Below are 67,095 nucleotides of genomic sequence, written 5' to 3'. Positions count from 1 at the left end.
TTTTCCGATTGATTTTACCGACTTGATACTAGAGATTTGCTTTGATACGATAGATTGGTTCGATACGATTGATTTGATTGATCGACGGATTCTCTTGAGATTTCACGTACTGATTGATTGAGCTGGATTTATCGATTCGCCTGCCGCTGCATTGACTGGCTTTATTGACTATTGGATTTCCGTTGCATAGATTCATTGACCATTGACTGATATTGATTTGATTGATTTTGATTCTTTTGTACTCAGGATAGATTTCAGTACTGGTGATTATAGTTTAGTTCCTGAGTATTGTACATGATTTTTGAGATGAGTCGACTTGTATATTGATGTTTTAAATTTCATAGATGTTTGATAGACTGGTTAATTGAAGGTTTTAGATAACTCTGGTAAATTGTTTGAGTAATTGATTGACATTCTTTCCAAGTTTGATCTTGGGGCATCACACAGAGCTACGTCCGGACTACACACAGAATAATTTGCCCATTAGCAGGGGCTTAGAAACCCAACGAGAAGAGGTAAGGGTGTAAATGGGTCCAGTATTTTTTTGATCGAGTTAATCTCGTTTAATTTTCAGTGAGCTTGAGCTGGAGCTTGACTTGTTTAGAAAATATCGAGCTTGGCTCGAGTACTCGAGCTCGTTTGAAAAGCTCGAGCTTGACTAATTTATTTGCTTTGATCGACTAATTTATTTGGTTTGATCATTAAATTTTAAATTAGAAATTTTACTAAGAAGTTCCATTGTAAACCCAAAAGGAGAACTCAGCAAAAGATAAAACTATCCTTTGTCTTCATCTTTCTGATACTTCGTACTCTTCCATTAATTCTTCTATTTTGAACTCTAATTACTCTGATGTGAACCTGAGAATTAATTTAAAAGACAAGTTGTTAGTCCATATTGTAATAGAATAGTTGGAAGTAATGTAATTCTATATTTATCAATTGTGCATAAAATATGCTTATCATGCTCTTTGATCCGAAAAATAGCAATTTTAAGTCAACTTTGGGTCATTTGTGTCGGGAGTTCGGGACAGATTGACCCGGACCCGAATCGGGTCGGGTTCGGGTCCAGAAACTGACCCGTTTTTAAAAACGAGTCGGGTTCAGGTTGACCCGAACAGTGCCGGGTCAGTTCCGGGTTGACCCGAACAGTGCCGGGTCAGTTCCGGGCGAAGGTAATGATCTTTCCCCTTTTTGTGTGCTTCTTCGACTAAATTCTATACATTTACAGACTTTTCTATTTATTAAATACAATATTTATGATGAAAAGATGGAAAATGATGTGAAATCTGAATTTAATTTAATGCAACTTTTGAGTTGATTTTTTGTTTTTAATGTTTGACAAGAAGTAACACAAATCATGTGCTAATTCAACCTAAATCTTGCCAAGCATCAATTGAAGTGGGAGAGATTATTCTGTAGATGTAGAACGTAGTTCTATATCCGGATACCAATCAGAATGAGTCATATTAGCGGTACCGAGCCACGGGTTTAAGCATCCGGACAAGATACCGCTTCCGCACGGAATATTTTTTCTTGAAGCCAAAATCAAAGATCATTACTTCTATGCTCAAGCCATATATGACTTCCAGATGTAGTATTTGGGTCAGAGTAGCTCTGGCTTATGTGGTTGGTTTGTGTTGAGACTTTAAATGAAAGATGGAAGTCACCATCGATGATGCCATGGCTATTAGAGAGAGAGAATCCCCTCAAGCCTAAATCACACGGCAGAGAGAAAAACTACCTACCATTACGCCATGTCTCTATGAGCCCATTTAATAAATCGAAGAAGCTAATTAATTTGATTGATTTGGACCTGGATTGGACGCTGAGATCAAAATTTTGATGTATTTGAGTGCAATTTTAATATATTTGAAATTATAGATTTGGGCAATTTAGTCGTGACCAGCAGACCTTCTTTGCTTGTCGTTGGCCGACATCAACCATCGTTGCTATTAGCCACACTGTCAATTGGCATCGGCCATGCCAACCACCGCCACCTTCCACTACTATCAACTACCTCAACCATCATCAGCCTTCACCACCACCGTTGGCCACCACCCATTACCTACCACTAGTGATCTTCATTTTTTAGCTTTATATTGCATTTATTTTACTTAAAATAAAATAAAAAGTAATAGTGCAATTATTTAACATTCATCCGAACATTCAAATATATTATATTCAATTTATATTGCATTTCATTTTTATCAACATTTACTTTTTTTTAGCCAATTAAATTAAATAATCTAAAATATACGAGTTTAAACCTTCAGCATCCGCACAAAAGAATATTTCTTTTGATTAAGGCATCCGCAGTAGAATGAAAATTTTAAGTAAGAAAAAATGCAAAGGTTTACTTCAAAAATATAGGATAATTTATGATTAACATGACATAAACTCAAGAAAATAATTGAATTATAAATTTTTTAAAATTTAAATTTTGGATTATGTAAATTCCGATTTTAATAAATTTATAGTAGAACTGAACGTGTCGATGATTAAATGGAAGAGAAAATTTTGTTGGGACTGGATAATCTTCGGGTTATTCTATTCAAATAAAATTTTTATTAAGATATTTTCATATAATTTTTGTTAAGATGTGCTTACAAATTATTAAATTTGATTTGAAATTAGTGCAATATAATTTTTTTATTTATAGAATTGATTTAAAAACAAATATAATAATTTTCTTCAAATTTTCTAAGGTTTATTTGGGATTACTATAATATTTTATAAAGAATTTTTTTTTTTCAATATTTTTAGTTGTAAGAAAATGTAAGTTTTAAATTTAAAACGGTTCAAATAAGCCGAATAAATTTGTGCAGTATTTTTATCATTTGGCGCATTCAAACTGCCAGTCAACCAAACTAAATTTCACAGTACTGTAGCGATGCACCACACTAAGGGACACATTCAATAGAATGTGACAAGCAGTATGTCGCATTCATTGAATGCACCAAATTATTTGGCTTATTCTAAATATGTCAAACAGTTTAAGTAGCATGTATAGTATATATTTTTAGTTGTAAGATCATGTAAGTTTTAAATTTAAAACGGTTCAAATAAGCCGAATAAATTTGTGCAGTATTTTTATCATTTGGCGCATTCAACCTGCCAGTCAACCGAACTAAATTTCACAGTACTGTAGCGATGCACCACACTAAATGACACATTCAATAGAATGTGACAAGCAGTATGTTGCATTCATTGAATGCACCAAATTATTTGACTTATTCTAAATACGTCAAACAGTTTGGTGCATTCAATGGAATATGTCATTATGTTTGACTAATTTGATTCTTTTTAAATTCTTTTAATACTCTGCTCATATTTCTAATTTAAATTAAAACTCGATCCTTCTTTAAAAAAAAAAAAACCTTTTTATAAAAGTGGTTGAAAGGTTATTGTGTATAAATTAATTTTTAAGCTGTTATAGAAAATAACTTTCTAGCATAATTTTTTTTGAAAGCATTGAAAAGCAATAGCCAAAAAGAAACTACGGGTTCGTATCTAAAAAGCAAAGCAGTAAAAAAATTGTCTTAAACGAATGATTAATCTATTTTTTTAAAAAAAGGTCTTCTAAATTTTTATTTAAGGGATACGTCTTAAGTATTTAAACCCTTCTAATTTATTTTCAAGCCAGAATCTAGTTTCCTCCAATTCTCATAGATTTTTTTTTCCTTTTAATTGTGTTGAGATATTCTCATATAAATTGTATTATAATTAACTTTAAAATGATTGGATTACATTTGAATTATGCTAATCTTAAAACAAATCTAATAACTTTTAAGTTCATTTTGACATAATTTTTTTTATTTCTAGAGAAAAATTATAAGAGGATATCATGATTCAAATTATAATAAGATATACTTAAAAATCATTAGATTTGCTTTTAGATTATTAATGTTGCATATGAAGAACAGTCTTAAATCAAGCCGAGACAAAGCCTTACAAGATCAAATCTTATGCTTAAGCTAAGCCCAAATCAAGAACTTGATAAGTTGACTTTACATCCCCGCTCATTCCTCCGTATATAAATTTTAGATTCAACTACCAATCTAAAATATGATGACATTCTTAATCAAGAGAGTTTTTAGGCATTTGGCATAAGATGTAACCACAAGGGTTTGCAAAATAGGAAAATCTCAAACTCCTTAATCTAATATAAATGCTAAATTTATAAGAAAGTTAAAGTAATTTGCCTTTGAAAACAATATGATGGTTAGCATTCCCCTCTCAATGCTTTCAAAGAGTGAGAGAAAAAATAAAAAGCATCACAATCTCATGAGTTCCTTTTAGAGCTCACACATCTTCAAAGTAGAGATGACATAGTCTATTCCTTTTTTTTTTTTAAGAAAAATGTGGAAGATCACTATCTTTTCCAATAGGCAAAAACAATTATCACATCAATCTACTTGACAAAGAATGTTGGCTAAAAATAACCCACTTGCTCAAATTCTGTCAAAATTCAAACAAAATCATTATCAACAATTCAGCATTATCCATAGGAAGCCATCTCAACATCATCAATTTGTACAATCCAAATCGATGGATGAGTCTCTTTGTACAAGGATCTACCATGTCTAGTCAAGATCTAAAATTTTCAACTCTATTTTCCTTAATAGGGTTGTACCTCTTTCCCCATTCCAACAACCATGGAATCCTTCAGTCCTATGTTAAATACTAAAGAGTGGGGTACCATATTGATATTAATAGTAAACTTGAAGGTGATTAAGAATAGAAACTAGTTCAAAATCAAATTTCTTCTAATGTAAGAACGAGTGGAGAATGAGTGTTAGAATTCATTTACCTTACTTCGAATGAAGTATTTATAGAGTTGAGTGTGAAGCGGCATTTAGTACTTTTAGTAAGAAAGATGATGATAAATGAGTTGCCATAGTTTTGATATCTGCATTGGATAAAAATACTAGTGAGCTTACAAGAAAGACACTTTAGCTTTCAGATAATGATCATTCTACGGCTCTAAAGGGTGATGGATGAACGGATGCATATGAGATTTTTTGTTAACAATTACCAGTAAAATTATGGTTAATTAAACTTTATATATTTATTTTGTTTGTCTAAAAATACTATCATGTGCATGACCTTTTTTTTGTGGTATTTTGTAGTTCAAATTAAGCCATATGTCATGTAAATTAGATTCTTCAAAAAAAAAAAATTTCCATCAAAGGTGCTTAGTAAATAGTTATTACAAAATAATAGTTTCTGATCTTAAAATTCCTCGTTCTCAATATATTGTTTTCCATATTGCATGTTAGAACAACATTAGACAACTTAAACATTAAAACGCCCTCCATCACATTGTAAACAAATTCTAAAGAAAACATGCACTAAGCTCTTATGAAAAAATAAGATCTGCAAGTTTTTGGATGAGCTGCAAACCATATTAACATGAAGCAGCCTAATGTCAGTATCAACGACTAAGGCTTTGTTTGGGACGGCTTTTTTATTATTTTCTAAAACGGAGTTTTAATACAAAAATAAAAAATTTTGTACTAAAACTCCGTTTTAGAAAGCAGTAAAAAAGCCGTCCCAAACAAAGCATAAGATTTTGTTTGGGACAGCATTCTTACTGTTTCTTAAGGCAAATTTTTTAGTATAAAAATTTTTAAACTAAAAATTTGCTTTAGAAATCAATAAAAAAATTGTGAAATCTTCAAATGAAGAATGAATTAAAAAAATAAAAATGAAAATAGCCGGACTCTAAAAAGGTTAAAAAATATTATATCTATAGATCTCTCAAAGTTTAAAATATATTTTTATGCGTCAAATGTGTTGGACATTGACACACCTCAAACACACAATAACACCTGTAAAAATGTAAAATTATATTAGGAATATTTCAAGCCTAAATGAGATGGTCATGAGCTGAATATGCCTCCACCGAATAGCACAGTTGATAAATTATTTTGAGATTTTTAAGAAGCTCAATGGTTCGATTCAAGTTCCTTAAAGCTCAATGGTTCGATTCAAGTTCCTTAATGATCCTCTTGCTTATGTTATTTCTGACCCTCTTGCCATTCAAGCCAATGAACATGACACTCACTCCCACAAAAAATTATTTGTTGCAAACGCCATCTGGAGACCAACCAAAATGAGTCACATCAGTATCATAGCTCGGTACTGCTCGATATCGTGGCTCGGTACCGCTCAGTACTATGGTGCGATATCATTGACGTAGCTCATTCTGATTGATCTCGAGACATAGAGTTTCATTCGGCGTCCGCACAGAATAATTTCTCCACTCCCACAAGGCTATTTAACACCTTGCTTTTGCTTAGGAGTTTACCTCACCCCTTCGACACTCTCAGCGTAAGTCCTCCACTCAATCATTATGAGGATGTTTGATTTGACATAAAATACATGTAAAACATTGATATCTAAGAGTTTTGAAAATATTAATGTTTAATTAAAATAAAAGAAGTGCATGATAAAATTTTAAGTATTTAAAATTCACTATTTATTGTATTTGAAAATCAGTAAATTTAACAAATTTTCAAATACAATATAAATTATTTATCATTATTGCCGACACCTCTTATAATCCTTGCATGCCACACAGGCCATAACCAAGCAGCCATGGCCTCTACTTCCAGCCGCTACTCTCATTAAGATTTACACTTCCTGTATTTTATTTCAAGCTAAATAAAAAATAATCATATGTATTTATTTTAAACTCATCCAAATAATTCCAAACATTTCAAATGCAGTTAATGCTTTTTTTTCATCCAGCCAATCAGCCAAACCATTGCTAAAGCCTTACCAACGAGACAGCAAACGCAGATACAGCGGATGTGAAGCAGATTTTAAACCGCTGCAAAGAATTTTGTAGGTGTTTAAACCGCTGATGTAGGTTAGAAAAAATGTTGCGAAAGCCTGATTTATTAATAATGCGCTCATTCATGTCCAGCACTCACAAATCAGTTCGGCTTTCATTCATTGTCTGCAAACCCATCTCTTGCCTGCTCGTATGCAGCCTACAGGAGCAACTCTTCTTGCTAAACATGATGGATAGTCAAAACGTTTTCTTTCTTTATCAAAATTCAGCAACCAACACAGCTCAACTTGACCTGTTGGTTGAGAGCTTAGGCTTTCAACTAAAAGGTCTTGGGTTCGAGTCTTTGTGTATGCATTGTGTGTGTGAGTTTGCCTCTTCTTAAAATAAATTTTTGCAATAAAAAATTAATTTAAAAAAGCAATAAAAAAACAATCACAAACAAAACCTTAATCTACTAATCTTATAGTTCTTTAAATTATGTAATAGGAAAAACACATCAAAATCAATCACTACAATTGACAAGAATCTCATAAGAGGAAGTCAGTGAAAATATGAAACAAAATAAAATAAAATAAGGTCAAGAGAAAAACCAATTTTATTTTAATTATATAATTAACAAAAAAAATCTAACATTACATGTCCTATTTTTTTACAAGTATGCCACATTTATATAACCGTGTTCAAGTTTCTTGTTTGTCTGTATCTTTCTTCATATGATCATATGTTGGCTTATTATATAGGTAAGCAAATGATTAAGCTCTCCTCTTGGAGAAATTATTCTGTGCGAATGCGGTACGCCGCTCTACATTCGAAAACTAATTAGAATGAGCCACGTCAGCAATACCGAGCAGCGGTACCGAGCAGTACCGAATTGCAATACAGAAGTGGCTGATTCTAATTGGTCTCCGGACAACATGCAGCATCCATACAAAATAATTTCTACCCTTTAGTGGTCCTCTAGCAGTCATAAGAGGCAAACATCTAGCCCCTATCATGAATCATCAAACAAAGGCATTCCTTCTTTACCATTGTTCTTGCAATAATACAAATCAGAAGAATTTGATTTCTCTTTGTATTACTAAACCAAAACATGATTAGTAAATTGACTTGGTAAACTTCCATTGATCAAAACAAACTGGCAGATTAAAATGCGATAATATCATCAAACATCCAGACCTTAAAAAATAGTAGCAGTTATAGATACCCATAGCTCTGTCGGTTAGAAGGAACTAAATTAAATAAGATAAACGTATTCACATTGCATAGAACAAATAGATAAAAAGAATGGCATGTCATTACAGCAACTTACTATCGCCTGGAAATAAGTCCAGTTCCAGAAGACCTGCCAAAAGGAAGCAATTCACAATGGATAAGCAGAGATTATTTATAGAAAGCTTTAAAATTAGAAGACTTGCCATCTTAAGATTGAAGGATACCTTTCTTGTTGCTTCCCTCCAAAGACATGCCTGACATTTGACAAACCATTCATTCCATAAGAATTCTTTATTTTGTTCGAGAAGGTTTCGTCTGGTATTTCTTGAACAATTTTAAAGCTGATGCCATTTTGTGGTTGATGGGGGCTTTTCAGATTCACTGGGAAACTATTATATGAAGCTTGAGTGTTGTTGGATTCTACAGATGACTTTTTATGACGATTGGTCTGAGAAACTGGAGTGACAGCAACTGATGGGACCAATGAAGAATACGAAACAGAGGATGCTGCAGCTGCAGCTGCGACTTTTGCCACCGCTGCAGTGGCGGATATGATTTCTTGAGCTCCTTCACGTAGATGAATAAAGTCTCCTTCAATTACAAATAGCTGAAACAGAGGGAGAAATAAAATCAGAAAAAGTTTAAGACCATATTAAGGCTTTTGTTTGGGACGGCTTTCTTACTGCTTCTTAAAGCAGCTTTCTAATATAAGAAAGTCATCCCAACCGAAACATAAATTTAAGACATCAAGGATGGAAACCTACTTCGGGATGATGGGAAACAAAATCATCAAGCTTTCCATAGTGTTTCTTATAATCATGCCAGTGAAGAGGTGCAAGCATTTTTCCAAGCCTATTTGGCAACTGAAAGCAACAATTTGTGAAGGATTTAGGTACTAACAAAAAGAAGAAAAAATATCATGCAACAACAAATCTGAAACAATTTGAAACTTGCACAATGAAACTCACAGTAGTGCTAATCCTAATTCGACCATCAGATCCGGCAGGAATTGCACGAACAATGCAAGCCAAAAGTGCCCTTTCATCTAAAAGAGCATGGTCCATTGTCTTACTGGTGGTCACCGAGCTTGATTCATGTGTGGTTGGAATCGTAGTTTCAGAAGATACCAGCTTAGCTCTATTGTATTCTGCAGCACTGTTGGAACCAACAACAATGCTTGGAGCAGCCTCTGCATCTATAATGGAAGCTAAGCACTGTTGACTTGATGTTGTAACTAGCTCTTGTGATTCATTAAAAGATGCAATGCTATAATCCTGCCCGAATAAATTTAACAAAATGCAGTGAAAAAATGTTACTGCTAATTTCAGGAACCTAGAGAGGTTTTAAGAGTTCACAATTAGAATAATTTAGAGCATCTCCAATGGAATGTTTGCCGTTCATCAGTCGCTCCAACCGAGCGGCAATTCTTACGCCATTTCATCGCGGATGAACAGTGCGACGCCACTGTTCATCTTCGCCATTTTTTTGTCTCTACCGAACTTGTCAAAGAAACGCGCGAAAGAAGAGAACGACCGTTACGGGGCAAAATGAAGTTCGATTGGAGATGAATCACAGCATTTTTTAGTTTTACGGCATTTTGGAGTGAAAAATGAGATTTTCGGTTGGAGATGCCCTTAGGATTATCAATAAAAGGGTTCACAGAATAAACAGAAACACCACATTCTAACCTGAATTTCTTCATTTGACCCATTGATCGCAGGAAAGGAACTCTGCTGTTGGTTGTTTTGAGAGTTGAGATGGTATTCCTGGAGTACCTTTCCATCAGAAGAAAGCTGACAGCTAAAATGAGAATCTGATCCAACTTGATTTGGCTCTAACTGAGATGTATTGCATTTACTCTGATTGAGCATAACCTGAAGGAAAAATGAAAATAATAATAATAATAATAATAATAACTGTCAAAGACATGCAACATATTACAGAAACTGCCATCTCCAACAAATCCATAAAACTGCATCGTGAAAGGGTGATAACCTGATGATTCAGCCATAACTGTTGGGCTGGCACTGGAGATGTTGGCAGAACATTGCCCAAATAAGATTGAGAGATGATGGAATTTGTGGATGACGGAGAATGTGGAACACCTTGAGGGTGCATAACAAAAGGGCGAAAGGCAGCCACCTGACCACCAGGCACAAAGGTGCCTATTCCAAGCGGAGGAGGAAATACAGGAACACTAGAGGCATGTTCTGTCTGGAGGAAATAATAAAAATAAAAAATTTAAACAGAGAAAGAAACAATCTTAAATGGTTTTCCTTGGAAGGTATATCAAATTATTAATTGATAAATATCAGAAAAAAATTGCCCATTTCATTGAAAGGAATAGATTTCTTCCAAAGAAAACAAAAAGAAGGTTTGAAGGTAAATATCAATTGTGGAAAGAAAAGCATAAATTTGCACAACCAGATCATCACACAGGATGATGCGTCTATTTAATCAAGGATGAAATGCTTACAGATACACTGTTAAATACTACTGAGGATGAACAGTTATAGATATCCAAGGTAAAGAGCAGAGACAGCAACAAATTCAAATAAAAAAAAAAGTATTTACTGTTACAAAAAAAAAAGAACTATTCTCGGAGCGATCTAAATCCATCAGATCTTAAAGGAATATGAACATAACGGAATAGTCATTGTAACATCAAAACATGTAGAAAGCAGATTTCTAGGCACGATCAGAAAATAAGAACTGCACTGAGGCTAATAAAGTTCTACGTGATTTCTTTTGTTCGAGGTATATAAAAAGATTTGGCCAGTAAAGTGATAACATAAAAATAACACGAATTAGAAGCCACCATGAATCCCCATAATAAACGTTTACTTATAATTAGAGAACCTCAGAGGCCACTTGAGTATATATCTTGAGCTCATAGCTAGATAATCCTCAAGTATTTCAAGAAACACCCTTTTACAAATAATTTTAAATATGTCGCAATGAAAAAATTTGAAAAAAGCCAAGCTAAAATGTATCACATAGGGTATAAAAGGTACCTTAAGAGCCTGTTTTTAAAACAGAAAACTAAAAACCGAAACAAAAAAATAAATCCAAACATGGAATAATTAAATGCCATCAACCATCAGCACTTCTGTTCACAATATGATTGAATGTTTGAATAATTAAATACATTAGTCAGCTTTATGATTGACAACTGCTCAGTGCAACAATTCATAAAGGGACAAGCAAATTAGATAACTTTAAAAATCAAAGAAAAAGTAGATCACGAAAGGACTCGCTCATAAAACAAACCAAAGACAAGTAGTTCTTCTAAGGCACCTTATAAAGTTACATTACAAGTATCCATAAGCCACAAAATACTCACAGATATGTCACGAGGTTTGCAAAATGCAATTTCATAATTAATGTACAAAATTGGTCTTTAGTTGGTACTCTTTGCGAGATAGAAAAGTTTAGTGGAAACATAATGAGATGTTGATAGACCAGTTCCTCTTGGACCGGTCATAGAAGGGCCGGTCTATACTGGACCGGCATGAGCTAGCACTAGGCGGAACAGCACGGGAGGATCCCGCCCCCTTGAAGTGGGCCCAAGGAGGATTTTTTAATAGAGGAGGGGGTGGCTAGGAAGGAAACTTCAGATAAGGAGGGCTATTTAGGGATTTGCTTTGGGTGATTGTATGCTTTAAGTAGGTTGTTTACCTAGGGTTTCAATTTGTCTTTTTTGCTGTTTTTGAAGTTTGTCTAAGTTGAGAGGCCTCTAGCAGGTGGCTAGGGCTTTGGGAGAGCTTAATCTTCCACTCCGATTGAAAATCTAATTGTATATTACATTTCTCTTCATAGTTCTTTCAATAAAATTCATTTTTAGGCATTCTTCATCCCAATCTCTAGTGCCGTTTACTGATTTTTGCTGAAATTGCATCGACTTCATATCAGATGCAAGGAACACGAGGCATTTCATTTTAAAGGTATGACAATAAATGAGAAGTTCCCTTGTCAAGAACTTTCTATATTGCTAAGAAGCAATTTACTTCAAGGTGATTTAGAGTAATTTAAAATACATAAAAAGAGGAGCTTTTATATTTTTGTGAGATGCTTAGCACAATTTTTAATTTATTGTTTGACCTTTTCTTCAGTAATTCACTATTTCTTATCATTGCAAAATTTAACAGAATATTTCAATGTCTTCTTTTTCCAAATAGGGGAAAACTTTGGTCTATTGCATCTTTACTTACATTGATTGAAGAGCTGGAAGTTGAAAATTTTCCATTTGATGGATGTGTCAAGGCACTGTTTATGATGCCATCATTAGTAGTATTCATTTGGTGTCCCTTCTTTTGCAAATGTGATGAAGAATCAGTTGAGTTTTCATGTGCCATTAGGAAGCCATCTTTGTATATTTCACTCTTCCCCCTTGCCTCTGCTAGCTCCAAATGAAGTTGTTGTATTGTTTGTATGTGGTGACGCTCCATTTCCACAAACTAACATCAAGATAAAAAAAAATTAATTGCATGTGCAAAAATCAATAAAATAAAAATGAATTACAAAAGAAGGAATCTAATGCTACACAAAGGTACGGAAATTGCTTAAAGGAATCAATTAATGTCCCTGCACTTAAAAAAAAACCAACAATTTATTTACGCTTAAAGCAACCTGTCGCTGCAAAGCAATCCAATATTGATTGAACTGCTCAGTCCGCTCCTGCAGTTCAGCTTGTAAAGACTGATTTGTTGTTGACTGCAAAGCATCCACCTGAACACGTGCAATCCATGCTTGTGCTTCCCGTAACTGCTCATCCTTGTAAAGTACTGTTTCCCGAGCAACCCTAAGCTGCAAGAGAGGTGGTTGTTAAAATCATTGTACCAAAAATTTAATATAAAGAAAAGAAAACACTCGCTATACTAAGGCTTCGTTTGGGACGGCTTTTTTACTGATTTATATAATCTATTTTTTTAGTACAAAAATCTCTTGAATGCAGGGGAAAAAAATAGTCTAAAGCTATCCCAAACAAATTCTAAATCTGTCACAGATAATTGATTACAGTTGAATTAATAAGACATGAAGCACAAACCAACAGAGAAAATGAATCAAAGTGACAAAAAAACAGGCGCATGAAATAAAAGTAATATCTTGGGCAATAATCCATTAATAAAAGAATAGGTCACAAGGCCATTCATCAATTCGCATCAGCAAAACTTTCTTTAGAACATCATAAGCAACCTTCCTGAATTTCGGCCCATTAGCAGCTGATAAAAAAGCAACCAATCGACTGGAACATGACAGCCATCTTAAGCTGTGCTCTGAAGCACTAGAGAAAGACTTGTGCCACTACAAAGATTTGAAATTCCAGAATTGAGTATTGAGATATGTTTTGTACAAGATTTTTTGTGGCTTAGGCCTCATAATTAAACCATTAAATTAATAACAACATGAAATAATCAGTAAAATACTAACATCAAAGAAACATATAAAAAAAAAATCATAACAAATCCACATAAAATCAAAACAATAAGTTTTTCCCCCTCTCAATTTAACATAAACTTGTAGTCTAAGTCATTAAGTATAATTTATGGATTCAAGTCTCCCCTATTCTTAGAATCATCATTGAAGTGAATTGCTCCTTTCCTTTATCATCCTCAATGTGTTAGCATCATCCCAATATTTGATCTCAATCATCTTCCTCTTACATTATTGGTTGCACAGCAACAATGGAGTATGACTGCGAGTGCAAGCGGCATCGGATGCGAGTAAAAAGTGGAGTTGGGGGTCAAGGAGGCACATGAGATTCCAGTTTCTGTTTGTTTTAGATTTAGATGTACATAAATAACAAATATGATTTAACTTATATATTAAATTTATATATTAAAATTTTTAAATTACATGAAGCCTAGTTTATTTGGTTTGCACCTCTTAAGAATTGCGCAGCAACACACCCCAACCCTGCCAAGGCGTATGCCTCATCAAGCCCCAGTGAGGTGCATATTTTTTGGATCTTGTTTTAAAATGGTATTGAGTAGACCCTCTCATTGCACAATTTTAAACAAAGAGCATAAATACTTCAACCAATCAAGAAAGAAGAAAAATACATTGTTAAAAAATGGGTTGTCCAACGCACAGCAATCTGGTCTAAAAATGAAAAACAAAATCAAGCATATGAAATATTAAGGACTAAGTTGGACCATGCTAAGAAGTGCAACCAATGTTAAATCAGCGGACAATCTTGACATCAAAAATAAAACCAGTTACATCCTACAATAAAATTATCTAATGTCTAGTTTAGAATATCACTAGTTTAAAATTTGGGTGCTAACATTACTAGTCAACTTCAAGCTAAAAAAATAAATAAATAAACCGCATGGAAAAGATGAATAGATCTAATGATCACATAGTTCGCCTTAAGAGCTTTAAATAGAGATGTCAATAAATGACCCAACTTGATAACCCGATTTGAAAAGTCCATATTCAGTTTGACCTACATAAGAAGCAGGGCGGATTCCAGTATAGAATTCCAACCCGTTTAATTAAATGTTCGGATTATACCACAAACCCTATAGTGACGAGTTTAATTATTTTTTCCCTTCAATTTTTTTACATGTAATTTGCTCTTCTTAATTTTGAATTTTGATCAATTAACAAAAACCCTATAGTTGACAAATTACAAATATTTTCCTTGAATCGGAACGAGTAATCATGTCATGCTCGAGTCATCTAGATATTGTCAGGTTTGAATTCACATTTTTACCTGTTTATTAAATGAGTCGGGTTTGAGTCAATTTCGGGTTGGACCTGAACCCGACCTATTAACCTGTTTTGACAAGCTGAGCTTTAAAGTGAGGGAATTAGTCCTCATATGCCGAACATCTATAATTCCACATTGTTTCATAGGGGGTAAATTCGATTCAAATTACTATTATCATCACATAAACCTAAAGCATAAAATTGTATTGTAACCTAAAATTCCTCTGCCAAATTAGGGCAATTTTAATTTAAATCCTCTTCAATGAAATCTAGCCTTGTTTCTCATTTGGAATCCCAAAAGCTAATTGGAAACTCATGTTAACAACAAAATAAAAAATGCTTGTGAGGGCAATAATCATTCTCAACTCAACTCTAAACATGAATTGCTTGTTGATCTAACAAGTTCAAGTTCAACAAATCTAGAAAATATTGACCTTGAATGAAAACCCCAATTCTACAAGCTCAAGGGCCAAATCAGTGAATTTTCTCAACTCACAAACTTAAAAGCCAACCTATCATGTTGACTCAACAAGCTCTATGAGCAATGTCAGTACACAAATTTCAAGCATAGTAGAGGATGGGATACGAATTCACAAGTAGATATAAAGAGAGAAGGATAACAACTAAATGAACTAAGATTTAAATAATGTACTTTGTAAACTAAATTAATGACCTAATTTCTTCACATTTCTAACTTATAGTCATTAGCTCCAACGTGCTAAAAGATTTCAAATAGACATATTATCCTTGCATTTAATTTCTTAAAGGATCATGATGGAAGCATTTCTGAATTTAAATTTATCATTACTTTACCACTAGGTTTAAACTCAATGTAGCTCCACTTTACTAGTTTTAACTCAATGTGCCTCTTATTCACATCAGTATAAATCTTATAATTATCATAATTCATATTCAATCTTTTGCAAATGTCCTCATATAATTCAGGCAAATCATGAAAATAATATAAGTAATGGAAATATTAAAAACTAAGAAACACCTTAAGGGATACCAATAATAACCTATAACTAATTCCTACAAAATGAAATTCCAATACAAATATAAGTAGACAGACCACATAATTATGATATTTATAGATGAACGGACAACCATTTAAAGCAAAGCAAACCTAAATTACTTAAAAACTAATTGTAATGAAGTATGCACATTTATGATTATGATGAACCAAATAAAGAGCTCTATATTTTAGAAGTCTTCTAAAGAATTCTTCCTTAATCGATTGTTGGAAATATTGATGCAACTTAACTTATAAGGTTTCTTTTATGAATTTTAAATTCAATAAATCAAGAACTAAAAACAAAATTAACCTCTCTTTAGTAATTCATCATAGTAATAATATCACCTAATAAGCATCAACAGTAGGTCTTTTTGATAGGTTAATTGATTCATCAACTAAACTAAATAGAGTTTGTACAATTTAACATTCAAGCATAAATTCAATCTCCCTTAGAGGTTTAGATTCAAATATGATTTCATACTTAATATTGCTTTCAAACCCCAATCTTAACACTTGATGAAGTATATCTTCAGTTTTATGATCATGAACTAATGTAGATACAAATTCAAATACAACATAAAAAGATTAGGATAGTAAATATAAATCATATTCTACATCTAAATAAATTCTCAAAAAAATAAAATCATGAACTATCATTTCTTCAATTAGATAAACTTTAACCACACATGATTTCTTGCAATAATGTATTTTTCATAGGATTTATATTGGATATAACTATATTTTCCTATAGAATAAGCACAAGTGTAACCTTAAAATAAAATGCTCATAACATACCTCAATATTCAAAAATCAGATAAAAAAAAATCTCATATCATGTTTTTGATGGATGGTAGTTTAATTCATTCCTAAACTCTCACATGATACTTTTAAATGAAGCAAGAACTAGTGGCAAAATAGTCTAAAGTCATAACATATTTAAGAACAAGACATGTTGATGAGGACATTGATAGACGTTTTCAACGAGTATATCAGCGCAAGAGTTGCAGATCGATAGCTACGATCCACAGGCTTTATTTTGATGCTTAGTCTTTATTTTGATGTTTTATGTATTAATTGCTATTTATAGTTGTACCCTTTCTTTTGAGTCTGCTGGAGTTGTAGTTCAAAGGGCATTTGAGTCATTGTATTTTTATTTCCGTAGGCCTATATATTGTGGCCTCCTCTATTGTATCGGATGATGAATTATGAATGAAATTTCAGATTTCTTACTTGATCTCTAAGTGAGTTCTTGAGATGAGAGACCCTATGTGGGTGAAAGCAATACCCGTCAACCTTAGGAGGATTCCAAGGTTCACGGCTCCAATCTTTTCTTTTCTATTTCCTTCTACTTCCACCTCCCCTCCTAGCCCCCTACCTGCCGGCCTCCCAAAACCCCATCCCCTTTTCCTCCTCCCAAAACCGAACCCCACCACCAACCCGGCTCACCCTTGAGCCGCCGGCCTCCCCTCACCCATCCACCACCGACCCCCTCAGCAAACCCCTCACCGCCGGCCTCCCCAAGCTCCACAAGCAACCGGCCCTCATTCCATTACATAGGGATTTTGAATTACAAATTTCAAAATCATCCTTAATTACTTTCCTAAAATACACCCCTATTAATTTGGAAAGTTGCCACATTTAGATTCAAATTCAAATTTGAATTATAAAGCTTTCCGTATTATTAACGTATATTAGGAAACCTCCTAAACACATTAAAATTTGAAATCAATTTCAAATTTAATGACAATCCTCAATTAAATCCTCCCCGGGCCCACATATTAAATAAAAACACATCAAATTCCCCCCTATATGGCCGGACCCCTCTCTATCCCCTTTCTCTTCTCCAATTCGCCACCTGGACCCCCATTAAATACCCATTAAAATTTCCTTGGCTGCCGCCCCAATCAAGCCCCCATTTTGAATTAATTTGAATCCCAAATTAATGTTTCCCTCCCTCTAAATCTGAGAATTAATTTCAGATTTTAACCTAAGCCTCCCTAATTCACCTCTCTCCTTACCACCTCAATTCTCCTCTTTCCCGTCTCAAAGCAAGTATGTATGGCCAATCCTGAGATCGACCACGGCCTTGTTTACAACGCCCAAGGAGAGATAGATATCTTCTGATCTCCTTTCTACGAACCAGATTGGGAGTACGACGAATCGGTGGAACGCTACGTCAAACGCATCGTTTACTGCCTCGCCGAGACGATCGAGCTTCAAAGACCCATAACACCTTGGCTCCTCGTCGTAAGATCCTTGCATCCTCCACCACCAGCTACCTTCCCAACAACAAAGATCATCGATTCCTTCTTCCTAGTGGTGATTTCAAGTCTAGTTTGGAATATCTTCATCCGCTAAGCCCTAGAACCGTAGAGTGAGAAAACCTTCAAGGTGAAACATCTCATTATTAAATTTCGGATTTATGTTACAAGCTATTAGTGTTTCTATTTCCTTTGTATTTGACTAAGAGTGTCTCGGTTAATCTACATGTACTTCTTTGCCTAAGCAAGTGGAAAACTACGAATCCTTAAAACTTCCTTTTGCCTTGAAGCATAACTTTATAACGGTAAACTTTTAACAACTTTCTTATTGATTTTCTCGCTAACTCCTGGCAGTATCACATCACATGTAACCCTTGCATAAAATTCAAGCACACTTGAATCTTTTTTTAACAACTCTTAAATTGATTATACAATTCACCTTGATATTCACCAAATGGTAAATATTTCATTTTAAGTTTAGGTTTCATGACAGTCCACGACATTTTATTTCACTTGAAATTGTTCGCTAAAACAATTATGCATGTCCCATTAACTTTATTTCAAAAACTTTAACATTTATCAAATCAAATAAATGATGATGTTCAAAGAAAATTTTCAAACTATTGATCCACCCTTAAAAATATTCTACGAGATTGTACATCCAATCAAATTTAAGAATATAATTTTGAAATTTTTAATTGATCAACTTAAATGGTCAACTTCTAACATGACAATGCATCAATAAGCTCTCATGCCAATTTAACATTGCTTTTATCTTAATTCCTCTTTCGAAGCTTTGTCTGCATTTGCATTTCTCTTAATTGATTTTCAAAAAAGTTATTTTGGTTAGTATCATAAATAATCATCATTTTTCACAAGTGCATTCATTATAACTTCATAAGCATATGGATAACTTATTTGGTATCTCACATTTCTATGTGAGATTCTTACTTTATTACAAAATAGCAAATGCACACAATAAACATGGTTGTACCTAATGAAGCAATGGTTTTTCCATCACTCTAATTAAGGTTCTTATTTCTATCACTCGGTCTATATTTTAATGACTTCATTCTTGGTGAATACATAGATCCATATAACATAATTGATCAAATAGTAATTTAATAAATATTAAATCTTAATAAGTATGATATTTTTTAATTGCATGGTACTGCTAAAGCACTTATTAATTTTAGCGGACCAATTTAACTTTTAAAGTTACGTTATAATCCACATCCCCAACTTTTTAAAATAGATTCAAGCTATTTAAACATAACACTAAAATATTACTTGATTTTCATTAATATTAAATAATGAATAGCAACTTTTAATTCTCTTAAAAATTGCCTATCGTGCACTCAATATTTATTTAACCGTAGGTCCCTTATTTTTAAAAATTTTCACCATTAATTGAATATTTCAACTACTTAAAAAATGGTATCACACCCATAAGAATTACATCATTTATAATAAGCATGCACCAAGGTGCCTTTGAGTATTTTATGCAAGCATCTTTATAAACTACATAGAAAATAGACACTTAACACCAAAAATTGATTTAATCCCACAATAATTGGAAATAAATGTGTTGGTAATTATTACATCATACCAATGTTTAAAATTGCGTATTCGGGTATTGAGGCGTTTTTCATTCGTGAGGCGAGGCATAAGCCTCAAGGCGTTTTGAGGCGTAAGCCTCAAAATCAAAAGATTGCGTAAACATAAAATGATAATTTTTTAATATACTAATGAATGAATAATATAAAACATAAAAAAGCATAAGATATGAAGTGAAATCAAAATATCCCAATAATAAGACAACATGAAATATAGTTCAACTCAAAATTCTATCTTTCCCAAATCTCATTATTATTTTCATTAAAATATAATTTCAATTTCGCAAAAATAAATAGCAATGACATATCACATAAGAACTCATAAGTCATCAGCACTGTCATCACTAAGGGGTTTTTCATTTGAATCATCATTATGATAGAACTGCTCTCTCCCCTTCTCTCTCTCCTATAGAGTTCCAATGTCGGGCATTTACTTCAAAGATTTATGTTAGTTTTTAATATATATATGCGTGAGGCATAAGCCTCATGCCAGTGAGGCGAGGCGGGCCTCAACCAAGTTGAGGCGCAAGCCTCATAAAAAAAACTCGAGGCGTAAGCATCGAGGCGTTTTTTACTGGAATTGCGTAAAAGGCGAGCCTCATATTGCGCAATTTTAGATATCATAAATATAATGCTGATCATCATATGTGTCTCATGACCAATTCGATAAAATACAAGAAGAACAACAGCTAGCTAATGTGACATTGCACGAATCAATTTCAAAAACACATCGACTGCGACAAAAACCACTCGAACACCTTCTTTTTGCAAAACATATTGCATTGACGCTGCCAAAGTGTCAAAATCATGAAAAAAAATCTTCGGCTCAATTCAAGTGAATACGAGAAAATTGGTAAACGGTGGACACCACATCTTCAGAAATTGAATCATATGGTGTTCAAGATACTAGAAAAACCCAAAACTGACATCTCGTGTTATTAAATATCTGCACGATAAAAAATGACGGACTAAGGATGCAACGTCGCACATAAGGATCATGTCGACACATCGAAAACTTTGAAATTATCTAAAAATGACACATATTACATGGTTTGCCGCACAAAGGCAAAACACAATCTACACATGCACGTGCAAGAATTCATGTGTCACTTGATATCTTTAAGGACTTGAGAGAGCTCTGATACCACTTGAAAGTTCGTTAGGGTTGTTAAGCCCTTATGAACTAGCCTGAGGCTAACCGAGAGGGAGGTGAATTGATAGTTTTAAAATTTTTTAAACAAAAAGCAAAATCTTTTTGAAACCTTCAAAACAAACACGATTAACCTTTGATGCAGAGGCGATTAACAAAACAAACCAAAGACTTTAATCATCCAAAAGAAATTAAAGTGCAGAAATTAAAATGAGGAACAGTAATAAGAAAGAACACATCAGATTTTATAGTGGTTCAGTCAACTCGACCTACGTCCGCTCCACGGAGCCTCTCTTCCAGGTATTGCATTAAAACCATAGTGACTCTCCTTTTTTGCTCCCACAGCACGGCGGAGAAGCCTTTACAAAATCCTTTTCACCGACCTGGGTGAGGCAGAGAACCCAGAATCCTTTTGCTTCCTCCTGAAGCAGACAAAGAACCTTGATCTAGTGCTGATGAAGACCTCCCTAAAGCCACCAAGGAACCAGGGACGACGATTGAAGAAGATGACTCGAATCCTTGCTTGGAGCAACCTTTGTGAACACCTCACAAACTCCCTTTATAAGATCATCTCTCTCTCTCCCAAGCTCTCCCTATCCTTCTCTAAGGTTTCTCAGATCAGGATAACAGCAAAAGATCATCTCATTAATAAATAAAAGATCTTATAAAGAAGGCCTTAAAAATTGCCCCAATTTGCAACTTGTCGTCAAAGATCATACAGGAAGATCGACAGATCGTCCTATACAATCAATGAATTTCATCTATTTCACCCAAGACGATCTAAGTGTGTTGTATGATTAGAACACATTGTTTATTTTGATAGTCCAGGACGATGTGGACACCATCCTATACGATTAGTTCAAAATCATACATATCATCTAGCACATAGTTCGGGACGTCAGGATATACATGTTGGACGATGAAGAAATATAACTTATCGTCCAGGACGATGTTTGTATCATCATGTACGATAAGTTCAAAATCAGTGATTATCGTCCAGCAGATAGTTCGGGTCGTCCATGTGATACAACTGAACGACAAAGAATTTTAAATGATCGTCCAGCATATAGTTCTGGATGTCTAGGTGATTCAGGAAAAAACTAAGGTTTTTCTTACTGATCATCCAGGACGGTCCTGCGATCGTCCAGGACGATATGATCAATCAATCTAACCTTAATTACTTTTCTTAATCACCTGACTAATTTAGGCATGATTGTAATGAATCGTCTAGGACGATATGTGATCATCATATACGATTAGTTCAAAATTATAAAAATAAAATCTTACTTAAATGAGTTTGGCGGCAGAGAATTTTTTATTTGAGCATATCATCCATAACGATGTGAATATCGTCCATGACGATTTGCTTAATCCGATTGATTTCATGCAGATGCCTTGATTAGGGTTTCTATTTTTAACTGATCGTCCAGAACGATTTTGGATGGTCCTGTATGATATGATCAAAAATAGAAAACTCTTAAACTTATAGAATTTATTCCCCTGAGTGTGTATGTACAAGGTTACTTAGTATCAGGATTCACCTTATTACATTTAACTCAAGAGAAAGTAAAAACCACTAGGATTAAAATTACAGACTGACTTAGTCCTAATCTACCCAATCTTGAGCTGGCTTGAATTGCAATTGATCTTGTGGACCTAAAAAATTAGTAAACATGGTAACCAAAACAGATGTGCAGTAGTAACAATAGTAAAGAAACAGAAATGTCAGGAATGTTTGTTATCATCAAAATTATAATTATTGAATCCAAATTTGCAACAATCATAACCATATCCTTCATCAACTTCCCCTCTTCTTCTTTCCACATCGGTGGTAGAAATATATTCTTCTCCCAACAAAATCAGCACCCCTCTTTTCGTATCCCATGCTCATCTCCTCCCTAGAAAATGGTTCTAGAAGTGGCATGTCGTCCTCTCCCTCAAGGATCTCCACTTCCATATTTTCCCTCCCCCTAAACGGCTTCAGATTCCCTCCTCTCCCATTGTCGTCGGTGGTATCTCTTGCTTTTGATGCCGTCTCTTGCTTTTGATGTCGTCGGATTAATATTCACTTCTAGTAATTTCTTCAACATCTCCTCCATCAAGGCGAACTTCTCTTCTATCTTTTCATTATTGGATGAAATCTGATTTTGAAAATCATAAAATTTTTCCTCCAAATCTGATTTTATTTCGCCTTCCAAGACTTCAACCTTCTTCCCGACCACCTTTCTTCTCAAGATTTACGAGAATATCTGCTTCTGAATGAGCTTTCTTCGATGAAATTTCAGGATTTTAGCCGCCGATGGTCCCAAGACAACGCTCTGATACCAATTTAATAGGAAATACTTGAGTTCACAAGTAACCCTAAGAGAAATACTTGAGTTCGCAAGTAACCCTGAGGGAAATACTTGAGTTCGCAAGAAAACTTAGCAATAATCGATAAAAATAGCGATAAATATATTGATTTCAGAGAGAAACAACAAAAACGATGCAGGAATTTTAGGATATTGGAGAGAAACACAAGAAAAACTTCTTATATCCAATCCACGAACAAGAAAAGCAATACAAGATACAAGTTTCTTCAATTCGAGAGGAAGAAACAACTCTCCAATTATCTAGCAAATCCTAGAGCCCAAAAACACAAACCCTAGATCTCAAATCAGATTTCAAATTCAAGATGAAGCCCTAATCCTCTCCAAAAGAGCTAATTAAAAACAAAGGACAATTACAACTTTCCCAAATAGCCCCCCTAATTCAAAATTTTCCTCCCAAGCAATTTTAATTAGCATGTGGGCCCCCTAGCATCATCAGCACCCTCCCTTTCTCCCTTCCCAGCTTCCGCCCAACACTTAGGCAGCCTGGTGTAGGTTAAAACCGGTCCACTAAGGACCAGTTCAACCGGCCCAGGAAGGGCCAGTCTAACACCTTCCTCCTTAGCTCACCAAATCAATTCAATGTACACTATCAAAAATGTCTAAAGCATAGAAATCACTTCACAAAATAAATAAATAAAGAATTATGTGAAGGATGATGTGGAATTAGGTTGCATTTAATATAAGTAAATAGTTGCTGATGGTAAAGAGGAAAGACTACAAAGCTATAGATGCAACCAAAAAGGATGCAATTCATAAGAAGATATGAGAACTACAAAAATATCATCCTTAAAACAAAAATGTATTTAAAAAGAATCCCACATATGATCTTTGTTCATTAAGGTCCAAGTAGGCAATGTCAAGGTTTCGAAATGGGCAAAAGTTCTTGAATATACACTCATGAAACAAATATCATCTGCAAACTCTCAAAAGACTGATGCGCATAACACATCGGGTTGGAAATCTAGCTTTAATTTGAAAATCTTTTAACAAATACTAAAGATTTAGCGTCAGTAATACAAGAAAGAAATTTAATAAATGGAATATAGCATTCTCAAAAAAAGAATCTCAGAAGGATGTATTGACTGGTAGATGCAACAAATTAATTTTAGACATGGGTTTTACAAGAATGAATAGTCAGTCACCTTTAAAGTAATGTAAAATCCTTAACCAACAGGAAAAATAGAAACAGAAGAATAATAGTTGAAACCTGCTCTTCCAATGCAAGAAACTGGCTCTCCTTCTCACGTACATGTTCTTGGAGATCATGAATTTGCTTTACAAGCTGGGCTCTTTCAACTTCGGAGTTATCAAGTTCTCTCCTTCAATACAAATATGTAATGCATTTCAATTCCAGCCAGCAGGTTTATCATATCTTCAATGTAATTGAATTTCTTATAACTGTTTGGCAGAATGGAAATATATATATATATATATATTTGATAACCATAGAGAGATTGTTTTCAGTGAAATCACTAATCCTTGATGTTGAAGATTCCACAAATATCATACCAAGTAAAAAATACAACAAGAAAAAGCTGGAAAAGTTAGAACAAGTAATAGCTTTTACAAGTATGAAAAAGTAACTCATTAGTTAAAAGTATAATTTTTTTCAATGAATGTCAGATTGAAAGTGGAATGCGTCATTAAAAGCTAATATGTATGATATGAATGATTGTCATTTCCTGCATCAAAGGAAATGACCGTAGATCCCAAATAATTGGGATAAGGCCTATGTTGCACTGATACACCTATTTATGAAGGCGTGCCGTATCCGATACACCGATACGCCTCCGATACTCCACCGATACGTGTCGGATACGCCAAAGCCGTATCAATTAAAATACTATTTAATTTCAAATGTACACGTCCGTTGAAAAACAAAAAAAAAAATCCGAAAAAAAGACGTGTCGTATTTACTTCCGCGGTTGCGAGCAAGATTCTCTCTTTTCCGAGATGGATTTGAGTCTCTTGATGATATAAAAATATTAAAAATTACTAATCTTTCACTTGATGAGCCTTTTTTTTTAAGTGTTCACTTGATGAGCCTGAATTAGAAGCTATGATATTTATTGAAGATGATATAAAAGTTCAAGACAAACCAATGAAGAAGATAATTATATCATTCCTTCTATTGAATAGTTGAAACTTCATGTGCTAGATAATTTATGTTTATGCTTTTGTTGTTGTACAAGACATTTAATGCTTATATTTTGATGTTATAAGCTACAAGGCTACAAATGATATTGTTGTCTTTTTTTTTTCTTTTTTGTCATTTCAATTATTATGCTTTGATTGGTTACTTAATTTTTATGTATGATTTATAAATTATAATGTCGTGTCCGCGCCGTACCTGTATCCTATATTTTTAAGAATTGACGTGTCCCGTATCCGTATCGTGTCGTATCCGTGTCGTCGTATCCGTATCGGTGCTACATAGGATAAGGCTAATGATGATGATGAAATATGCAAAAAAATAATAAGCACCCCTTGCCCATTAGGTGCTTTGCATGCAGTAAATCAATATGATAGCAAAGATAATACAATTGCCTTATTGAAGAAAAGGAAAGATGTAGAAAGCACAACATAGATGAGAATGATAATCATGTCAGTTGAAGGATACCTAAAATATACAATAACAATTGTAACATTACCTGTGATATCAATAGTAAGATTAACTAAGGATTGATCTTCCTGAATAAATTAAAAAAGGACTTCATAACAGTGAGAAAAAGATGGTATGTTATACAAAAGATCTCATAAGAAATCAACATAACAATGATAACTGCACAAACATAGAAAATATAAAATATTAAAGGACTGCAAAGTAATGAGACCAATTCAAAATGTTTCCATTCTAAAGTTTGTATCGTATGGTTCAAATGCCACAAATAGCCAAAGTTCAAAATACTTGAGTCTAAATTTCTAACAATAAATCATTTGGTTCGATTAAAAACAGTAAGAAAAAGTTAATATAAAATATACCTGAAGGTAGCTAGCTCTTTATTTTGTTCCCTAAGGAGGTCCTCTTTAGCCCAAACCTACACAACACAAGAAGCGCTACTTGTTTGTCTCAAAGCAAGGTCAAATGCTGATAAACAATGAAATGAAACAGGAGGGAAAAACAGACCGCTTCATTGTCTATCTTAACTGAACGTAATTCTCTGTCCTTCTCTTCCAATGTCGCCTTTAATTCAGATATTTCTTGCTCTTTTTGTTTTATTAGGTCCTGCAAAATGGTTGCAAATATCAGGAATCATCATAAAAAATAAGTTCTATTGGAAAATCAATTCTTACATTATGATAGGGCCAAATTGTTGCCATTGAAAACATAAGAAAAAAGACTTAGGTTACAAAATTTACAGAATAAGCACAATATAAGCTCAGAATTATAAAACTCTCTTCACAGATGGCTTCATCATCATTATTTTAGCCTGATCCAAACTATGTGTAGCTTGCTTTAAAAATCCTCCTTCACCAAAACTATCCAGGGGAAATAAAAAATAAGATTCTTTGTCGATGGCTTACACAATAAAATATAGACTCTTAAGGAAAAGAAACAACGAACATTGGTCTTTTGCGACATCACTATTCTCACATATTTTCAATGCCTTCCAAAGATATAATTTGGAAAACCTATGGCGATAAAAAGGTTTGGACAACAAGCACTATTAATTTATTAAGAAATAGCGAACAGTTAGTGCCCCCAAAAAATTTTACAGTTTTAACCCGCCACTAACTCGGACAGCATAACTCCTGGCTCACTATTCTGTAAATCAAAGCCTTGCAGCAACCAACAAGATTAATGTTCACGGGTGACAACCAATACTCACTGAAAGTGAAAAAAAAAATATGGGAAAGCGATTTTGAGAGAAAAAGTCAAAGTAAGCCACCTTATATTGTAGAAAACAAGAGCTTCAACTTGAAAAACACAAGACAAAAAAGAAAAAATAATAATAATAAAGAGCAAATACTTCTCCCTAAATTAATACAAGAGTACTGAACCCTCACATGATAGTGTATAGAAATCATGTAGCATATGGGTGTTGTTCTTGTACATGCAGAGTTTAACCACGCTCAGACTATCAATGGAATAGCTAGCAAAACTATCGCGCCTACATTATACCTTCACTTGATAGTGTATGGAAATTTTATTGTGATTGGGTGCATTGTGCATGAAGCAACAAAGTCATGATTTGAAATTATGTAATTGGTTATTGAAGTATTTACATCCGTCGGTGGGCATAAGCCTGACAATCGAAAAATTGTGTAAAGTCAACAAGAAATTAGAAGCAATATATCACCATCATAACCTCTTAATATATTAAAAAAATGGCATGTTAACATTCTAACAAAACAAGAAGTAACACTTTGCATATAACATCAAGTAACAAATTGCAAAGTACAAAGTAACAAAATGAGCAAAGTAGAAGTGTAATGCAAACATCAAGTAATCAAATAACATAAGATATCAAATGAATTCAAAATAAAATGTCAAATCAAAGACTTCAAATAAATTATGCACAATAAGTTTCTCCCTCTCTCCTATCCAACACGACAACAGCAAATGATCCAATTAAAAATAAAACAAGCAATCAAAAGTTTTCAATATTCTCAACACTCAAGGGGTCTTCACATTTGAGTCGTCATCATAATGAACAACTTTCTCCCCGCCTCATCTTCAGTGGAGTCTAAATTGTCTAAATCTTCCTCCTCTTCTTCAATCTCAATCAACTTTCTCTTCCCTAATCATGAGTAATCATGATGTGAAACATACATGCAAGGATGATTAACTTAGGGAGTTTGCACGCTTAATTTTAGAAACCACAATAATTATATCTTTGTATTGATTTTGAACGACAAATGAAAACACAAAGAGCAGTAAGACAAGTTTAGGCTAAATCACATGCATGTGAGTTAAGACCGTAAAACATTCAATTAATCGAACATTCCATACATGGAAAGTTTCAACAAGAAATCCCTACACTAATAATGAGATTAGTACGATGAAGGATCCCTCACACAACTCTATAATTTACTAGGCTTTAGCGGAAGAGCATTAACATGATCTTCATGAATGTAATAAAACCACAATAAAGGATGCAACTATGAAAATAGAGAGTCGGGTGTCGAGTTTACCCAAAGACAAGAGAGATACGCACTCTGGCAAGGTTGTTTGAATGCTGGGGAAGAGGTGGACAGCAGTCGGAGTCTTCCGGATGAAAGATACGGTGCTGTGAAGCCTTCAGAAATCAACGGACAGCAGTCCAGTTTCCTTGGACAGTAGTTTTGACCATGGAAACTCCTCAGGACAGCAAGGGTTTGGGCCTAAACAGTTGGACAGCATGTTATAAAAGAGCAGCCCGCAGTTTGGAGGTTTTAGGCGGCAGGAATCCAGATTTCCCTTGGCTGGAATTCTGGGACAGCAGGGGAAAACTGAACCTTTTGATAAATGGGTGTTCCGTAGAGGAAGGGAAGAGATAGGGGGAAGGGGGCGGCGGGTCCAAGGCAAGAGGGAGGGATTTAGGGAAAGTTTAATCATGAGTTAATGACTAGATTGGGGAGAGAAAAAGAGGAGGGGGGGAGTAGGCCGGCCATATGGGGATGGGTTTGAGATGTCTAGGTTCAATGTATGTGGGCTCGGGATGATTTAATTAATGATTTTCATTAAATCTGACATTGATTTCATATTTAATAAAATTGGGAGGTTTCCTAATTTGGATTTATTAATAGGGAAAGCTTTTGAATTCGAATATAGATTTGAATTCCAATGATGTAACTTTCCAAATTAATAGGGTGGGAAATTAGGAAAGTAAGTAAAGCGGATTTGAATTTTAACTTCAAAATTCAAAAGAAATAATGGGTGATTGACAAATTTAAAAATCTGAGAATAGATTCAGATTTGGGGCCATAAGTGGTTTCCTAAATTAAATGTATTAATAAGGGAATGTTTTGAAATTCAAATAAATTTGAATTCAAATTAAAATTTTTTCCAAATTAATTCCGGATAATTTAGGGAAGCAATGGAGAAGCAAATTGCATGGAACTCCCCATTCAACCCTAGGGTGGTCGGCGGCTAAGAAGAAGGGGGAAAACTTGCCATGGGTTTAGCAAAGGGAGGAGGAGACGCTGGCGAAGTTGGTGGGGCTTGGGTAGGAGGTGGTGGGGGTTTAAGAGAGGGAGGTCGACGGTTTTGGTGAGGAGGGGAGGAGGTGGCCGGCGGTGGGCCTTGCAAGGAGCATGGCCGGTTGTTGAGAGCGTGGGGAGGAAAACTAATAGATCAAAAGGAATGCTAACCGCGAGTCTCGGATTCCACCGACGGCTAATGGGTATTGCTTGACCCTCTCCTAGAGTTGCTCCTCTCAAGAAATCACAAAGAGATCATTAAGAAAACTGAAATTTATTTCATAATCATCATCATCCAAACTACAAGAGATAGCCTATAAATAGACCTCATGAAAAGAAAAAAAATAATGACTAAAATGCCCTTCGAGCTACAACACCACATGATCACCCCTAGGGGTAAAATGGAAAAAATGACCTCATTCATTGCATTGAAAATGAAGCCCATAGATGGATTTTTCTCTATATCCACCATCCTCAAAACTTGAACCAATAGATTTGTTGTTGTTCTTGCATATGCGACACTCAACTAGAATCTTTCATTTAAAACAATCTTTTTAACTTCTTTCCCCTCAGCTTTGTTAGCCCAAGCACAATTAAACCATTAAGTAGAAAGTAAACATAGCCTTCAACGGTTGTCTAACTTCTAACATATTTTGCAATGTCAAAGCTAAAATTCAATAATGATTGTCGATGAATTTTTTGATCTTCTCTGCTTCTGTCAGGATATTCTTATGCTGAGGCAAGCGCCAAGCTTTCTAGAATAAGATCTATACAGTGTGTGGCACAGGATGTTCAGTATAGATGTTTTTCCTTCTCCATCAACCTAGTCCCAATAAGCACTAGCATTATTTATCACAACTTATACCACCAAATGCACTCCAATCTCATCTATCACTCACAAATATTCCAAAAATGTACTATGCATCATACACATGTTCAGATGCTTCTATAGATTTTAAGTAAATAATTTCATGGGAATTATTTATCAAAATATTAATCAAGCTTCTATTCTTAACATCAGACCAGCTATCATGTGGTCTATCATACATGATTATTACTCCAGCCTAACTCCAACTCCATCTAACTTCCTCAACAACGTTCTCTATATTACTTAACTCCTTCAACACTCAAGACCTCAAGTCATACATGGATGGGAGTTTCAAATCTCAACTATAAGCACCTATAGAATTAACCATATTGAAATAAGAAGGGGAGATAGCCATATTGAATGGAATGGCATTCTCATGTAAAATGAGGCAAGGCATACCTCACCAAATTTGAGGCATACTTCACTTGAATTTTAGAAGTGACCCCTCAAGGTGTTTTGGGTCCAACCAGCACTAAGGTGTACCTCATATTGCGTAATTTTAAATAGTGAACCAAGCTCATCCTATCAATGGAATAGTAGCAGCCATCTAAGTATGAAATTCCTAAATACTACTATATCAATATTTGCTTGAATAAATCACCAACATATAATGAATATGCAATCAACATACAAAATTTAAAAATTTTAAAATGATAAAGATGCACTCATAATACAAGGCATTTGATGATTACATCCACATTATGGTATAATAGAAGCATAGAAGTTCCTGACATGCCCTACTCACTTCGAGGGAGTTTGTATTGTTATTTTTTCCATCTATTTTTAGAATTTTCATGTGATTATGACTTGTGAGTTATAAGATTAATATCTAAGAGAATCATTTAGTTGAAAGTGGAACTCTTGCTCATATACCCTACATACAAACACATGTCATGCGGGAAATAATACATAATATATATACACACACAGCGCTATTGGCTTAGCCAATATTCATTGCCTATAGGATGTGGCAGTAAATAATTGTAATATAAACCATGGATCTTATCATATACTATACCTTGTTAGGCCCTGCCATCACTCCTAATTTTATTGATACGTGCAATCAAATCATATGATGCATTATATACATTAATTTGCTTACATCCTCATAAGAAAATCCTAAAGAGGTACCAACTCTTTCGATGTAATAGAAGAAAAGGGGCATCCACATCAAAACAAAAAACCAAGAGACAGCATCAAAGGGCTAATGAGGTAAATTCTTTTTTCCCAATTCTCAAAATTATTTAATATATCATAACACACTAATAAATTGATTATAATGCTAGCTTTGTTCAAAATTCCTTCAAGCCACATAACTCTCATTTAAATCTTAAGAGAATCACAAAACTACTTTTCACTAATTCCATGGGCTGCATATTTCTCACTTACCTATGAAAGAAAAATCCATTCGTTTATTTCCCTTAAAGGGTGACTAATCACCGTTACATTGTCAAAACGTAGTGCCGAACATACTTGATCCACAATACTTACAATACACTATCACTTTGGTAGCCCAAACGCCTTTCTGAACAAGGAACCATAAGCAAAATCAACTTGTTGCATCCATCCATTGTCCTTTCCTTTATATTAGATACAATTGTATTCTTAAAGAATGCGTCTTCTGAAAGTTATTTAGACAAATGTAAATCATTCAACTGAATGGTATATATCACTTTATTAGTGTGTGTGTGTGTGAGAGAGAGGAAAAAGAGGATTTTTTTCAGCAAACTTGCCAAGACATATCTGAAAATACGTTATAAATTAAAAGCACTTCAAATCCCTCAGCTGACGAAAAAGCTTCAGGTGTTCAGAATCTCCTTTAAGATCAAATTACCTGAACTAAATTAACATGCTGGCTTATCAGAATGCAAATCATCAATCTCCCAGACATAACTACAGTACAAATAAACAAACTAACAAAAAACCATACTTAGATAGAATCCAAGCCAATAAGAACCAATTGCATAACAAGCACAATGTCTGCCAGAGAGACTAATAAGTTCCTAAAGAGCTTCCACTTTCAAGTTTAGGGAATAATGCAATACCACAGAAAAAGAAGAAATGCAAGGCAATAATGCTGCGTAACTATAAATGCATCAGAACCTTTAGCTGTGCAGTTGCATCAACATGCTCCCGTATCTGTGACTGGTACCTTCTCTGCATCTCCATTGTCTCAGTCCTGGCAATTGCCTGAGCCCTTAGCTCCGTTTCCAAATGTTCCAGTTCCTCCCTCTGCCTAGAAACCTCCTGAAGACGACCTTGCAATGTCTTGTCCGTCAGCCCCCCACCATCGATTGTGATCGAGCAGAAATCCACGTCAAGTGGTCCGGTGACTTCCTGTACCTTCCCGCAATCAACGTTTATCCCGAAAAGCCATCATTCGCACTCAGTAGAATGCAAGTACAAAAACAAATATAGAACTTCTTTTTACTACCCGGTGCATACCTCATATATCGTTCTTTCGTCGGACTGCCCAAACTTAACGTGCTCCATCTCCTGCAAGAAAACCATACATTAACAAAGAAATTCAGACATGATAATGGCTGAAAATGAAGCAGTAAGTCCTCCTTACTTCGCCTCCATTGTTATGAAACGAGTGCTCGGATACGGTGCGCCATTCCTTCCTGGGTGGATGCTGGGCCGAAGGCACGGGAAGGGACCCGCCGTTGCTGACGGTAGCTTCCATTCGGATCGACAAAGCCCTCCACCTCCCAGACCGAGCTTCGCAACGGTGCCTAAATGGTTAAGGGTTTTTCGGATACCCAGGTAGAAACAACTCTTACTCGCGGCTAAATCCGAAGATAAGAAGAAGAATCTACAAATTTGGAAAGAAAACGGCGGCCTAAGAAACCCTTATCAGAATGGAAAACAAAAACGGGATAGGAGATTAGGGTTTTAGGTACCATTCACAAGAGAATGCGAGGAATCCATCCCCTTCGGTTGCGGGTGAGGAATTTTGTGGAATGAGCTTGTGGGACCTGGAGAGAGCGGCAAGACAGAACAAACACCAACTTTCATAAACGGTGCAACCTACCTTGAACAGCTTTGTTTAACGAAGAGATTATGTAAGGACATCCTCCCCAAATTTATATTAGAATATGATTAGTAGTTCTAAGTTTATTTTGAGATAACAATAGGCTATTTGGATATTGCAAGAAAATAATTTATTGGCCTTTGAATAATTTTTAGCCCATTCAAAGGCCAATAAATTTTCAAATTAATAATATTAAAAAAAGAAATTAAATGAATATATCATAGAAATATGACTATAAAAAGTATATATTTTAGGGTCAACTAACATTAGATCTGATGACAGATTATGCTTATATCAGTGATGATGAGCAAAAAGGAGTGCCTTGATTTATGAACCAATGAAGGACATAGAGTACAGTGAAGTATTATGAGTTTTATGTGTGGGGTAAAAAAATCAACCTTGTAGTTTTATTAATTGAGAAAATTAGGCAATATACAAGAATGAGGAAGAAGCACTTCCTTGAATCCTCTTTCATACTCTCTGACTCCACACTTTCTCCGAAGTATCAAGACTTTATGCATTGTATATCCTCTCATAAATAAGAAGAAAAGTCATAGCAGACTTGTCTTAGATAGACTTATCACCCGTAACCCTTATCCAACCTTCCTCTATAAGGAGATGGCGAGTTAATTATAACATAGCTACATTGTAACATGGCACATAAGCTATCATACATTTATTATAAAAAGTTATGACTTTAATTGAGGAAGTTATAAGGTATGACACCCACTAATAACAACGCAATCATGGAATGACATTTATAGGTTGACAACATTACTAAGTGATCAAATTTTCTTGGCTGTGAAGTTGGCTTGTCTCTCATGTGCCTTTTAGAAACCTCTTTGGAATCTACATCTTTCAAATCTCCTTTAGCCTTTGAATCTTAAGGCCTCAACTTAACAACACTCTATAAAGCTCTACTTATGATAATAATGATCCTAGCTCGATATCCTCCCTAAAACATGATAGACCCTCCTGTATGTTTCCTAAACCTTCACATCACATTGGCGCTAATTCATATATATCGAGTAATTGATCACAATAGCATACACACCCTGTTTAGGAGGGATTCACTCGTGAGAATTAAGCTCTATCAAATGATATATTCTAGTTTCTCTCTCTCTCAATTCTAGTCTAACTTAGATTCCACCCTCCCTTTTTTGTCGTTTTTTACAACACTTCTACAAATGACATTAGTTCTTTTTATTTTTGTAAGAGTTTGTTCTTCTTTAGATAATACTCTTAGCCTAATAGTGCGTCATTAAGAGGGGAGTAAGACTTTGTAAACTTAGTCATCTAGTTTTGAAGGCTCAAATGACTTCAAAAGTTTTATATTCACCATTACATAGATCTCTAAATGAGAATGTGCAATAAGTTAACATTATCCTTGACCTATTTCAAGATTTTGAATAGGCCGCATATAATTAGTTTTTTTTTTCCTTAACCTTTTAATCTCTATTTATTAATATGGCGACATATGGGATATATTTAATAAAACTTATTTACCTAATCAACATCAATCATGCCAACTCTTATAAATATGTCGCATCTTCTAGAGGTGTATCTCTATCTTGGAGTAAATATGAATGTCCAAAAAGCGTTTTAGGGTCTATTAAGCCCTTCATCTCAGTTCTTGATGTTATTTATTTCTTCGACAAAGAACCATAAGTCAAACATACTTTTAGATAAATATTTAAATGTCCATGGCATGCCTTGAATTGAGATGAACTTATTAAATTATGGATTAACTTGTTTAAAGTGAACTAGATATACGACACACGTTAATCCAATGTATTTAATCATTGTACATTGAATTCACACAAAAGGTGCACCCTAATAAAATTCACCAATTAATTTAGCCATTATTTTATGGATGATTTGTAATAACACATATTTAATAGTCAAATAATATTTTAGGAGTTATTATAAATCTATTTTTTAAACCGTATTTGTAATAACATAAATATTATTATGATTTAATTATAATAATTTTCTCCAATTTTATAGGTAGTGTTGTAATTCTTCAAGAAATTAACATATATTGATACAAGTGAGTATTTTAAGACCATTAAGTTTTTTTTTTTTTTTACAAATCGATTTTACTAGAACTTTCTAGACATATTAGACTATTTTATGAATATTTTTTATAATTTTTAGAGCTCTAGAATTGAAGATATAAAAAGATTTATAAAGATTTTATGCTTAAAATCTAAACATCAGCATAATTACTTTTATTTCCTCAAGATATTTTATTATAAAAAAAAATCTAAATACCCCATATCAAAACGTATCAAAATCACATTTCCATTCCATTTTCATTTTCTCAAGCTAGAGAAGGGGAAGAGATAAATTAAGGGAGAAATAGGGAGGAGAGGAGAGAGTTAGATTTGAAGGTCTTAGAGTTGTTTTTATCAGTCGCTCAAGTTAAAAAATTTGCTCATCTCAAGACAAGCTATTATTTTCCTACCTATGATTTCAATGATTTTTCTTATTTTGTGTTTACTTAATTTTAATTTGTTCATAATTTACAAAAGTTGTAATATCTTGATTTTTAGCAAACCTATCTACAGTGTAACTTGTAGTATGTTATAGTTTTAATCATTCTCTACATGTTGACATAAATATATTATATTTTCACTGCATAAATTGATACTTATGATTTATTGAAGTTAATGAATAGTGTATAAATTTTTCAGTATTTCATATATTATTATATTTCGTACATGATATTTACTTGCCTAGAGAAAATGATATGATTGATATATGATAAATATAGTATTTGTATATAAGCAAAAAAGGCTAGTTGTGAATACCATAATTAATAAATGTTATTTATTAAGATAATAATGCCCTGTAGAGGAGGGTATGTTAGCAGATTTTTCTTAAATCCTTAAATTAAATATTTGTGGTGTGATTTTAGATGTTAGCCCATAACTGATTGATTAATTATATTAATAGATAGAGAGTGACGGCTCTTTATTGATTCATTAAAATTCACATATTAAAAATGATTAAAATAACTAATTAGAAGATGTTGTTGATAAATAATGATGGATTGATATGGCAGGAGAAAGGATAAAAACACATTTAAAGTTTTATGTTCTAGCTTGTTATTCATAATTGTATTCATATTTGCATTTATATGATAACATATATATGAGTGATTGAAGTATTGAGACTACTATGGTATGATATAATATATAATAGGTATATTGTTAGACATTAATAGTTGTGCAAGTATTAAACAATAATAATTATATTGATATAGCTTATTGATATGACATACTGACAGACGGCTATAAATAGCATAATAATTGATAGAAATATATTATAGAGGCATCAACATGAATATAATTGATATATAATTTATATTTATTTTATTGCTGCGTATGTTATATATTTATAAATTTTTAAATAGATTGGTATATGCATTTTTCTTAGTGAGATATTATTATTTTACTAATCATATTGATTTTTGTTATTGATTGATATTAATGACATAAATTATGTATCATTCATATTTATAGCTTGTTGATTGATATTAACTAGAACTGGAGCATACATATTAATTTTTTTGCCTTGTATTGAATGAAATAGTAGAGTTTTGGTAATATGCTAGGCTTTCTAAGCTCATTATATAATTTTTATTAATTTCAAGTTTGAGAAGCGGTCAAGATCCCCTGGAGTGAGAATGATTAATATTTTTAGGTTTTTATTCTATGTTTTGTTATATTCTTTTGTAGTTTGGAGCTTTAAAAATGATAGATTTATATTGTTGAAATCTCTTGGCCATTGTAAATTGCATTTTTAAGTAATGAGTAAATAAATTTATATGATTTATGGTTGCTTTTGTTAAACTTATTTAAAATTATAGAAATTTAATGACTTTGACAAATTACTTAAGATATAAAAATTAATAATTTTTTAAAATTTAAATCTTGTAACATTACAATTGATATCAAAGCAATGATTATTATAAGAATTAAATTATAGCAAGAGTTATAGAATTGATTATGAGTGGGGTAGGAGTTGGGAAGTATATATTCTACTATTTATATATTTGATTGATTTATCTGAATTTATATGTATGTTGAGTTTAGATGCTTGATTGATTATGAAAGAGATATTTATCAGTAGATAAATGGACCCAATAGGACAAAATATGCAAAATGAGCGATGTGCAATGATAGATTTAGTGTCTCCTAATAGCATGTTACAACTTACTAGCATAGTTGATCATATTATATGTAAAACTCAGAGCAAACAATCAGGAATTGAGGACAATAATGAAGATAAGCATTTACATATGTTCCATAAATTAAAGCTACTATTGCTCATGGGAGTTGTAGAATTACATGAAGTAGAGGAATGGTTGTTAAGAATAAAAAAGATATTTAATAGTATGCAGTGTCCTGAGAGCAGGAATGTGTCACTAGAAGTATTTTTGATTTTTTGTTTCAAAGAAAAACAAAAAGATGATGAATAGGACAACAACAGGAGAAATTTTAGGGAAAATGAATGCATAGATAACCTTGACAAAATTCGTTATTATTTTTAAAAAATTAGTTTGCACCACTATTAGCTCAACATCAAATACATAAGACTTTTATGAGAACGGAGCAGGGCAATAAGAAAATGATGTTGTATGAAGCTAAATTTACTACACTAGTAATGTATGCTCCATAGTTGATCAATACAGCCAAAGAGAATTGATACAAATTTTTTAGAGAAGTTACATATGAGCTAAGACAACCATTAGTTCCATCAAGGATTCAATAATTTTTTGAATTAGTTGAGAGAGCAAAATTAGTAGAGAATGATTTAACAATTCTAGCATTTAGACATGATCGAAGTAGGAAGACATTAGAAGATCATAAGACTAAAAGGGATGGCAATGAGAGGAATAGTTGATTTTCTTATAGCAGGAAATGATTTGAGGCCTTTGTAGGAAATGTACGAGAGTGTGCTCGATGTGGTAGGAGGCATATTGGATAGTGTTTTTAGATGAATAAATAATGTTTCAATTTTAGACAACGAGAAGATTGAATGGTTGATTATCGACATTAGCGACAAGGAATAAGATCAAGAATTAGAGTAGAATAGTCTAGGCAGGGTTAGGGTTATAGAAAGAAGATTGTTGGATCCAAATATAATGAAAGCTCTATGAACAAGATAGATGAAAAATGAGCTAATAGAAGTCATAGAGAACCTACTTATTCTACTATGATATCACCAACACCAATACGACCTAGAAATTACAATCTAATTCAACGGTAGGATCCAATCCACAAAAAATATTTTATTTAATATTGATTGATCTTCAATGCATATTTAATTAATATCATTGCATAACATATTAAATGACATATAATTAAAAAATATTCATAAATGTATGAATGAGTTATCTTATTGAACTCATGATTTATTAAACAATATAATTAATATGATTAATAATTCCATGATTAATATTTTATTTTATTAGCTAATGACTACAATTTAGTTTTAGATTTTATTATCATTGATTTCATTTTATCATGTTTTATTCTTATTTTTGTCTCATTTGTATAGCATAGTGAAAAAAGAGTTGCATTGGCATTACATACACATTTTTCTTATTTTTTGTATGGTGTGCAAAGCAATAGTGAAAATGTTGAGAACAATATTATTTTTCTAGGTGAACTTCAATTCCAAACGCTCCTAAAAAAAGCGTTGCTTGGCAAGATTATACCTTTAGGCTTGGATATATTGGCAACGTTATTAGCACAAAACAATTCATGAATCTCAATATTCTGCGCACTCATTTGCGCACAAACTAAATATAGAAATTGCTATTCAGTAACTTATTCATCTAATTTGCTCAGAATTGTGAACATAGAAAACATGAGACTCGAATTTTCCACTCATATAGCTCTTCTCATCAATCAAATTCCTTTCTTTCCAAAAAAAAAAAATCCCACAAATAACAATTACGATGCGAATGATAAAACTAGTCTACTAGAGTCTGCAATCTTACCCTCAGAAATCAAATATAGAATGAGATAATTTAAGCTTTATGACAAAGACTGTGTTGTTGATGTGCAGTGGTAACACACAGAACTTAGTCCAAAAACCTCTTTGATGGAGCACAATTGCTCAAAGATCTCAAGAAACTGAACATTCGATTGGCCTTTTTAATATAAAAAAAGGCATTCAGTAGATCATAAACACACCGTTAAGGACAGAACACCGTTTAGAACACGGGATTCAAAATTTCTAACTTAGTTAATAATACCAATGAAGCTCCATTACTTATTTAAAATTCAAATTTAGGTAGATAACGCTAAAGATCAACAAATGTTTTTAGTCGCCATAATTCATAGCAATCTTTTGGCAAGAAGTTTAAATAGATGACAAAATAAAATCTAACAGGAAAATGACATCCACGTCTTTGAGATTGATGGCAGGTAAGCTTCTTCTCAAAGAAGGTAAAACACAACCATTACCATAACTCAACGCCAAAGGTGAACTACTTAAAATTGTGACTGTAAAGTGAAAAGAATAGACACAAATTAAAATCCAGAAACATAACCATATAAGAATACTAAAGAATTCAACGAATAACCCATCAAAAAATTAACAAAACACCAATACATAGCATCACAACAAAGTAGAGTTGTCAAACATAAGCATATTTAGTTTTTCATATTAAGGATTATAGATATCCACGAAACATGTTCCTAAAAGTTCAGAAAGCATAAGATCGCAGAGCAAAGGAAATAAAATCCTAAGCACGCTCGCCTCTAATGCGACGGGCAAGTTGAATGTCTTTGGGCATGATGGTCACCCTCTTGGCGTGAATGGCGCAAAGATTCGTATCCTCAAACAGGCCAACAAGATAAGCTTCAGCTGCTTCCTGAAGCGCAAGTACTGCATGACTCTGGAACCGCAGATCAGTCTTGAAATCCTGAGCAATCTCACGAACCAGCCTCTGGAACGGCAGCTTACGGATCAGCAACTCCGTGCTTTTCTGATACTTGCGAATTTCTCTTCACGACCAACCAAATTACAATAAAAATCAGGTTTTTAAATTAAGTCAGAAGGTACATGTCGAGAAAGATCATGGCTTTACCGAAGAGCAACAGTTCCAGGTCGGTAGCGATGGGGTTTCTTGACTCCGCCGGTAGTCGGCGCAGACTTTCGGGCCGCCTTAAGGATACAACAAAAAACGAAATAAGAATACGAATAGAATGCATACGAAACATAGAAAGTCGAGGATGAGCCACGAATGAAAGCGTTACCTTGGTGGCGAGCTGCTTGCGAGGAGCCTTGCCGCCGGTAGACTTGCGAGCTGTCTGCTTCGTACGGGCCATCGTTGGAAAGGGGCTAGAGCTAGGGTTTCTTAATGGCGAACACGCTCAAAGAGGAGTAAAAAAATTCGTAACACGAGTTGAAAAAGAGCAATTGGGACATTTTATATGCGCAGCGGTGGTAGAAACGTGATGAAGGCGGTGAAGAGGAAATCCAACGGTTGAAGTTAGCTAAGCAGAAATACAGGATCCGTGTGCTCTCATCTTATTGGCTATGGCCATCGAATCACGGATTCAGGAGGGCATTTCTGTGGGTGTTTTGTTTAGTCTACATTAATTTTTTTATACTAATATACTCTTTCTTTTTTTTTTTTTTTTGACATTTAGGCCAATAAAGGCAAACTCACACACAACGCATACACATAGACTTGAATCTTTGACCTCTTAGTTGCAAGCCTAAGCTCTCAACCAATAGGCCAAGGAGAGTTGTGTATATATATACTCTTTTTTTAAAAACTGATTCAGATTTTACCTTGATTTTTTGGTTGAGAGCCTAGACGACCAATTAAAATATTTTGAAGGCGAGTCCTTTGTATAGGATGTGTTTGAGGGCAAAATATTAGGTCCGGTCTTTGGATCTAAAAATAGGTTTGGTCTTTGGATCTAAAAATAGGCCCGGACATCTAATTAAAACTTGTCACGTCGACTTCGCTTTGACTGCACTTTAAATGCGTTTTACCTGTGTTTTGACTACGATTTGTTGACTGTACTTTGATAACGCTTTACCTGCACTTTACTTGCGCTTTACCTACGCATTTTACACGCTTAACTTAAAATAATACTTTACTAGTATCCGAATGTATCTCTACGTCCGATGACCGGACCTAATAATTTCCCGTGTTTGAGCCTTCCTTAATTGACTTAAAAGTCTTTAAAAAAATTTTACCTCAAATAAAAATTTAACCATTGATCTAAAAAATTACTATTTAACTAATAAAAATTTAATCTACGCAGCTTATCATGATAGGTTCAACGGGAGTATTAACTACTAATTAAAAATTTTGAGCTAAAAACTATCCAAAAAAAAAAAAATTAAATACATTGTTCTCTCATCGATTAATCAAATAATAAAATTTAATTTTATTATATGAAAGAACTTATGACATATTATGATATTAATGAAAGAAAAATTTGTCCTCAAACTTATAAATTTTAATTATATATTTAATGATTTATTATTTAATATAAAAATGAATAATTATTTATTTTATATTATATTTTTTAAATCATAATTGTGTTATTTATTGAAGAAAGAAACCAAATTCTCTCTATTGTAAATGATAAAGCATTTTCTTTCTCTCCATATATATTCATAGCTAGGGATAATAATTATTGTGTACTAGGAACGGAATTTAGTATCTGAGTAGTATATGCAAGGTTGTGAAAACTGGATCAATTACTAGAAGAAGATGAATTTCATGATTCAACTGGTCGAATTGTGATTGAAACGGATGAAGTAATAAATAATATAATTATTAAAAATAAATAAAGCTAACATAAGTTTTTTGAATAAAATTGGATTGCACATTAGAGGTGAAGATTATTTAATAATTAATTAAGTGAATTTATAATAATCCATGACTAGCATGTAATGGTCATGGAATCCTCTCAAAAGTTAGAAATGCATTCATCAAATCCGCAGTTAACATTTAAGCATAAGTTATGCATTTGTATTTCCTACATTTAGAATATGTGTTTTTGTTCTCTTTCGATCTCTTCATTTTCTTTGTTTCAAGGAGATTGAAAAGGAAAGAGCTTTCATAATGCCATCTTTTTTTTTTCAACAATATTTTCTTGAATTTTGAGACAACAATACCATAGAAGGCTTAGACATCATGACACATGTATCAAAAATCAGCCTAAATCATGTCAGTTCATTGCTTGATTGCAAGAAAGATACATGCAAATATTTTGTTGGATGGTTACAAATATTCAAACCAAAAAAGCAACAAGACAACAAAAACTAGAGACAGAATCTGGCTAGAGAAGTGGGATGTATGCAATAGTAATATATAAACTACCAATAGAAACTTCTAGAAAGCATATAAGAAATTGATAAGTTATTCCTAAGGTATGCTATAACAAGGATGTTCCAACATCACCCCCTATCAAGCATTTCAGTGCCTACTACATGAGCTATTATTCCGTGCGGACACCGGATGGGAAAACCATCCGGTTAAGCGCTCGGTACTGAGCGCGGGTACCGAACGCGGTACAATTTTTTAGTGACATGAATTATTTTTATTGGTCTTCGGACACTCTCCGGATTCTGCACAAAATAATAAATCCTACTACAGACCTAGTACAATCTCCTAATATTTTTACAATTACCATAATTTCACCACCTTACAATGACAACTTACCTCACAGCAACAAATAATAATCCCAAAATCCACCAAGTTCCCTCTTACCAACACTTCTAATTACTCGGCCATTAAAAAAGCAACCCATAGTTACATAATTGCAAATAAGATCCTTGAAGTCTAAGCACACTCTAACTTTTCATAATATAACTACAATATCGATACACAATCCAGTTCTATTGTGTATTTGTTCCTAGATTTAGGATTGCTTTAGTTTAGGTTTCTTGTATGGCATAGTGTAACCATTTGTGTTGCTTTGTATATCCTTAGGAGTCTATATAAAGAGGTCTTTAGGTTGTAATATAAGTAGCCAAGAGAGAAATAAGAATTCGGTATTTGGATCTCCTCCCCTCTCCTCTATCCCTCCTCCTCCTCTCTCTCAAGATCAAGAGGAAGTGCTTCCTCCTCAAGTGAAGGATCTTACATCAATTGGGGATAGAGATAGAGAGGGAGAGGGAGGGAGAGAGATAGACATCAATTGGGGAGGAAAATACCTAAAGCTTCATTAATTTTCCCCAACCAATACATCATACAAGGCCTCTATATATAGAGATGTACAAGGGTGTGGTAGCATGCATGAACAACATATCCTAAAACTAAATCAATATATAACAATCTCCACCTTGATTTAGTTTTACAAAAAACAAAGAACGACTCGTCACAAGAACCAAAATTGGTTGCAATCCAACCGATCGCCCTGGACACCGATGCACGCTCCTACCTGCGACATCGCATGATCCACTCGTGCGCCAAGCCCTGCGCATTCACCTGCACTCCGCTCGTCACAATCCCAAGTTCACGACCATATTGCCTCCACGAGGTTCTTGACGCTCCAACATGCTCCTATAATTCTCCACCTCGATCGAAACTCCACCTGAATATGAATCTCTACCTTCTCCCTCATCTAAGCTCGACCGGCCCGATTAAATAGCCCCTTCAGTAAGCTATGACAGCACCTCTGCTCATAATCTTCAAGAATCACAAGCAATTCCAAGAAACCCATGCAACAGAAGCTTCCACCAAGAACAAGATCTTGAATCCAAAGCTTCACCTCATCTCTGCATCTTCCTGCCGCATGACTTCTTGGGCCTTACATGCGCCCGTGAGCTCCTCTGCTCATGCGTCTAGCTGCTCCGATTTCTTCACGCGAACAAACTTGTCAGCCCTTCTTTACCTGCTGTCGATCTTCCTATGGAAATCCCACATCCAACAACGCCTGCGCCAGGTTCCCACCAAGCGAACACAAATGCGGCCCCCTTGTCGCTCTCTGGCTTTCCGCCTCCTCACCCACGAGCAATGCCCTGGCCTCGTTTCTGCGTCTAACGTGCATGTCTCCGCACCAAGCACTTTACCCAGCTTCTCCTGGCACCTCCTCCGCCAGGCAGCCCAGGCAGCACACGCGGCTACCTTTGCCATTCGGTCCGACTCCAATCGAGCGCCCAAGTTCGGCTCTCCCGTTCGTCCGCCTTCTGCTGATCCTGCGACCAAACTTGCGTAACCAAGGCCGAATGCTCCACCTCAAGAACACATTCCTCCTTCAAGATCGCCACTAGGACTCTGATACCATATTGTTAAAACCAAGGAGGAAGATCTTGAGATGAGGTGAAGCTTTGGATTAAAGATCTTGTTCTTAGTGGAAGCTTTTGTTGCATGGGTTTCTTGGAATTGCTTGTGATTCTTGAAGATTCTGAGCAGAGGTGCTGTCATGGCTTACTGAAGGGGCTATTCAATCGGGCCGGTCGGGCTCAGATGAGGGAGAAGGTAGAAATTCATATTCAGGTGGAGTTTCGATCGAGGTGGAGAATTATAGGAGCATGTTTAAGCATCAAGAACCTCGTGGAGGCAAGATGGTCGTGAACTTGGGATTGTGACGAGCGGAGCGTAGGTGAATGCGCAGGGCTCGATGCACGAGTGGATCGTGCGAAGTCGCAGGTAGGAGCGCGCATCGGTGTCCAAGGCGATCGGTTGGATTGCAACAAGTTCGGGTTCTTGTGACGAGTGGTTCTTTATTTTTTGTAAAACTAAATCAAGGTGGAGATTGTTATGTATTGATTTAGTTTTAGGATACGTTGTTCATGCATGCTACCACACCCTTGTACATCTCTATATATAGAGGTCTTGTATGATGTATTGGTTGGGGAAAATTAATGAAGCTTTAGGTATTTTTCTCCCAAATTGATGTCTATCTCTCTCCCTCCCTCTCCCTCTCCCTCTCTATCTCTTGCAAGAAAGATCTCAAGATCTTCCTACTTGGTTTTAATAAGTTCATTTCTTTCTGGCCTTCTTCATCCACAGAGGCATCGTGTCATAAATATCTAGCCTTACAATAATAAGGGATTTGGGCACTCATATTCCCACATTATCAATAATCAATTCTTAAGTCCTTTTGGATATACAAAATCACTCTAAATTTTCGTTTGGGGCGGCTTTCTTATTGCTTATTAAAATAGTTTTTTAGGACAAAAGTTTTAATATTTGTATTAGAAAGCTGCGTTAAAAAATTATAAGAAAGCCTTCCTAAATGAAGCCTAAATTTGAAGTAAAATGCATCAATATGGCTTTAAAATTCTACTACATATGTAAAACATCGGGCGATATGTCTTATATTAGGCTTCGTTTGCGACAACTTTTTTGATTTTTTTCTAAAACAGCTTTTTAGTACAACAGTTATCTCAATTGAAGCTTTAATTTATAACAAGGACGAATTTCATTCAATAGATTTAGGCTTCGTTTGTTTACCAAATGCTTTTTGTAAAAAAGTAGTTTTAAAAATATTAGTTGATAGAATTGATGTTTCTAACTGAGGAATAAATACCAAAACATTTTTTAAAACAGTTGAAAAATGAAGTTTTGTAAAAATCATTTTTACAAAAATGTCACATTCGATCAGCAACTGAAAAATAATTTTGTGATTTCGAAACATAATAGATAAAATTAAGCCATCTCAAATGAGATCTTAGATTTTATTTGAGACAACTTTTTAAATATTTATGTTTCGAAATCCCAAAGGGCAAATGACTCGAAATCATAACATAAAATCATAACAATAAGTTTTTCCCACTCTCAATTTAAAAAAAACGAGAAGTCTAAGTCATTAGGCATAATTTATGGATTCAAGTCTCCCCCATTCTTAGAATCATCATTGAAGTGAATTGCTCCTTTCCTCTATCATCCTCAATGTGTTAGCATCATCCAAATATTTGATCTCAATCATCTTCCTCTTCCATCATTGGCCGCGCAGAAACAACAGAGTCTGACTGCGAGTGCAAGCGGCATCGGGTGCAAGTAAAAAGTGGGGTTTGGGGTCAAGGAGGCACATGAGATTCAAGTTTCTGTTTGTTTTAGGTTTAGGTGTATCTAAATAAGAAATATGATTTAACTTATATATTAAATTTATATGCTAAAAATTTTAAATAACATGAAGCCTAGTTTGAGTTGAGACACCCTTGGTATAAAAGTAAATCATTGAAACATTTATTAAGCTCAGTCGAAATCAGTTATGCGATGACATAGTGTTATCATGACTGGAAGCTTTTTCACCCCAAATTTTGATTGCATGCATCCAACGGTAAAAGTTTTGTTTATTGAGCAAATATATGATTTCATTTTATGTGTTGATATTGTAAGTTTTGCTTTAAAGTGACATAAAACTTATAATCAAAGGCTCACTTATGAATTGAAATTTATTCTTATACAAATAAAGCATGTTCGCAAGTTCAAGTTAAGGCTTATATTGAATTGTTTGGTAACATAAAGCATTAAGGTGGAAAGTTTGTTGGAGAACATTCATGTGTTTTACGGATTCAATGTGATGTCATCTATGTAATTGGAGTAGCGTTTTGCATCATGTGAGAGTTGTTGGGGTGTTTATCATGCCTTATGTTTCAAATGCAAGTTTTTTCTTATATAGAGTCCATTCAATATAACATTGAGGTTGTTGGGTTGTTTTCTTAAACTTTGGTAAAGGATTTTATGCAATTGTATTGTTGAAGTATTTTCTTGGAGTGTGGGAAGAGCAAATAGCATCAAAACTTCTTTCTTATAATCGAATATGGCTTCGACATCAAATAATTTGTTTGCTTGTTTTTTGGTTTGGAGAAATATAGTATTAGTTTTCGTCCTCAAAATGTGTAAGATCTCATTATGATGGCTATGGCAGAATTGGGGGACATAACTTGGAATACATTCAAAGTTTTACTTATAATTTCCCAAAGCATCCTTTCTATATTTCATTAATTGTTTTATGTGATAAACTCTCGATTTGCAATATTATGTGTTTTGGCACAAAAGCATATTTACAAGTCTAAAGCTAAAACTTCTTTTGAGATTTTGGGTGCTATATAGTATGAAGGTAGAAAACTGGTTGAAGAATGTCTATATGTTTTGTAGATTCAATGTGATGTTGCCTATGTTGTTGGGGCATTATTTTTGACATTTGGAGAAAGTGAACTAGCATCAAAATCTCTTTCCAATGATTGCATTTTCACTAAAAATATTGAGTTTCAAGCTTATAGTAGATGCGTTGTTTTGCTATTTGGCTTATGATATCTTTTCTCAAATGTGTATGATCTTATTGTGATGATTTTGGTAGAAACATAAAAAACAATTTGGCATATGCCCAGTAATTGTACTTGTGAATTTCAAATATATCTCATATGTATTTTATTATTTATTAATTGATTAGAAAAGGATTCGAAATCTTTTGCGAAATCTTTCTATGCATTTATAATTCATTATAATGAAAGTGAGTCTAAGGAGATTTATGCTATTTCATATGGTTGTTTGTGAGGGAAATTGCATTGTATCCTTTATATGTTGTATGAAGTGCTTTCTATGAATTTTGAAGATTTGAGCATGTTGGAGAGTTGAATTTGTTGGATGGTTGTTGGGAAGTGGAATGTTGGCATGTATACAATAGTTCTACCTTCGACCACCTCTCTCTTACTTGTGCATTGAGATAAGAATATGTATGAAATATTTCTAAAGCCCGAAATCCCAAAGGGCAAATGACTCGAGCCGGTGTAAAAGCTTGAAAAAAGGTACGTTATTATTTTAATTTTATTTGAGACAACTTTTTAAACATTTTCTAAAATAATCTTAAATAAAAAATTTTGAATTATATATTTTTTATTAAAAATTGCTTTAAAAAATAATAATAAAATAAAGATTTAATAACCACAGTTGAAAGAATGCCACAAAATAGAGGAAGGGACCAACGAGAGGACAGGATAGCATAGCATGTGCTGAATGCTCCCGCGAACCTTTGACTGTTCTTTGAAGTCTTTCTAGTATTACTTTGTTTTTAAGCTCAACCGCATCGCCGACGTGCTCGTTATTCTCGTCCATGACCGAACATACCAATTATGTATGTCCTCATCCAATACATAAGCTATATAAATTATTCATATTTCAATTTATTTAGAGTTCATTTATAATTATTTAATTAAATAATCAATTAAATTTAAATATATTTACAAATACTCTTTGATAAATGAATAAATCCAAATAATTTGATATTTGATATATTTATAAAAATGAATTATATCATTTAAGACTGATGAATAAGCTTGCTAAGATGCTCAATTAAAGATAATTTTATAGTCATTTAAAACTCGGTCACAAAATTTCTTTACTATGTGATTATGTGAGAGTTTTGTACTTTTTTATATCAGACTATTTTTTGTTCATAAGCATAATTCACTTTTTGTTGCTTATAAAAATACTGTTTATTTGACAGTTCATTCAATTATATTCTAATTTTTAAATTAAGCCGGAGCTCGAGCCCAATTTTGACCAAGAACATCAAACATGAGTAGGCTCGTGAATAGTCATTTTCAAGCTGTTGGAAGCAAATAAGTTGCCCCAAGCCGACGGAAAAACTGAAAATGAATAAAGATTGAAGGAAGATCAGACCCACCCAAGTATTGAATGGATAGAAAGCTGAGAAAGAAGGAAGTTTTCTCTCCCCTATGATCTATAGGTCATTACAGAATCACATTCCATCGTTGGGAGAAATAGCGGAGTGCATCAGAGGAACTAAAGAGGCCCACAATATATATAAGAGGACTTCATGTTTGTTTGGGATAATTTTTTTATTGTTTTTTGATGCAATTTTCTAGTATAAATATTTTTTTATCTTAAATTTTGTTATTAAAAATCTGCTTTAAAAATAGCAAAAAAAATTATTTTTTTTAAAAAATAGCAAAAAAGTTGAGGCTTCGTTTGGGACGGCTTTCTTGTTGCTTATTAAAGCAACTTTCGAGTAAAAAATTGAACTAACAAATAAGAAAACCGTTCCAAACCAAACTTTCCTGATCAAACCCAAATTAGAAGTAGTCTTACAAATGAGTCTTCCACACAACAATCCAACAAAAAAAAACCAACATGAACGAAACCATGAAGAACTAAAAACAAAGTGTAGAAACCTCAGCCGAGAGCGGCAAGCACATGCTAACAACTGTTCAAAATTTCCCATAAGAAATTAGAAATGTAGGTGTCTTCAAGTGAAAAAAGAAAAAGATAAAAAGAAAAAAAAAGTTATAAATGTTAAGTAAAACAGCAAGAAATTGAGTCAAAGACTCAACTTGACTTAGATCAAGCTCGAATTATCATAAGATAAAATATAGTAGTGTCCAAAAATGCTGGTTTCAATTTGATTGCGCCACAATAAATGAAGGGAAAGATGACCGTTCGACTCAGATGCCATTTGAAAATCAATATAGTAACAACCTGAATCATATATAGCTCATCTTGATTTGTTGGTTCGAACCTTTGACTATCAATTAAGAGGTCTTGAGTTTGAAACTTACATATATGATATATATGTGTGTGAGTTTAACTTAATTGATTCATAAGTTAAAAAAAAAATTAATCGTTATCGCCATATCCCAATGAGATGTAATATATTCCACAAAGATCTTGTAAGAGGAATATCATAAAAGAAGTCGAAGATAAATTTAGCTATAATGGACATCTTTACTTTATATAGTCAAGTGGATCAACTAGAAGCAAAATTTCTATCATTCCTTTTATCTCCATGTATCTCTCCAATTGGAACAGAAGCGGTTGCCAGATTCTTTTGGCCCACCCCATGTGAAGAAGATTCTCCAAAAAAATTGTTTATTGGCCATTTCATTCATTTTTTTCATAAAATTTTGATTACAAAACTCTAATTTTTTTTATGGTTTTACAAACCTAACATTTAATTATATCTGATTTTTACATTTAACACTAATTTTTTTATTTACATATTACTTACTCTTTTAAGTAAAATAAAAAAATATCACTCTCTCATCATTCCCGTTAATTTTATATCACACATGAAGAGACAGATGGTTGTGAGGGTTGGTAAGTGGTAACATAGAAATGCATGTGAGCACTGAGTACTAGAGGTAAATCATGCTCAATGGAGGAAAAATATGGTAAATACGAAGTTTTAGATGTTAAGCCTATAAAATATGATATAATTAATTATTATGCATATAAGTCACTCTATTTTTTTTATAAATATTAGGCAAAAAAATAGCAAGATTATGATTTCGAGCATATATCCTTTAAAGAAAAGCAAAATTGTCACATGTGCAATAAAATGATTATTCTTATTATATTAGGAGAAATTTTTTTGCTATATTATTATAGATATAAATTTACTTCTATATTTTTCTTATTTTATATTATGCATGCATTTTTATAAAATCAAACCTATTTAGTAAATAAAATACAAGTTTTTTCTTCTCTAACGTGATACCAAAGGGTCATTCTCCTATCTCTCTTGCCGATCTACACTATCCATTCCTACGATTAGACAAATAATCATGAATCTCTTTTCGTGATCGAGCCTTTTCTTCGCAAGTGTGTTCCTTCTCCCAATGCTCTCATCCACCACTCATGTCCTAACTATGTTTGATCTTCTTTATCATTCATAGAAAATCTCTATGGCGCACATTTTCGATCTAAAATCCATTGATCCTCATGAGCTTATTTAAGAATTTTTTTATCCTCATGACCTCTATCTTAACATAAGAAATTTGTGTTACTCTTAGGAAACCCAAAAATTTGTAAGAACTTCATTAGGTAATGGCTTCTCTCTCCATTTTAGGATGTTAGCTCGCATATATTTGCCTAAATTTAATAATTCTTCTTATTTTTTCACTCCCTTCATACATGATTTAAGGCATCCCTAAGGTCTCTAACGTTCTCTTTTTTATCATGTCGTAAAGTCTCGGAATTTTCACAACACAACAACAATAACAATAAATCTTTATCCCACTATGTGTGGTCTGCTACATGAATTAATCATTTTTCTCCATTGTATCCTATTAAGAGTCAAATACTCATCTAAGTCTAATAATGAAAGGTCATTTCTAATCTTTTCTAACCAAGTCTTTCTAAGTCTACCTCTACCTTTCTTAACATAAGTTAAATCTAATACATCGACTTTCCTAACCATTTCATCAAAAGTTCATCATTTTATGTGACCAAATCATCTAAGACGACTATCTCTAATCTTATCTTCCACTAGAGCTACTCCTACATTTTCATGAATATGCTCATTTTGTATCATGTCTTTAAGAGCAAAGCCCTTCATCCAATTTTCATAATTTTCATCTTATTATGTTGATATCACCTTGATGCTTAATAACCTCAAACTTCACATTGGCTCCATTATCAAGCATGCATCATACACAGGCATGTTATACTTCGCCTATTTTATCTATAATAACATAATATTTAAATATGTGAATACTATGATATCTTGTGGGGCAGGTTTTAGGCGTGATCAATTCATATTTGTTCGAGTCTGGCTTTGGTCGGCTCGATTTTGATTCATTTTGTAATCATTGAACTTTAAATTAATGAGTGATATGAAAAAATAAACAGCAGGCCTTATAGATTCCAACCTAGAAAATAAGAGTTTAATATAATAAACTCCAATAATATTGGAATTATAATATCTTTTAAAAATTTTAAAACTTACAAATCCCTTTTAGCATAATCAACATCAGAAAGCATATGAATAAGAAGATTCTACATTGCCAGTGGTTGCAAGCATAACCTCAAAATTAGGATATTTTTTGCTTCGTCCTCTATTATATATAAATAATATTGCTCTAAACTTTAAAGTAATTTGGGACTGATATGTCATTCAAAATTGCTTTGATGGAGCATGAATCCCGAGGCATATCTAAGTTGGAAATTTTCAAAATTTAATTTGGGACTATCTAAATTTTGATTTCAGTGAACTTATAGTCAATCTAAACGTCTCAAAGAGATAAATCCAAAGACACAAAAATCGGTCCGGAGCCTATATGGGTCCAAATCTAGGGGCTGAAGCACATTTGGAAGGTTCAAAACATAAGTTGGATGATCACATGATATCCAAATATAGCATGTTTATAATCGAGTAGAGTGGCTTAAAGAAACGAAACCAAATAGTCCAAGATTGCTTAATTCTGACATTAATTAGATTTTAGGCACATAGATACTTAATAGGCGCCCAATAGTCGAGGGGATCAATATGGGTCGCCCGAGCACTCTGAATTTGCCCCATATCTTCTTCATATTTATGAGTCATGCTACTATAAAAAATCTATAAATAAACCCCTTCTTGCACATGAAAGGGGGCTTAGACCTTTGCAAGCTTAAACTTTTGGTTGGATGTGGGAAAGAGCTCTGAGGCTTCAAGGATCCTAAGCACCAACATTAGCGAACTTCCATAGACCACCGTCAGAACACCGTTCGCCAAACAACCACCTATCCGCCGACCACCATAGGACCACCGCCTCTCCGTTGACTGACCACCCCCTATCCTCCGACTGGCGCTAGACCTTTGCCCTGCCACTAGACCTCGAACAGGCTGCTGACAGTCGCTGGACTCAAACCACCGTCGCTCGCCAACTATGATTCCTCCAACCTCCATCGCCACAAACTACTATTAATCCAACCTCCATCGCCTGACGACTACGGTACCTCCAACCCCAGTTCCTCGCTCACTACGATCCCTCTGACAAGCATTGCCCGCCGACTGAGATCCCTCCGACCTCAGTCGTCCACCAATTATGGTCCCTCCAATCTTCGTTGGCTGCCGACTATGATCACTCCGACCACTATCACTCATCAACTATAGTTATTCTAATCACCATCGATCGTCTACTACTGTCCCTCCAACGTTTGTCACCCACAAATTACAATCCCTTCGACCACAGTCAATCGACTTTGATCCTCCCGACCAAATGAGTAGGCCAACACTCTCTTGAAAACAACTCTCATGTCACCAAATTCTTCTAAGTACAACTTTGCATTGTGATTTATATTATGTATATTTGTTACACTAAGTCAACGACTTCCCCCGATGAAGGACATTATGTGTAATCAATCACAAATACTAATGAAAAAAAAATCACAAATACTAATGAATTTTACAATTTAGCAAGGCCCCGTTGTTTCTCCTCTTTTTTAGGGGTTTTCACATAAAACTTTGGTGTCTAATAATGCACCACTTTCTCACGTTGGATCTTAGTACAAAACTTAAATGTTAAATCATGTGTCTCTCTGATGCCGCAAATGTTTCAATCAGCAACAGTACTAAATTAATTTAACTTGTCATTTTTCATTGTGGTCACCGACATACATAAAAGTCAAAAGTCATTATAAATTGTTAATAGGTGAATGTATAAGGGAACTTAAAAAACCTTATAAGGACAAACAAGATCACGGGAATTCTAGGTAGTTTGAAATATGAACTATAAGGCATTTACATATTCCAATACATAGCAAAGATATTCAATTTATTAAAGGATGCTATTTAATGATAAATTATTTTTACTTAATTTTTTTTTGATATAAATATATAAAACAAATTTGGTATATAACATATAGAAGTAAAATATATTTAATAATATAACACAAATTAATAATAATTTATATGAAATTTATAAACTTATGTTATAATTAATTTTATATTAAATATGTAATATAAATTAGTAATACTTTATATTAAATTATAGGGTTTTATGTAAATTACATTTAGATTAAAAAATAAATTTAAAAATAAAATATATTTAAATTTAAAATTATCATATTATTATGAATAAATATTCTTTTAATTATGAGATTTGGATTTTTTTTTGTTCCTATGTGAGATTTTAAAATAATTCTTTTAATTAATTATATAAGCTTTATGTTTCATAGTTTTTTACTTCATTTAATTTTTTGTCATAAATTTGGAAAAATAACATTATTTTTAAGTTAATTTAATTAAATTTTAATAATAAATTTATTTACCCCGACTCGACCGATCGAATCGTGAACCTCACATTCTTTCGGTTCGTGATCCAATCTAATTTCCTGAACCTTTAATAATAATAACAAGCTTTATAAATAACTTAATTGAACCTTAATATCATATCGAATCTTAATTGAGCCTCTTAACAAACTTATTCATGAGCATTAAACAATATTATTTTTGACCAAAAATGAATAGAGCAAGCAACTATTCAAAATTATTTACTTAGCACTAATGTGTTTATACCATTATTCAAACATGCTCGTTTAGTCTAGTGTCTTTCTAATAATATTCAAATTTATTCGATTAATTTATCAAGCAATCATTCCCAAACTCTAATAAATTCAAGCAAGTGAAGCCTCGAGTAGTTGATGGAAAGATCAAATTATTTACAATCCTATTTATGTATTTCTCTTTAATCTCTTATATATATCTATTTTTTGTAAGCCCTTCACTTATTCAATATAATTAGAAAATCTATTGCCGAATCAGTGGATGAGAACTCAATAGTCATTGCAAGGAATAAGGATTTCTTGTGGCATATCAAAATACACTCATTAGTCATTATTATGAGTATTAAAATATAAAAAAAATAATTCGAGTTTGATAATATAATAAAGTGTAGATAAATATTAAAGGGCATAAACTATTATTTACTGAAAAGACTCTCTGCACAACTTGAAATTTATTAAAAATAAATTACATATTTCAATAAAAATAATGAGATTGACCAACAAACTCATTTACTACTCCCCAAATCACAAAAAAAAAAAAAAAAAAAAAAAAAAAAAAAATTAAATCTTGTTCGCCCTATGCAGAGGCCAATGCTTCCTCGTCACTATTGGTTCACGTGCGGAGCCCGACAGAGCACAAGTGCGAATTCGCATTGCTCATTGTATGTGGACCCAGACGCCCTCGCTGGGGACCCCTTCGTTCACCACAAACAGCATATAATACCCCGGCGGCGCCAGGGTTGCGGAGGCCGGCGCCGCCGCCACGACTGCATAGCTCGATCTTGGACTCGAAGATCCCGCCACCGCTTTGCTCCCCAATATCAGCAACCTCTGATTCATAGAAAACGAATGCGTCGAAAACGCCGGCATCACCATCGTCACCCTCACATATTTGCTCCTCAACAAACTCACATTAAACCCCAAAACAAACTCTTTTCCATAACTCAGCTCAAACGCCGAACCCTCGGTGACAATAACCGCTCTCAGGCCGGAACTATCCTGGCTGAGATAGTCCGGCGAGAAGGCCTCGAGACTGAGTTCAGTCGGGTACTGAACGCCGGAGAAATTATAGTAAATGTGCGGGTTACTCCCCCCGACTAGGACCCGCCCATCGCGCAGAAGCACAGCAGTGGAGTGGTACAGTCTAGGTACGCTTGAAGGGCTTTGCACCACAAACCTCGACCCGGATGGCCCATCGGGCCGGTACACGACCGGGCTGAGCACCGGGTTACGACCCAGCTCCCACCCAGCCGTCCCGGCCTCAGCACCATTTATTATAAGCACATCGGCTCCGGTTGGAAGCAGAACCATATCCCCCATCACCCTCGCCACGGGCATCGTTTCCATTTGCCACGTCGGCGAGAAGTCAGTGATTTTGATTCGCCCGCACGTGGTCAACGCCTTTACAAAAGTCGCATTTTTCGAGGCCAGGATGAAAGACCCTTTCGGCGCGCCACCGCAGACGAGGACTTCAGCCTCCGCCGCCGTCGCGTTTAGTGGAAGTAACACCGAGGACCCGCTGCTAGGGTAGTTTCTAGGATCAGAACCCGGTATTGTAGGGTAAATCCTTACTATCGTGTTCGTTTTATAGTCAAAGAGAATCGCGCGGTTGTTGGCGAAGATAAATAGGTTGCCGTCGACGTTGAGGTGTACAAAAGGGTAAAGGTTGTTCTCCTCTGGATCTTTGGTTTGTGAGAGAAACGCGAGAGTAGAAACACCGGGGTTGGAATCCTTGGGGTAAAATTCGTAGTTGAACTGCTTGCGGCCGCCGACGATTACAGCCCGGCCATCTGGGAGAATGGTATTGGTGGCATACCAGCGGCGAACGGAGAGAGCGACGGGATTTTCGGACCAATCGCAGTCTGTATTATGGTTCGGGCAAGTGGGGAAAATGCGGACGGCGCGATCGCCGTCGTTGAAACCGCCTGTTTGGAAGAGGCGGCCGTCCGGGGAGACGGTGGCGGAGGAGCACCATGTGTCGGTAAGGATGTTGAGAGGGCGGAAGGAGTTGGTGGTGATATCGTACTCGAGGGAGTGGGCGGTGCAATCGTGTTGTAGAGCTTGGTCGTTGGGGTCTTCGCGGCAGTTGCCGGCGAGTAAGGAGAGGTTGGAGGGGCCGAAGTCGGTGCGGTCGAAGATGATGACGCGATCATTGTGGAGGAGTTGCATGTGCATTGCGGATATGCCGATGTTGGGTTGAAGAAGAGACCAGCTGCCGCCGCTGGCGGCCCCAGAGAGTTGGAGGCAGGAGATGAGGAGGAAGAGGGCGGTGGAAATGGATGTGCCACTCATTTTGCCGATACCTTCGGCCGCAATGTTCGAAGACCGAAGTGTTGGAACTAAAAATTTTAGTGAAATTCTTTATGGAGTTGTTTTAATATATACAATAAATTAATGCATTTTTATTATTAGTTTTTTTAAATATACTGTAGAAATTATGAAGTAAGATCATTTTCTCTTATATTATGATCTTTTTTAAATTTAAAACTGCTTTGATGCATAATTTAATACTTAAAAATATGTTTTATAATTGATAATAAGAGAAAGATAGAGACGAGAGAGAAAAGTTTGTGGCAGCTGTTGACGGACAGCGACGGGGAGGCTGTGGCAGCCGACAGTGGCTAGCGGTGGCCTGCGGTAGCTGGCGGGGGTGTCAGTTAAGAAAGTTTGTAGTATAAACGATTTTCACTTGAAATCGGAGAACTTTGATTTACACTCAAAATGAGCTACTTATATTTACATTACATTTATTATAATTTACTTTGCATGGTTTTGTATTCCAATTAAACACTAAAATTTATAATACTTGTGAATTTTTTTTTTTTTTTTTTTTTTTTTAACGGCAAATTTTATATAAAATGTATATACATCAAACCCTTATTTTAATTGCTTTGCTCATTTTTTTTTTTTTTTTTTTTTGCCTTAGGAAAACATAATAAGGTATCATTTTAAATCAAAATTATATTTTAGTTAAATAGGAATATTCAATAAATTGATATTAATTATAAATATAAGAAAAAATAATATTTGAAGAATTCTATATCTTCGAAAGACAGAATTTATTTTTCTAGATAAATCTAATATTAAAAATTTCATAATTGCAATTATTTATATTAAAATATAAGCTCCAAAAAAGCTTAGGTTTTTGTCGGTGACCTCTCTTGAACAGAATCCCATGAATAAATCTTGTTGTACTTCCAACATAAATTTCATAATCTACCGATATTTTATTTACTTTGAGATGTCGTCCTTCTAAATTTTAACTTCTTATGAACGATGCGAAACGCACATTTACTCGTTCATTTCATTCAGAGTCAGCAACTCAACATGTGTACGCTATTATGGCAACTTCGTGAATAGTCGGCCTGAATTTCAGCCACATTTTTTTACGTAATACTATACCTTTCAACTAGGGGTTCAAATAGAGTCGAGTTGAGCTCGTATCAAGATGTGTTCGATCTAAGCTCGACTGTCAAATGTCAAGCTTAAGCACGAACTCGAGTCCAGCTTGAGCTCAACTCATCAAGGGTACGTAAAGGAGCTCGTCGAGCCGCACTTTGAGCCTATTAATGAGCCCAGCCTTAGCGCCTATGTCAGCACATGCATCATCCGCATCTATCGGTCGGCACAAGCCTCGTGTCCGAAGTCCAAACGAACAGTGGTTTTCATTTTCCCGCGGTTCCATTTTCCCCACATGCGTGTCCTCTTGTCGGCATTGTTTTCATCTTCTCTTCGGCGTCGTTTTCATTTCCCCGCTGCTGTTACACGAGCTGCTCGACGAACTGGTGAGTCGAGCAGCGGGGTGTTCAAACTTAGGCTCATTAAGCCATCGATCTCGAAATTGTGTTCGAGCTCGGCTCGCGAGCTTGATAAGCTCGACTTGTCGAGCCTGAACCGACTCACGAGCCAACTTGACTTGGTTGCACCCTTACTTTCAACACACTATAAGGTTATAACCTATAAATAATGGATTTTCATCTTTTTTTTTCTTATGTAGATAAATGAAAAGCAAAAAAAACAACTTTTTAAGGGCGTTTCCATAAAATCTGAAAAAAAGGGTACTTCTATTAATACTTTCCACTCAAAATTAATAAACGTCAACACTAAATTACGTATGTGCATTAATACTTTGATCTATTGGAAAAGATTGAAATCAACTTATGATATTATAAATTTTGATAGATACTCAAAATGAATAACACATTAAGGGCAACTAGAATCCCATGAATAAATCTTGTTGTACTTCCAACATAAATTTCATAATCTACCGATATTTTATTTACTTTGAGATGTCGTCCTTCTAAATTTTAACTTCTTATGAACGATGCGAAACGCACATTTACTCGTTCATTTCATTCAGAGTCAGCAACTCAACATGTGTACGCTATTATGGCAACTTCGTGAATAGTCGGCCTGAATTTCAGCCACATTTTTTTACGTAATACTATACCTTTCAACTAGGGGTTCAAATAGAGTCGAGTTGAGCTCGTATCAAGATGTGTTCGATCTAAGCTCGACTGTCAAATGTCAAGCTTAAGCACGAACTCGAGTCCAGCTTGAGCTCAACTCATCAAGGGTACGTAAAGGAGCTCGTCGAGCCGCACTTTGAGCCTATTAATGAGCCCAGCCTTAGTGCCTATGTCAGCACATGCATCGTCCGCATCTATCGGTCGGCACAAGCCTCGCGTCCGAAGTCCAAACGAACAGTGGTTTTCATTTTCCCGCGGTTCCATTTTCCCCGCATGCGTGTCTTCTTGTCGGCATTGTTTTCATCTTCTCTTCGGCGTCGTTTTCAATTCCCCGTTGCTGTTACGCGAGCTGCTCGACGGGATGTTCAAACTTAGGCTCATTAAGCCATCGATCTCGAAATTGTGTTCGAGCTCGGCTCTCGAGCTTGATAAGCTCAACTTGACTTGGTTGCACCCCTACTTTCAATACACTATAAGGTTATAACCTATAAATAATGGATTTTCATCTTCTTTTTTTCTTATGTAGATAAACGAAAAGCAAAAAAAGCAACTTTTTAAGGGCTTTTTCGTAAAATCTGAAAGAAATGAGTACTTCTATTAATACTTTCCACCCAAAATTAATAAACGTCAACACTAAATTACGTATGTGCATTAATACTTTGATCTATTGGAAAAGATTGAAATCAACTTATGGATATTATGAATTTTGATAGATTTATCTTCAATGACTCAAAATGAATAACACACAAGGGCCTATTTGGATAGCTAATTTCTTGCCATTTTATTTTTGTAGGTTTAATTTGGGAAGACTTTTTATTACTTTTTAAAACAAATTTTTTAGTATAAAATTTTTTGAACTAAAAAATTTTGCACTACCAGTTTGCTTCACAAAATTATTTTCTTTGATACTATTCAAATTTTCATTTTAAGAAGCAATAAAAAAGTCACCCCAAACGAAGCCTTAAAAAGTAATTATAATTTTTAGATGCTATTTACTTACTAATTATTTGTGGTGTGAATTTTTTTTTCAACAATTAGAATTATTAATATGTGTTAGTTTTAAGAAAATAAATATTAATTTTTTAATAAAATATATTTATAATATCACAGTAATTTTTAAAAAAATTAATTTCCCTAAGACATTGTAATAACTATTTTTACAAAACAACCATCGCCAAGAGACCCTAACACTAAATAATCAAGTAGATTGATCAATATAAAAAGAAAACTAATCAATGATATATGCATATACTTCTAATAAATATTATAATTTAATGTATTACTTTATTTTAATTGACAAAAAAAGAAAAAAAAAACTCGTTTTTGAGGGCATTTAAGTTCTTTTTTTTTGACCCAACTCACGGCTTTGGGCCTTCTCTAGGTGTTTGGTAACTGTCGAGAGACCAAATCACGTGCATGCATGAGAGACCAGTGATGAAATATTTGCAGATTGGAAGTCGTTTTATTTTTCCACAGTCTGAGCCTGTCCTGCTCTGAGCCGTTCGATCTTGATGAGGCTGAAGTATTTTATTGTTTAATCCGGCCCTTGATTAGTGATAGAGTCTCAAATTTCGTGAATTCATTTGGCCTTGATAGTGATAGTCATTAAATTTTTCTTAGGGGACATGATGTTACGTATTTAAAGTTTATTTATTTACCTATTCAATATCAAATACTTATTATTTACGCACATAAAATCATTTTTTTAGTATAACACTGTATCGCAACCCCAACAATAACATGTCGCATTTTCTTCGGCTCTTCTTTATTATCAAGAATTTTCAGTTTATTGCACGCACTTTTATTTGAGTATACTTTCTTATAATTTTATTTTTTAGATATTAATCAAAGTTTTTATTTGATCATTAATTTTTTAATTTTTGCATTATTATTTTTAATCACTTTTATAAAGAATTGTAGCTATTCCGAGAAAATCTTAAATCTCAACATGATTTCATTGCAAAATTTTTTAGAGGTTTTTATAGAAAAGTCAGTCTGAGAACGGTACTCATATACAAGTAGTGGCCATTCGAGAACGGTACTGATATACGAAGTGTTAGTCTAAGAACCGTATTCATATACGAACTATCGATCAGAGGAGATAATACGAGTGTTCCGCACTACTCGAGTAGCGGCTGTCGATCTGGAGGAGGCCAATGCCCTAACGTCCTGAGAAGGTTGAGTGGCAGTCGCCACATCATCGAAGGCTAGGACTTTCCAATAGTTCCCTGTTTGCTTTTCCTTCTTGCCGCCATTTCCACCATTGTGAGTAGGTGACCTAGGGCCACCCCCTCTCGCCACCGCCGCATCATCAGAGAAGATATTCCCGCGCGAAATACAGCTTTTGGGGGTTGGTTCTGACGGGTGAGAAACGGAGTGATATATTTGAGGAGGGATAGGGCTTTTAGGTGGTAGAAGAAAAAATATTAAAGTTTAGGTGTTAGATAAATAAATAGAGAGGTTTTAAGTGTTAGCTAGGTATGTAAAAATCTCATTTTTTTTGTTGTTGATATAATTGCACAAAGGGATTTTTAAAAAAACAAGCGCACGGGAAGCACAAATTATGAGGAGCACGTTTGTGAGTAATTTTAGAATGGAGCTAGCAACGTGGCAAAATTATTTGGCGTAGGCTATATTTGTGAAGAATATGCCAAATGTTTTGACATTTACAGTAGAGATCAAAATTTCGGCTAAACAATTTAAGGTATTCTGCCTTGGAGAGATAAGAGACGGAGAGACAGTCGAGAGAGAGATGGATGAGAGAGGGACAAAGATACAGTGGTTTTCCATCGTTCGTTTATAATCCGAAAATTATTATTATTTAGAATCTAATAAAATTTTAAACTATTAATGTTATTGTTTTTTATTATGTAAGATCTATTAATAAAAAAATAGTTTTAAACAAATTTTAATCGCTTTAACTAATTTTTATTTAAAATAATAATTTACTTTTTTAATTAATAGATCTTATATAATAAAAAAACAATAACACTAATAATTTTAAAAAATATTACAATATAAAATAATAATAATTTCGTACTATAAACCAAACAAAAGAAAATCATCCTATTTCTCCCCTGTTTCTATCTCTCTCCCCCTCTCACTCTCTTCTATATTTCGCAAGAAGAATAAGCTAAACGTTTTAGAAATTTTTTTTTAATTTCTACTAAAAAATTTTGATTCCTTTCAGAAATTGCTGGTCGCATCAATGCCCTTTATGGGTGAGATCTCATCTCTACTTTCTCATTTATTTTTGTCTTATAAAATTGATTTTTTTTGGAACGGGGGTATCTACCCGGTGGCAGCGTAACTAAATCTCGGCATAACCTAGTGAAGTCAACAACCGACATCGGACACATACTTGCTTTGGCTCACTAAAGAGACGAGGACGTAGTAGAGGAACAATTATTAGGTCCGGTGACCGGACGTAGCTCTACGTGCGGTCACCACTGAGATCGCGCCACGTGCTCTTACTCTTTACCGCGCGGTCCGACGACTTGACCAGGACTGGAACCCGGGAATGCTATATTCGCGTATTGCTAGGTATTACTCGGTATTTGCTTGGTATTGCTCGGTATTGATTGACAATAACGAGAAATACCGCTCTGTGAATACCAATACCGAGCAATACCGAGTTTTTTTTCTGCTCTGTATTTGTCTTCACATAATGATATTTCTCATTATTGCCGAGGGAAATCGACAAATACCTAGCAATACTGAGCAATACCTAGCAATACTAGGTTGTCATGTATTTAAAAAACGCACTTGCGACATACCCACTATTCGTCAGGTCGGTCCACGGTTTTGTGCCTTCTTCGTGGCGCGATCTCAGTGCCGGCCGAACGTAGCTCTACGTCTGTTCACCGGACCAAATAAAATTTCGTAGTAGAGGAGATTCGAACTCGGTATAAAAGATTTCCAATCATACTAGCCAACCAATCATTCTAAATCTCCGTGGGTGTATAAAAGAAAAAATAAATAACAGGAACATCTTAATAATTATATATAAAATAATAACGATACGTACCGCTTTCCCCAACCACGTTCCTTCTATTGCCTTCGAACCTTGAACAATTATTACGTCCTCCGATCAGATGCAGAGAAACATTCGGTCGCAGGCAAAATTCTGCTATACCGTACACCTCGATACAACGATATTTTGCCTGCGAACCTTTCCCTTCTGACGGCAAAATAAAAGTGACGTATATGACATTATGACGAAAGGTAATGCCGGAGTTCCCCAGTATAGAATACGGTTGCGAAAGCAATTGTGTCATAAATAAAAAAATGGGCTGAAGCCTGAGCTAAATTTAATTCACCATTAATGAAACTTTTGATCATATTACAAGATAGTATTCTTTATTGCGCAGTATATATATATATATTTTTGTTGAAAAATAATTTATCAACTCTTATCTTGAAAAATTAAAATAAAGTTTATATATCCGTAAAAAGATTTTATAGATAAAAAATTGATTTTAAGTCTTTAGATGAAATTGAGATTTTATTTGGGACGGTTTTCTTAATGTTTCTTATAACTGCTTTAAAAAGCTGTAAGAAAGTCATCCCAAAAGCTTCGTTTGAGACGACTTTTTAATTGCTTCTTAAAGTAACCTTTTAGTGAAAAAATAAAATTTATGTACTGGAAAGCTGCTTTAAGAAGCAATAAGAAAGTTATCCTAAATGAAGCCTAAATTGCAACATGTTGACTTAGGCTTCGTTTGGGATGGCTTTCTTCTTGCTTCTTAAAGTAGCTTTTTAGTACAAAAATTAAACAGAAAGCTACTTTCAGAAGCAGTAAGAAAGTCATCCCAAACAAAACCTGTGTTTTTTTATTCCTTATTACTTTTTGTTAAATGTGCTCATCATTTGTCAATTATAGAAATGATGTACTTTAAGAGGATTATGAGAAATAAAACTTTGGAAGAAATATGCTAAATTACAAAGTAGAATTATGAAATGTACAAAATTTTAGGTACCTTTGCGAAGCAATTGTAAAATCGAGGAGTGAGTCGATCTTAAACTATTGGTTTGGAGCTTAAGCATCCAACTAGTAGGTTTTGGACTCGAACCTTGTATATGTTAAGCGTGAGAATTCATGTTTTAATTTACTTAAAATCCCTCCAAAAAGATTGTAAAATAGAGGAATCAGAATAAAAAAAAAAATAATAAAGAAAAATAGAGAGGGGAGAAGAGCTTTCTTTAGTACTACATTAGAAATTTATTATTGAAAAGATGACTGGTCAAGCTAAGATATACTTATAGCTGTATTTTATAACGGTGTTCAGAGGCAGAGATAGTTTTTTTTTTTTGAAAAAAAAGAAACTATATTAATAAAAATTTCACGATTACAGACACAATAATTGACAAAACAAAACCCAACAGAGAAAGGAAAAGACAAAATACAGCCAAATACAGGGCTCAGTATATGAACTGCCGAGACTTTCAGCACCCCAGAGATCTGGCACGGACCCTCCAAAAGGAAACAGCCACTGAACCAATGGTTGCCACACGCAGACCAAAGGGATGCGAGCCCCAGCCAATTGACATTCTCAACCGGATTACAGGCACCCATCACACCCAGCGAAATAGAATCCGACGCAGGAACTTGGATCAGAACAACCACAGACGGAAGCACAGGTTCCCCTTCCGAAATACAATTACCAACCAACGAGTTCACTGGCAAAACCTCAAGAGGAGTAAAAGGTAAAGCATTAGGAGACAACAGCATAGCAACACCACCAGACCTTCTCCCAACGTCCGCCCCAGGTCCATCATACACAGGAACACCATGATTAACACCTTCCAAAGTAACATCAACACCCTTAGCAACAGGGGATACCGTTCGCTCGTTAACCAAATGAAAAACACCGGTTTCATTCGCAAGAGCAGAATTCCCCCCAACATTCACACAAGAATTAGAAAGAGGGACAATTAGAGAAGCAACATTATTCTCAGTCAAAACCTGAGGAACAGAAGGGCAACAACAACACCAGCTTCATTACCGCTATCAACAATCTTCCTAACACCCAAACTCCCTCCCTCCCCCAACGCAGAGGAAGAAACAAGATGGGGGTGAAGAATTTTGCAACCAGTTTTCGAATGACCTAAAGAAGAACAGTGAATACAATATTCCGGCAAATCTTCAAAGACAACCGACTGAACATATCCTGAAATTTCCGGGCCAACCCAGATTTTCTCAGGAAAATTTTTAGACACATCCATTTCTACCAAAACTCTCGCTACAGAGGGTCGCGAACCAGTAGAGGTCGCATTATCAATTTTTAAAGGATTTCCAAAAATCCTACCCAGACCATTAAGGATACGCGAAGCAAACAGATGCGGCCTAAGATTAGGAAAGGAGATCCAAACTGGAACGACAGGAGATTCGAGTTCCACATCTAAAGTATGAGACCACTTAATCATTTTCATGAAACAGTTATTAACAAAATACAATCGATGGGAAAAAACCCGGCAATAGTCCAACTCATTGAAAAATTTAATCAAAACATTTCTTTGGTTTAGAACAGTGACAGACACTTCCCCTTTCAATTTGAGATTGAAAAAAAATTTCCTAATGACTTCCAGCGACGGACGATTCGTAGGGAACTTTCCGACCAGGGAAACTTCAAAAGAAGCAGCTAACGATTCAATTTCCAACTCAGAAATCCACAAAGAAGGCATGCCTCTAAAAGAAGAAGCCTTAAGATCAGGAAAAGACGCAGAACCAGAAGAAGAACCGGCAAGCGCTTCTTTAAAAGATAGAGGCGAAGCAACAGGTAAAAAACCAGGAACTCGGAGACGAGAAGAAGCCATCTAAACAAAAAAACACAAACAAAAGGGAAGAAATTACTTTCCGGCCAGTCGGACGCCGAGCAGAAGCCACACCGGAGGCGCCGACAGAAGGTTTTAGTGCGAAGCCCTAAAACCCAGAGCTGAGGCGGAGGAAAAAAAAGAGATTTTTAGAGGCAGAGATAGTTACAACTATATAACACTGAATCATTCAAATGAATGATCTTTGTTGGTTTATGAAGATGTTTATGGACACTCGTTAGAGCTTGGCTGTTGGAGGCTCATTTGGATTGATCTAACAATAGAAAACAGGTGATTAAATATATTTGGATGAAGATTTACCTGTATTGGAGTGTGAGCAGACGAGTTTTCTTTCAATGAGAGGTTTGTGGTGATATTATTTAAGATTCACAAGATCTCCTTACTTGTTTAATATGATTGAATATAATTATAAATATATCGTTCTTATTATGCTTTCTGGCATGTGAGCATGATATTGATATGATTATGAATACAACTTTTTGTAAGAATACAAGTTTTTGTTATTGAATGATTCAACATACAAAATGTGAAAGCCTTATACGATATATGATAATATTTCTATATGATTGAGGCTTAGACTTCACATGTTTTTATGATTTAGATTTCAAATATTTTGTATAGATGCTGTTATGTATTGGTTCACTTTTAATTAGGTTGATCCGCTTTGACAACTTATCCATATAAAAACCTATAAAAAGACATTGTATGAGATGTAATGAGTTAGGGGAAAAATATTAATAAAGCTTTAGTTTTATACCCTCCACAATTATGTCTTCATCTCCTCTCCCTCTCTCTCATCCAAGATCAAGAAGAATAAGTTTTCTTCCTCATTCTAGTTTTAACAGATGCATTAGTTTCTACTAGTACTAAATTGACTTTTGATTTATGGATGATTGATTTTGATCGATTTACACCAATTCATAGATCCAACATTCATACCATATTATTTATATGAAAATTGATTACTAGACTTTTTATATAGTTTTCAATATATGTTTTACCACTTTTATACCAATTCATGATCATATGAATGAATATTGCTAAGAACAGAATGATTATATGCATACTGTTTCATTTCATTGCTTTGAGTTTAGTTGTACGTTGTAGTGATTTGCTGGGCTTTTTAAGCTCATTATATATGATTAATTAATTTTAGGCCAGAGAATATGTTTAGGCTTAAGAGTGTGAGGTTGATCAATATTAGGATATTCCAGGTTAATGTTACTTTATTTTTAGTGATTGTTTTGAAATCAAAAGTATATATATGAATAGATCGTTGTATTAGGTTGAGCATTTGGATTTAAAAAAAAAAAGGTTGAGTTTTTAGTTATTATATATTATATTTTGATAGGTGAATTACATAAATATTTGGAGATAAATATAATTTCGTTCTAGGTTATTT

The 67,095-nt window shown here is 34.4% G+C and overlaps 3 protein-coding genes across 4 annotated transcripts; all 3 read right to left on the bottom strand.

Annotated features, from left to right (window-relative positions):
- Positions 1 to 7,890: 7,890 nt before the first annotated feature.
- On the bottom strand, positions 7,891 to 33,172 carry LOC110106109. Of its 2 annotated transcripts, none has more exons than XM_020835871.2 (15): positions 33,034 to 33,172; positions 32,703 to 32,945; positions 32,576 to 32,626; positions 32,234 to 32,473; positions 26,267 to 26,365; positions 26,122 to 26,177; positions 24,347 to 24,458; positions 12,641 to 12,817; positions 12,223 to 12,468; positions 10,007 to 10,225; positions 9,700 to 9,885; positions 8,980 to 9,285; positions 8,776 to 8,874; positions 8,236 to 8,618; positions 7,891 to 8,141 (listed from the first exon to the last, which is right to left on the bottom strand). In XM_020835871.2, the coding sequence occupies exons 2-15, from the start codon at positions 32,814 to 32,816 to the stop codon at positions 8,108 to 8,110; spliced, it is 2,322 nt and encodes a 773-aa protein (XP_020691530.1). In that variant the 5' UTR covers positions 32,817 to 32,945; positions 33,034 to 33,172; the 3' UTR covers positions 7,891 to 8,107. The 2 variants fall into 2 exon arrangements, with proteins under 2 accessions (XP_020691530.1, XP_020691531.1); XM_020835872.2 differs by having other exon boundaries at positions 32,234 to 32,467.
- Positions 33,173 to 39,795: 6,623 nt separating this feature from the next.
- Positions 39,796 to 40,601, bottom strand: LOC110106106 (histone H3.3). The gene is made up of 3 exons (XM_020835868.2): positions 40,442 to 40,601; positions 40,273 to 40,349; positions 39,796 to 40,189 (listed from the first exon to the last, which is right to left on the bottom strand). The coding sequence occupies exons 1-3, from the start codon at positions 40,511 to 40,513 to the stop codon at positions 39,928 to 39,930; spliced, it is 411 nt and encodes a 136-aa protein (XP_020691527.1). The 5' UTR covers positions 40,514 to 40,601; the 3' UTR covers positions 39,796 to 39,927.
- Positions 40,602 to 54,969: 14,368 nt separating this feature from the next.
- On the bottom strand, positions 54,970 to 56,715 carry LOC110106093 (aldehyde oxidase GLOX). Its single transcript, XM_020835845.2, has one exon. The coding sequence runs from the start codon at positions 56,680 to 56,682 to the stop codon at positions 55,048 to 55,050; it is 1,635 nt and encodes a 544-aa protein (XP_020691504.1). The 5' UTR covers positions 56,683 to 56,715; the 3' UTR covers positions 54,970 to 55,047.
- Between the last annotated feature and the right edge of the window lie 10,380 nt (positions 56,716 to 67,095).

This window comes from Dendrobium catenatum, unplaced genomic scaffold, assembly GCF_001605985.2.
Source record: "Dendrobium catenatum unplaced genomic scaffold, ASM160598v2 fragScaff_scaffold_853, whole genome shotgun sequence".
Lineage (NCBI taxonomy): Eukaryota > Viridiplantae > Streptophyta > Magnoliopsida > Asparagales > Orchidaceae > Dendrobium > Dendrobium catenatum.
The sequence above is the reverse complement of the archived record's forward strand: the minus strand, read 5'-3'. Positions and strand labels throughout refer to the sequence as shown.

Bases quoted from the DNA above. Each gene is read 5' to 3' on its own strand.
- LOC110106106 (XM_020835868.2), bottom strand. From the start codon at position 40,513: ATGGCCCGTACGAAGCAGACAGCTCGCAAGTCTACCGGCGGCAAGGCT. The intron at 40,350-40,441 runs GTAACGCTTTCA...TGTATCCTTAAG, and splicing joins GCAAGCAGCTCGCCACCAAG to GCGGCCCGAAAGTCTGCGCC. The intron at 40,190-40,272 runs GTAAAGCCATGA...TTGGTCGTGAAG, and splicing joins CCTGGAACTGTTGCTCTTCG to AGAAATTCGCAAGTATCAGA.
- LOC110106093 (XM_020835845.2), bottom strand. From the start codon at position 56,682: ATGAGTGGCACATCCATTTCCACCGCCCTCTTCCTCCTCATCTCCTGC.
- LOC110106109 (XM_020835871.2), bottom strand. From the start codon at position 32,816: ATGGAAGCTACCGTCAGCAACGGCGGGTCCCTTCCCGTGCCTTCGGCC. The intron at 26,178-26,266 runs GTCTGTTTTTCC...TGTGTTGTGTAG, and splicing joins TTAAGATAGACAATGAAGCG to GTTTGGGCTAAAGAGGACCT. The intron at 10,226-12,222 runs GTAAGTAAAGAT...TATTTCCTCCAG, and splicing joins CTTCCAGCTCTTCAATCAAT to ACAGAACATGCCTCTAGTGT.